Below are 72,089 nucleotides of genomic sequence, written 5' to 3'. Positions count from 1 at the left end.
CACAGTAACCAACAGACTCAGAAAACTGCCCCTCTTGTTGGGGTATACTGGAGCCCACTACCATAAGTTACGACATTAGAACTAAAGAAGATGCTCTTGTCACTCAGGATATTACAAGTGTCTTAGCCTCCCCAAGCCAAAGGTCAGAGTTCAAAACTTAATTACTAAAAGAGAAGCTATGCTTGATGAATATTTCTTATGGTTCTTAAGAATTTTATAGCAACAACTAGACTAAAAAGGTATATATTCTTTCCCCCCCCCCCGAGGCCTCTATAGAATAAATGGCCAATGCCTTGTTGAGATATATGGCTGAAGGCAGGATAAGAGTTGCCATTCTGTGCCTAGAATTAGTCACAGACAATCCTCCATCCAACATACATGAATCATTCTGACATACATGGTTTGGTCTGGGCCAAGACACATAACTCAGGACCATATTTAAAGGGTCCCTCATCCACTCCTCTTATGCCAATGGTCAACTTTTGATTTATGTTGATTAAATCTATTTCTGAAGCTTGGTAGGACTTGGCCAATGCATCACAAAATAGCACAGTGCAAAGCACACACTTGCCAGAGGGAAGAGAGCCAGTCAGCAAGCCAGAGCCAATGAAATGAGACCCCTTCAGTGGCAGTGACTGTTGCCTAAATATTCTGCTCACTATGCCAATTATTGTTGTCATTGTGTAGAAATGAGATTGTCCCATTTCAAATGCCAAGAATGGTGAGTAATACCCATGCATCAGTGGTGGGGATAAATGCTTCTTCTCTATCTAACATGGTCATGAATTATTTGTCTCAGGCCTTGATGACCTGTTTGGATCTCTATTAGGAAGCTGTGACATTTCATAGCAGGCTTAGAACTCTTTCCTTCCTCCCAACACTTGTGGGGATGAAAACGTTTATTAGCATGAAATCAGGCTTTCAGAGAAGTGCAAACAGGCTTTGAAAATGACAGGAGACAGGCTTGCCTATGTTGTGTGAAGGCTGAGGGTGGGTGAGTTCCTGAGCTGGGTCTTGTGTAGTTTCAACTCCTCTCTGGTGCTGAAGAAGTACCCTGGCTTTCAATGCCAACTTTCTCAGGGTATAGAGTACAAGGGAAAGAGAATTTGGGGCAACTGAATTCAGACTCTTTAAAAGCCCTTGCCAGACTAGCAACTCTTGGTAATAAAGTGTGGTGTCTGTCCCCAAGGGGTCTCCTTCCTTCTGACTCAGGTTCCCTAGTCTCTTACTTCCAGTTCTTGCTTGTAGATCGGTTAGTTATTCATTTTCTCCTTAGTTACTTACATTTAGAACTGGGAACTTCAAATAGACAAATTAGATTATTTAGAGGGAAAATGAACTATTTGGTTTGGAATTGGAATCTCAAGGTTAGCTAATTCCAAACGGAAGTCTTGAAATTCCATCTAAACCCATTTCTATCCTACTCTCCATTTCTGTAAACAGAGCTATCATCTACCCAAGCATTTGGCCTGGACTGTCAGCAAAATCTTGGTGTAAACTTCACTTCTTTTGTTCCTTTGAGTTTTTGTTTGTTTGGTTGGCTGGTTTTACTTTATCTAATAGTTAACCCTACATTTTTTTTTTGGCAAAATTTACTAATCTGACCCAATAAAATACTTATCTTCCATTACCCACTCTCGCATGAGCCTAGGCTCTTCCCTTACACGTCTCAGTGCCTCCCTTGCTTAGATCCGGGATTCTGCTTACTAGAGGCACTGTGGGCTTTCAGCTCTGAACTCTGCCATGGCAGACAAAGTCTGATGTGACTTAATTTCTACCTGCTTCTTTTTCCTCCTTTTCATCTTCTTTGTCTTCAACTTCCTCTCCTAGCAAGAGAAATATTTCTGTTTACGTAATTTAAAGCATACATTTTAAGAGAGACTAGTGGAATAGCTACTAAAATGAAAATGTGTATATGTGTCGGTATGTGCATGGGTCCACATGTGTTTGCTTGCATCTCTCTCTCTCTCTCTCTCTCTCTCTCTCTCTCTCTCTCTCTCTCTCTCTCTGTGTGTGTGTGTGTGTTGTGTGTGTGTGTGTGTGTGTGTGTGTTGTGTGTTTTTATACTATTAACTCGGAGATTTAATGGAATATTTTGCTTAGTGTTTCATTACCAGATATTTTCTACCCACATCCATGGATATTTTTCAAGTGAGTTTTACTGATCTGGAGGTATTTTTATATTTAATATAACAATTATTTCTATTAATTTTTAACCCATAGAATCTCTTGAAACTGGGACCTTAATTGAATTCCTCAAATTTTTGACTCAAGATTTGGCCTTTCAGTAAGAAGCCATGTTTTTTTTTTTTTAATTTATTATTTTTTTATGGCAGTAGAGAATTTCATTGGTTACAGGTGAATACACTGTAGCTTATCTGAGAGATAGTGGCAGATCTTTTCAAGTGAGAGGTGGGGCCCTTCCTCAGGGTGACCTTCATACCAAGCTTCTTCACTGGTTGCAACCAAACTTTCTTGATGCCGTACAGATTAACAGTCTTCCTAACTAATACCCATCCCCTTCACTTGTCTTTCCATAGATTTTTGTATTGCCACCCAAAGTTCCTCTCTCCCTTAAAGTCTTTTTCTCTCCTACAGGCTCTTGGACTGCCTAACTTCATTATAGCTTATATTTAATATATTCATATCAGGCAGTGTTCTATATGAAAGACCTACATTTTCATTTAAAAATACATGATTGAGGAACTTACCTTGAAAATACTAGGAGGCTTTTTGAGAAACTCTTTTTTACTTCTCAGCTAACTTCTGGGGTCCTGGCAAATTTTGGCATCATTTGTTTTGTGGAAATTTCAGCTTTAAATACAGTGTAAATGCAATTTCATTTGGGAGAACTAAAGGGTAGAAGTTCAACATGCAAATTTTGGGGAAACATAATTTAAGCCAGAAAAGGAGGAAAGGAAGACAGAGGAATGAAATGGCCAGCGTTGCATTTTGGTGAAATCAGAGCAGACTCTCCCTTGAAGAGCTATTTAAGGCACAACTCTCTAGCATTGCTGCTCACTAGACTTATTGGAGCAGCTTTCAAACTTTACCCATGCCTGGGCTATCCTTCCAGCTATTGCAACTCTATTTTTGTGGGCCAGAGAATCAGGCAGCCACATTTGGTAAAGGTGATTTCAGTGCGTAGGATTGATTTATAGCGGCACTAAAACTCGGTTGTGAAGAGATAATACTTGAAGGCCAATGTGGAGGCTTGTTTCAAATAGTCAAGGACTGAGAGAATAAGGCTGGGGTTGGAGAATAAGACTGTGCATTTATGAAAGGAAAAATGAGGACTAGAAGAAGGGGGAGTAAGAGGAGAAGGGGAGGAGAAGGGAGGAGGAAAAAAGAGAGGAGGAGGAAGGTAAGCAGAAGGAGAAAGGGGATTCTGCATTTAATGGTCAGACATAACTCTCAGCTATTGCTCCAGCAATTGTCTGCCTGCATCCTGCCATGTTTCCCATGTTTCCCACTATGATGGTCATGCACTCACTATAAGCAAGCCCCAATTAAAAACTTTCTTTTATAAGTCTTGATCAGGGTGTTTTTCCATAGCAATAGAACAGTAACTCTCTCTCTCTCTCTCCTCTCTCTCTCTCTCTCTCTCTCCCTCCCTCCCTCTCTCTCTCTCTCTCTCTCACACACACACACACACACTTAGCACGCATACTTAGCACACACCCACATATACTTACATACACATGTTGTGGAATATCATTTTAACAGTGCAAAGATGTGTTACGTTTATTTGTGCTCCAGAATTTTACTTTAATTGTGTAAAGGTGTGTTACTTTTTCTCATGCTGCATTTGTTTTAATGCTGAAAGGCTGTGTGTTTAATTATGAAAAGATGCGGTATGTAATTCACCTTGCCTGCCTAAGGCACCGGTTTCCTCTAATAAATAACTGAATGGTTAACAGATAGGCAGGGATGATAGGCAAAGAGAATGAACAGGAGAAATCTAGGCTCTATAGAGAAGAGAAGGGAAGAACAAGAGGCAGAAGACAGAGAGAGAATGAAGGACATGCCCAGGGCAAGAAGCCAGGCAAACAATGGCCAGCTGGACATAGAGAAGCAGTGAAAGCAAGATATACGGAAGAAAGAAAGGTAATAAGCCAAGAGGCAAAAGGTTGATAGAGAGAAACAGGTTAATTTAAATTAGAAGAGCTAGCCAGAATGAGCCTAAGCTAGACTGGGAATTCAAAACTAATAATGAGTCTCTGTGTCATGATTTGGCGGCTGGTTGGTGGCCCAAAAGACAAGGCCTGGTATGAACACACACAAAGACATATATACATTTACACATACATTCACACAACCAGAAGGTGTTCACCTGACTACACTACAAACATTTGCAGGTACAGATGAAACCTATATTAGAAGCAACAGAAGTTTGTGACTGGTCTTACTGTAAATCTCACATATTTGAAGCAAGTGATGATTTTGTCTTTTAAAGGGTGTGCTTTCATTTTCACTACAGCAAAAAATAAAAAAAAATAAATAAAAAGAGATTGAAAACAGCTGGAATGTGTGTCTATTTTCACCTCCTCCATCTGGAACTTTTGTTTTTGGATATCATAGACTTTTTCCAAACAAGCCTCAGCTGAACAAGATGATGAATGTGGGAAAGGCATGCATACATGTATGGTTTTCTGTTTATTTGAAGAAATTTATAGAACACAAAGCATTGTATGTTCTCAAATATAAAACCAAACATTTGAACAGCACAAATAAAGTTAGACTTTGAAGAGTGACCTGACATGTATTTTACATTTTAAATTGGACTGCCAACTCTTTAATCAGTTGGCATTTTTGTCTAGAAAGCGACAAAGAAAACTTTAAATTGTTAGAACACTTAGACAACAAAATTTTGTCGCATTATTTGAAGTTTCTCTCAGCACTTCAGGAACAGAGACCTCCTTCGCTTTACTTTTCCTGTCTGAACCTGCTATGGTGAGACACTCGGGTCAAAGTCCACTATTGATGGCACTCTCTCACTCTTCTGCTCTATCAAGACGCTCTTGTTTCAATGCATCCTAGGTAATGTTATGTGAAAAAAATTTTGATAACTTTACTTCTATCACATATCAAGTCCAAAATCCTTGATCCTCACAATACAGATCCCCCATCTCTCAGTGTTCTGGGGATTAAATCTAGGGTCTCAAACATGCTAAGCAAGTACGCTGCACCTGAACTATGTTCTTAGATCCTTACCTCACCTTTCAACATGGCACAAGAGTTACAAATCCCGTCTTTGGCCCAAACCCTAGTTTTCCTAAATGCGAGGGTAATTTAAATGGTTTTGCCATTCCAGCCTAATGATCGAGTTGGAAAGACTAAAAGTAGATAATGGCAAAGAACATTGATGAACAGTAGGAAGAAGCTAGTGGAAATTGTGGGAACAAAATGAATACACTATTTGACAAGTTGACTAGAAAAGAAAAAAATGCTAATAAGCATGCTAACTACCCTAAACTTTTGGGTGGATTAGGCAATGGAGAGTCAGGTCAAGGCTTGGAGAATGAGAAAGGATTTATTATTTAGAGTTTTGTGTGTGTCATTCTGGCACATATATTTATTCCATTGCAGCTGCAAACTACAGAAACAGAAGGATGGGAGAAATGAAAGCTCCAGAGGCAGCAAAGAGCTATGCTGGCTACATCTATCCAACATATGTTTGCTAAATATAAATTCATTCCATTGTAATGGACAAAGCCAGAGAGTATGGCACATTAAAAATCTTTAATTGTGCTAGATAACACAGCAATTAAATTAAAATGCATTCCATAAAAAACGACAGAAAAGGCATTGAGCAAAAGTTCAAATGAAAATCTTGGTATCATTTACCTTGAACTTTTGGCTCATTATGAGACAATTCAGAATTTACTGCCAACTTGATCTCAGCAGCTGTTTTCACAAAGACTAGAGATATAGATCTGGGACTCATGGGTAAGTGATATTTATTAGATGAGGAGGAGTGTGGGGGTGGGGAGAGGTCATGGCTACTCATGGCTACTCTAAGTTAAGAGAAAGTTTATATATTTTGTGAGCAAGTACATGTCTTTTGAGGAAGGATGGGTTCACCTGTTTAAGCAGCAAGATTACCCCAGAGTGGTTGAATAGGTGACAGACGGAGTCAGATTGTCCTCACATTCCTGTAAGTAAAACTATTTTTCACAGTTCTGGACCATATCCATTCAACAGAAAACAATCTGATAACAATTATGGCTTGCTAGTGCACAGTGAGAAGTCAAATACCAGAGCCAACTCTTGCCCCCAAGTCTTTCTTTGTGTTTTAACCACATAATCCATATTCTTCATTAGGCTATCCTTCATCTGTCTAAACAACTGCCTGTTGGCAGTTTGTAAAACTTAACTCTTCTTAGCCCAGGCAAGGTTATACATGCTCTGATCATCATATTAAAATGGAGACTTGTATATATTATTTTTAAAATGCTAATTAAACTAAGACGCAAAATCCATAACAAAATCTAAGACTGTTTGCAAGAATGGAACAGCCTTTAACTACTGCAATAGCAAAGGACACCAAGTCCCCATTTTTTTTCAGGGGACAATTTAGCTTTGACACTGGTTATGATGTGGGGGAATTGCAAGCATTCTCTCACACAAGCATTCAAATGTATGCCTGCCTGAGCTGAGATACTGCTTTACTGAAGAACACACCAGAAGTCGTTATTATATTGTAAACATGGTTTTTCACTTGTACTTACTTTACATTTTGTGATTCTGAAGGTAGCTTCATGCTGGTTGGCTAGCTGCTCACTTTTCTATCTTGTGACTTCTGCCTCTCCTTGCTCTTGTAGCAACAGGAACAGTTTACTTTCTCACAGGCTGAGAAGTCTTCTATGCATTAATGAAATTGATTATCTCTTTCCCGCTTACAGATAATATATGCCTATTTAAAACTCAAAGACGGTTAAAATGCTAGTGCTGCAACGAAATGTTTCTAAAATTAGGAAGAAGTAATTCCACATACTCGGAATTCTAAAATTGTATGTGTAGTGAGTTATTTGGCACGTGGGAAGGGGGAATACAGATTCTTCTGTTTATATAGCATAGAGTTTTCTGTTTTGTGTAGATATATTCTTTTCAAATTGCAGCAGTGGGCATCCTTGTTTGTAAACTCTATGGGAACTTTTCTGAAGTTTAAAAGAAGCCCCAACACATTCTTAAAATTCACATGTGTGTATCCCTAGTATATGAATGGACTTTGGGAGCCCATTCCATATAGAGGGATACTCTCTCAACCTAGACACATGGGGAGGGTCTAGGCCCTGCTCCAAATGATATGACAGACTCTGAAGATCCCCCATGGAAGGCCTCATCCACCCTGGGGAGCAGAAAGGGGTTGGGATGGGGGTCAGGGGACGTGGGGCTGAGGGGAGGGAGAGGGAACTGGGATTGACATGTAAAAGAAGCTTGTTTCCTAATTTAAAATTGGTCTAATTACAATCATAAAAATAAAAAAATCGTGTGTGTGTTTGTGTGTGTGTGTGTGTGTGTGTGTGTGTGTGTGTGTGTGTGTGTGTGTGTTGGGTATAAGTCCTAAAAAGTGCTATTGGGTTATTTATTATATTGTTAACAACAAATCTTGTGATTAGATAAACTAAGATGGTTATGATGTGACTAGATGAGATACACTTATGGGATCAACATTGTTTCTATAGGTCTGTTACTGACTGAAACAATGATATACACTACGTAGCTATATCTACATATTTATATAACATTACACATGTGAATATATATGTGCAGTGTGTTGTTTCATTTTCCTATTTTTAAATTTTCTTGGTACACATGTATTTTTCAATACATATTAGAAATGGCCCCAAACTGCATAAAGCATCTAAGATATTTTTCACTGGAGTTCTCTCCAAATTTTTGAAATTCTTTCTACACTCTAGTGATTCTTCACCCCAGACCTATGCCTTTTCCAAGCAATAGTTACAAACTTCACACTCCCAGTTTCCTTTGCAGCCACTGTAAACTTCTTACCTACACTCTAGCAGTATTTAGAAATGGGTGGGATAAGGAGGAGGTCCACAGGCAATCAATATCCTTATGAGCAAGACTGTAGATGCTCCAGTGTATTGGACAGCACACTAGCTAGTTTCATACCAACTTAATGTAAGCTAGAGTATCTGAGAAGAGGGAGCCTCCATTGAAAAAATGCCTCCATAACATCAGGCTGCAGGTAAGCCAATGGGCATTTTCCTAATTATTGGTTTATGGGGGTGCAGCCTAATGTGGTGGGGACATCCTTGGGCAGTTGCTATAAGAAAGTTGCTAAAGTTGCTATAAGCTGACCAAGCCATTGGGAGAAAGCCAGTAAAAAACAATGTTCCATGGCTACTGTATCAGTTCCTGCCTCTAGGTTCCTTCCTGCTCTGTTTGAGCTCCTGTCTTGATGGCCTATGTTGATGAACAGTGGAATGTCAGGATAAGGCAAAACCCCCCTTTCCTTCCAACTTACTTCTCGGTCATGGTGTTTCGTCGCAGCAATAGAAACCCTAACTAAGACAGAGTGCAGTGGTTGGTATATAGAACTGAGCATCTAGGTTCCGAGAGGAAAGCACTAGAAAAACCCTGGAGACATTACAGTTTGTGTGATTCCTAAGTGAAGATGTGGTATTGAAATTTTCTTCAATGTGATGGAGCAATATTATGTATTTTTAAAGAGGGACTACTCTTTGTTGATTGCAAGGAAAGATCACGAAGCTTCGCTATCATCTAAGCTAGAGGTAATGTCTTGAATTTCTTTGGTGATAGTGGTTAGAAAGTATGGAAATATGAGATACATTTTTAAAATTTGTCTGACAAAATTTATGTATACAAATATCTATGAACACAGGCACACACACACACATCCTATGAAATCTGAGAAAAAGTGACTTCACGGTGATAGATTTTATTCTACCAGCTTGAAAGAGAAGGTGGTAATAATATATGTTGTATACATATTATATATATGTATATATATCACATTTATCTATCTATATCTATCTGTCATATATATGTACATATGGAGAGAGGGTGGCAGAGAGAGATAGAGAGAGAGAGAGAGAGAGAGAGAGAGAGAGAGAGAGAGAGAGAGAGAACTGGGAAGGAAATCTAGACCTTGTTAAGTTGTTAAGTTCAGGGTATCTGTTGAATATAAGTGTGAAAATATAAAATCCACAGTTGCATATAAGTAGATGGAGTATTGAGAGCTGCTCTCAGCCATGAGTTTACCGATATGCAACTTTTAAGGCCTTAGAACTTGGTGAGTTCACCTGGAGAACACATGTAGAGAAAGCCCCAGTATTGGTCCCCTGGGCAATCTAAGTTGAGAATTAAAACAGAAGACATGATAAGCAAGTGTGTGGCATGTGTATTGAGTAAAGGTCTTGAATTCACTATGATTAGGATTGTCTCCTAGGTATATCAATTCAGCTATTCTGCTTTCTTTGTTTTCACCTACCAGGTCAAAACATTTTGTAATTCTATGGCATGATTTCATTCTTACAGTACATGAATCCCCTTGCCATTTTTCTTCAACGTTTTTTTCACTATGTTTTTATTTTTTTCAGTTTTGCTTCTAAACTTATCGATGTTTTGATGTCATTTATAACTTATCACATTTTTGTTTTGCATATTCCTTTCAATTCAGAGCCGGGGCATCTACATGGAATGATTTATTAGTGCCTGGGAGGTTGTGTTCATTATTGTTCAGTCACAATCATAAGCATTAAGGTCACCAAGAGAAACGTAACCTATGTTCTCTATCTCTCTTCTCCAAACAATGGCACATTTAGAAGCTTATGTTTTTTTCTTAGTAAAATCACAAGGATGTTCTTTTTGAAAGGAAGCAGTGTTGTGAAAGTCAGCTGACATTCCCCTGACAGCTCAGTTCCAACATTCATTTCATGGAAGTATATTAACAATCGTATAAACATCAATGACTATAGCATCTCTGTAGTATGGAAAAATTAGTTAAGCATATAGAAATAACAGCTTTCCATAGCTTTTCTGTTCAGAAGTCTGGATAGGAAGAAATTGCCCCAAATTCTCTATTCTTGTAATTTTGAATAGACTGATCATAAATGAGATGGCTATTAAATAAATGCTAAATGCTAAATTTATTTTTTATGCCAAAAGCTTGGAATATTTTTACAATCACTAAAGAAACACTTAAAAGAAAAATAATGAAAATGTATACATAGTGCCGGTTCAACAGCTTTGTTGTTGAGTTAAAGAAATCTGGGTCAGAGATACACTGGTAACCACTGGAGATACATATTTAAACATAAACACACCCTCAAATAAAGAGATTACTAATTGTGAAAATATGTATCATCAACACAGAGCCAAAATTTGCCTGTGTTTTATTGCATTGCAGTATCACAAAGAACTTCAAATAGAACAGCATAGTTGGTATTTTTTGTTTGTTTAGACTCACAAATGTCAAGTCAACTTAAAGAACACGCTTATAGTAAGTCTAGAAGGAAATCTATGATCACATTAGCAGATTGAAATCCTTATTTCTAAATATATCTAGAAATAAAAAAACAAAATAAAGACATGAGCCTTTCTTACATGCAATCTCTACATTCATGTATACTTTTATCTTCTGTAAATCGTATGGAAAGCTAAATAACACCCTAAATTAAATGTCCTTAAATATGTACAATTATGGTCTACTTTGGATTTCATGTCCAAAGTGAGATTACAGTGATAAAGGTGACAGAAAGCAAATACTAAGTAAATAAGTATCAATAGTATCTAATGTTCACGGACTTTTGGGTGGTTGTGTTGAGTCCAAAAGTAATTCTTTTGTATAAAAGAGAAAATGGAACCCCTTAAAAGTGTCCTCGTACTTCATTACAACTCTGTCTTCTTAAATTGCTAGCGAGCTGTGTAGGAAATAGTTGAGGAAAAGAAAGGGGACCATCCTTGGCTCAGCTCTTAAAAGGATTCTGCTTATGCCCACTAAACCTTGAGTGGCTTTTATTTCTGCCATAGGTGGTCTGTGCAAATGTCCCATGTCTGCTCACCCATTCTTTGTCAGAGTCCCAGGGACAATTGCAAAGGTAAATAACACTGTCAAGGTCAAGATGCCATTAGAAGATGGGCAGTTGAGGCTCTGGGGTTCTTGTGCCTGAATGGGAACATGGGAGTTTAAATAGGAGACAGAGAAAACAGGAGTGCTTGCTGGGTTTGATGTGAGAGTTTTCCTTATTAAATAAATTCCTTAAGCACCTTCAGGCTCCTACCAAAATGTCAGCATTCTGGAATTAAATACAATCACATATAATATCCACACAAATAATAGTTATGCTCAGAAATTGAAGCACAAGTGTTAAATGATCTTGGGGTTTGGGTCACAATATGTTTTCAGAACTGAGCTTACATGACTTGTGATGCAGACACACAGTTTTCTCTTTTTCCAAAGTTAAATTGTTTGAAAGAATGGAACTATTGTGTAATCTTGTAAAAGTTTTCTGTGAAGGACAAGGGAAATTTGGAGTGTGTACATATTTTAATATGTCCCTTTGGACTTCCACTGGATTTGTATTTATAGTTATAATACTTGTACTATTGAAAAGGAAAGTTCTCCTTTAATTTATTGCCACAAGTTTAATATTCTAATACAGATCACTGACATTTAGTTCAGAAAGAAAGCAAATGAAAGGTGGATATATTTGTAGCTCGTAGTTCAAGTTTTTGTTGAAGATGACATTCAACACTATTGGAAGCAGAGTGATATTACAAGAAAGTATCTTCAGAAAAAATATCCTGTTTAGTTCATCCTATTTATCATTCTGTAAACCATCCATTCTTTGTGTAGACTCCTGTTTTGGCTCTTCTAGTGAGTTACAACATGATGTGAAAAACATGTCTGAGTCACCACTGCATTTCTTGGGCTGTGTTTCCCAGTACAACTTCAACTTTTCATGCTTTGTGCTTTTAAATCATATTAAAATAAACATGTATTTATATATATATATATATATATATATATATATATATATATATATATGTGTGTGTGTGTGTGTGTGTGTGTGTGTGTGTGTGTGTGTAATATGTTGTATATAGCAGTATTTTACATTGTGACACGTGTATGCACACATGTATAAATAATGAACAATGAGTATTTTTGCAGAACTACACATTGTGCAAACAGGTAAAGTATTGACCAGGTAATAAAACAGGATAACATGATGGACAGAGTGTATACACATTGAAGGAAGATTTTTGGCTTTAATTTAATTCAAACTTAGCATCTTATTCTTCTGGTACCCACTTAAAATACAATTCCAAACTGCATGAGACTGAGAAAAAACTTGGAGACACATTCTGATCTAATTTTATTTTTAATTTTTGCATCATATATAAAATAAGAGATGCAGAAGACAGCTAAATTTGGTCACATTGATATGGAATGCAGACATGAAAGCATTATTAAGGAATAAATAATTTTACACAGAGAAAATAAAGTATTGAGAGTCTAATTGCCAATTTTATTCTGCTACTACTTCTCTCTCTTCTTCCTAAATAAATCCCCAGGGAATTTCTTATCCAGCAGAAATATTAATTTTTCAAGTATTTAAAAAACTATTAGTTCAGATTTGTGTGTTTAATTAGGATTATTAAAATGTGAACTTAAAGTAAGTCAAAATTATTTAGAGGTAAAAATGGGACCATATTTTCATCCCTCTCATTTCCATGGCTGTGGAAGAGAATGTGGAGGATGCTTTGCAAGTCAGAGCCTGTGTCCAGGGCAGCCTTGTGTGGAGGGGGCTAAGCTGAGGACACATCATCAACCCCACCCATCTCTGTAGGGACCACTTAGACCAGAGTTCAGGCTTTGGACAGTTACCCAAGCCAACAGATATTTCCTTTGAAGAGTTTCCTGGAAAAATAAGATTCAGGAGTGACTGATAAATGATTCTCAATGTCCCTATGGTGCAACCTATTAGTTTCATCATCTGTTATGTTTATGAACTCTGAAAACATGAAATTATAAGATCATTCCTTTTGCTTAGCTTCAAACTATAGATTGATCAACAAACATGTTTGCATATGTTATTTTCCCTAAAAAACTCATTATAAAACTTAGTAATATATTTGCTACTTTAAAACATTTGCTTGAATAACATTTGTTAATATGTTCTTTTTTCTTGAGAGCTTCACACATAAATTCTGCATCTACATACCATTGCTGCCTCTTGCTACTTTAACTCCTCCTTCCTTACAGATTCATGATTTATTTTTAAATTATTATGTATGTGTGTGTGTGTGTGTGTGTGTCCATATGTATATGCACATATGTATCTAAACATAAAGCCTGTTGAGTCTATTTAATTTTTCTTGTATTTATGTGTATCCAGATCTGACCATGTGGTATTGGAAAATCTTATGCTTTTAGAAGCCTCAAAACATGACACATGACACTAGATTTACTCCTTAATATGTATTGTCATATCAACTTCTCATCACTTTGATCAGCCAAATTTTTGAAAAACAGTAAATTTTTGTTCTCTTTTGGTCTTGGCTATATTATAATTTGAAAGCAATTCATAGTTTGAAAGAGAACTGTGAAATTTTGAATTAAATTAATGTAAAATATTCTATAGATATAATTATTGAGAAAAAACTACTTTTAATTGTTTCTATAACTGAATCTATTTGGGGAAAATGCTACTAAAATCTTCAGTTCATTACCAAAAAGTAAGGAATAAGTAGCTAAAGTACATTAACATAAGTAAAATCTGAAAATTCTGAATTAGAATTCTGAATAAGTAAACATCATTTTTTTAAAAAAGTTTGCTTCTATAGGAAGACAGACAATATAAATATACACTTGCCATGTGCCATTAAGATAAAAGAAACCAAAACATATATCAGAAACAGTAAGAAATATTCACAGTTGCAGGAAAGATAAAAATTGCACATATAATAATTATATCATAATTCTGTGCAATCAGAGAAAAAGAACACATTACAGAACTGTGATACAAGTTATTTGAACACAGGAAGAAAAACTGCTAAATCAGTGACTATGTGATGCAGTTGGCTAAGGATTTCTTTCTGCAATCACATGGTTCCCTCTCCACTTTTAATAGTGCTAGTCAAAATATCCCAAATGATGGAAATATTTCTCATTTCATTTGTAACTTCTTTTGTAAGTCTGATGAAGAATGTACAGCCAAAGAATGCACTAAGAATGCACAGGGTATTGGAATGAACTACCGAAGTTGTCAAAGTCATTCATCCAGATAACTATAAACCAGCTTTTAGAGACACCAACAAGGATTTAACACACACACACACACACACACACACACACACACACACACACACACACATTTATATATGTGTCATATACTGAACATTTATGCACTGAGAGATTTGCAATTGTAATGGTAACAAATCTATCAAATTTATATATAAATCTCATCCTAAGGGAAAAACATCTTCTCTTTCTGAAAAACTGACAAGCTGATTGCAAGAATAATGACTGAAGCACTTCTTTAGAAGAACATGTTATACAAGTCTTGCTAAAATAACTAAGTGCATAGTCACTGTGGGTGTGACCACACACTTGCGCAGCTACTATCAAAATCACTGTGGAGAGTTCTCAAAAAGCTAAAACTAAACCTATCATTCAACCCGGTTATACTACTTCTTGCCATATACCCAAAGGATCACCTTCCTACTCCACAGATACTTGCTCAGCCATGTTCCTTGGTGTTTTAGTCACAATAGCTAGGAAATGTTTTAGTCAACAGCCTAAAGGTCCTTCGACTGATTAATGAGCAATGGAAATGAAGTACAGATACACTATGGAATACTATTCCATGAAGAAAACCTGAATCATGAAATTTTCTGGTAAATGGTTGGAATAGAATATATTAAACTAAGTGAGGTAACCCACGAAAAGAGGACAGACATCAGAGTATTGGAACTGTTTGCATCTACCAGAAGGGAACCTTGGTCCCATACCAAACAAGAGAGAAAAAGAATCCTGCTACACCCACTGGAAGAAAGGATGGGAAGAAGACAATATAAAAGCACATTCAACAACAGAAAAACCAATATGATACCACCTGAGACTAGGGACCATACACCAGAAAGACCTGAACATCATAAGCAGATGAAGCAGAAGAGAATGACCTTAAAAACACCTTCATGAAAATGATAGAGGACTTTAAAGAGGACATGAGAAAATTCCTTAAAGAAATAGAAGAAAAAACAAACCAAAAATACATGATATCAACAAACCTCTCAAGGAAACAGTTCAAGACCTAAAAACTGAAATAGAGACAATAAAGAAAGCACAATCTGAGGGAATGCTATAAATAGAAAAGCTGGGTAAACGATCAGGAACTACAGATGCAAGAATAACCAATAGAATACAAGAGATGGAAGAGAGAATCTCAGGAGTTGAAGACACAATATCAGAAATAGAATCATCAAGTAAAGAAAATCTTAAGTCCAACAAATCCCTAACACAAAATATCCAGGAAATATGGGATATTGTGAAAAGACCAAACCTAAGAATAATAGGTATAGAAGAAGGTGAAGAAATCCAACTCAAAGGCACAGAAAACATATTCAACAAAATCATAGAAGAAAACATTCCCAACCTAAAGAAAGACATGCCAATGAATGTATAAGAAGCCTACAGAACACCAAATAGAGAACATCTGGCTTCTCCATGGAAACTCTGAAAGCCAGAAGGTCCTGGATAGATAGTCTACCTATACTAAGAGACCATGGATGCTAGCCCAGACTACTATACTCAAAAAGCTTTCAATCAATATAGATGGAGAAAACAAGATATTACATGACAAAAACCAGATTCAAACAATACATATCCACCAATCCAGCCCTAGAAAGTTCTGGAAGGAAAACTGCAACCCAAGGAACTTAACTACAACCAAAAAAATATAGGCCTTAGATAATCCCACTTTACTAATAGCCAAAAGAAAAAAGGGATGGAAACCCACACATAATTTCACCACCACCACCAAATCCAAAACAAATAAGAATGAACAATCAATGGCCATTAATGTCCCTCAATATTAATGGTCTTAACTTGCCTATAAAAAGACACAGGTTAGCAGAATGGATAAGAAGACAGAATCTGTCCTTCTGCTGCATACAAGAAACACACCTCAACTTCAAAGACAGATGGTACCTAATAATTAAAGGTTGGGAAAAGATTTTCCAATCAAATGGACCCAAGAAACAAGCAGGGGTAGCAATCCCAATATCCAAAAAAATGGAAGTTAAACTAAAATCAATCAAAATAGATGAAGGAAGTCACTTCCTACTCATCACAGAAGAAATCAATTTGGATGAAGTCTCAATTCTGAACATTTATGCCCCAAATAAAAAGTCATCCACGTTCGTAAAAGAAACATTACTAAAACTCAAATCACATATAAAACCATGCACACTTATAGTGGGAGACTTCAACACCCCACTCTCACCACTGGACAGGAACACCAGACAGAAACTTAACAAAGAAGCAAAGGAACTAATCGAAGTTATGGCCCAGTTGGATTTAACAGACATCTATAGGACATTCCATCCAAATACAAAACAATATACCTTCTTAGCCCCATATGAAACCATCTCTGAAATCGACCACATACTTGGCAACATAGCAAACCTCAACAGGTACAAAAAATTAAAAAAAAAAACCCTGTATCTTATCAGACCACCATGCTTTAAAGTTAGAATTCAACAACAACACAAATTGCAGAAAACCTACAAATTCATGGAAATTAAGTAACGCCCAATTGCACAATTCCTGGGTCAAGGAAGAAATAAAAAACAAATTAAAGATTTCCTAGAATTCAATGAGAATGCAGACACAACATACCCAAACTTATGGGATACTTTGAAAGCCCTGCTAAGAGGAGGGTTCATAGTGCTGAATGCCCACATAAAGAAATAGGAGAATAATCACACTAGAGAATTAACAACACAACTGAAAGGTCTAGAACACAAAGAAAACAATGCAACCCAGAGGAGCAGACCCCAGGAAATAATCAAATTGAGGGCTGAATCAATAAAGTGGAAACTAGGAGAACAATACAAAGAACAGTATAATGAGGAGTTGGTTCTTCGAGAAAACCAACAAGATAGAGGAACATTTATCCAAACTTACCAAATGGCAGAGAGTGTACATGCAAATTAATAAAATCAGGAATGAAAAGGGGGACATAACAACAGACACAGAGGAAATGCAGAGAATCACCATGTCACACTTCGAAAACCTGTATTCCTCAAAATTTGAAAATCAAAAGGAAATGGATATAGTTCACTTACCAAAATTAAATCAAGAACAGATAAGCAACTTAAACAGACCTGTAACCCCTAATGAAATAGAAGCAGTTATCAAAAGTCTCCCAAGCAAAAAAAAGCCCAGGGACAGATGGCTTCAGTGCAGAATTCTACCAGAAATTCTAGGAACAGCTAACACCAATTCTCCTCAAAGTATTCCACACAATAGAAGCAGAAGGGTCATTGCCAAACTCTTTTTATGAGGCTTCAATAACTTTGATACCCAAGCCACACAAAGACACAACTAAGAAAGATAACTATAGACCAATATCCCTCATGAACATTTATGCAAAATACTCAATAAAATACTGGCAAGTTGAATCCAAGAATACATAAGAGAAATCCTCCACCATGATCAAGTAGGCTTCATCCCAGGTATGCAAGGATGGTTTAACATATGAGAATCCATCAATGTAATCCACCATATAAACAGACTGAGAAAAAAAATCGACATGATCATCTCACTAGATGCCGAAAAAACCTTTGACAAAATCCAACACCCCTTCATGATAAATGTCTTGGAGAGATCAGGGATAAACAGGAACATACCTTAACATAATAAAAGCATTATACAGCAAGCCGACAACCAACATCAAACTAAATGGAGAGAAACTCAATGCAATTCCTCTAAAATCGGGAACAAGACAGGGCTGTCCACTCTCTCCATACCTCTATAATATTGTCGTTGAAGTTCTACCTAGAGCAATAAGACAACAAAAGGAGATCAAATCGGAAAGGAAGAAGTCAAACTTTCATTATTTGCAGATGATATGATAGTCTACATAAGTGACCCGAAAAACTCTACCAGGGAGCTCCTACAGCTGATAAACACCTTCAGCAAAGTGGCAGGATACAAGATTAACTCAAAAAATCTGTAGCCTTACTGTATACAGATGATACATTTGTGGAGAAAGAAATCAAAGAAACATCATCCTTTACAATTGCCAAAAACAACATAAATACCTCAGGGTAATGCTAACCAAAAAAGTGAAAGTCCTGTACTGTAGGAATTTTGAAACTTTAAAGAAAGAAACTAAATAAGATACTAGAAAATGAAAGATCTCCCATGTTCTTGGATAGGTAGGATCTACATAGTAAAAATGGCAATCTTGCCAAAAGCAATCTACAGATTCAATGCAATCCCCATCAAAATCCCAACACAATTCTTCACAGACCTTGAAAGAACAATTCTCAATTTTATATGAAAAAATAAAAGTCCCAGAATAGCCAAAACAACCCTGTAGAATAAAGGAACATATGGAGGCATCAACATCCCTGACTTCAACCTCTGTTACAGAGCTATAGTCCTGAAAACAGATTGGTATTGGCACAAAAATAGACAGGTAGACCAATGGAATAGAGTTGAAAACCCAGATATTAGCCCACACACCTAAGAACACCTGATTTTTGACAAAGAATCTAAATTTATACGATGGAATAAAGATAGCATCTTCATCGAATGATGGTGGCATAACTGGATGCTGGAATGCAGAAGACTTCAGATAGATCTATGTCTATCGCATGCACAAAACTTAAGTCTAAGTGGATCAAAGACCTCAACATAAACCCAGCCACACTGAACCTACTAGAAGACAAAGTGGGAAATACCCTTGAATGAATTGGTAGAGGAGACTGTTTCCTGAACATTACACTAGTAGCACAGACAATGAGATCAAAAATTGATAAATGGGACCTTCTGAAACTGAGAAGCTTCTGTAAGGCAAAGGACACAGTCAGTAAGACAAAATGGCAGCCCACAGACTGGGAAAAGATATTCACCACCTCCACATCTGACAGATGGCTGATCTCCAAAATAAACAAAGAACTCACAAAGCTAGTCTCCAAAACACCAAACAATCCAATTAAAAAGTGGGGTACAGAACTAAATAGATAATTCTAAATAGAGGAATCTAACATGGCTTAAAGACACATAAGAAAGTGTTCAACATCCTTAGCCATTAGGGAAATGCAAATCAAAACAACTCTGTGATACCATCTTACTCCTGTCAGAATGGCTAAAATCAAAAACACCAATGAAAATTTATGCTGGAGAGGATGTGGAGAAAGGGGAACACTCCTGCACTGCTGGTGGGAGTGCCAACTTGTACAGCCACTTGGAAATCAGTAAAATGGGAATCAGTCTACCACAAGATCCAGCAATTCCACTCCTGGGCATATATACCAAAGAAGCACATTCATACAACATCTGTTCAACAATGTTCATAGCAGCACTATTAGTAATAGCCAGAACCTGGTAGCAACCTAGGTGCCCCTCAACTGAAGAATGTGTTACATTTACACAATGAAGTACATCAGAAAAAATCAATGGAGTCTTGCAATTTGCAGGAAAATGGATGGAACTAGAAGAATCCATTCTGAGTGAGGTAACCCAATCACAAAAAGACAAACATGGTATGTACTCACTCATATGTGGATTTTAGACATAGAGTAAAGGGTTACCAGCCTACAATCCACACTGCCAGAGATGCTAGTAAACAAGGAGGACCCTAAGAGAGACATACAAGGTCCTCTGGAGAAGGGGAAAGGGACAAGATCTCCTGAACATATGGGAGCATGGGAGGCCATGGGAGGGAGCTAGGGGAATGAGAAGGGGAGAAGAGTAGGGGTAAGGAGGACATGAGGGAGCAGAAAGTTTGAGTCAGGGGGAGAATAGAAGAAAAGAAGAAAGGAGATACCATAATAGAGGGGGATATTTTAGGTTTACAGAGAAATCAAACACTAGGGAAATGTCTGGAGATCTACAAAGATGACGCCAGTTAACAGTCTAAGCAAAAGAGGAGAGGCTACCTTAAATGCCCTCCCCTGATAATGAGATTGATGACTGACTTATATGCCATCCTAGAGCCTTCATCCAGCAGCTGGTGGAAGTAGAAGCAGACATCCTCAGCTAATCACTGAACTGAATTGGAATCTAGTTGCAGAGAACAAGTGATGAGCAAAAGGGTCCAGACCAGGCTGGTGAAACCCACAGAAACAGGTGACCTCAACATTGGGGACCTCTTGCTCCCCAGACTGATATCGGGGATACTAGCATGGTACTGATCCAGACCCCATGAACATGAGTTTCAGTGAGGTGACCTCAGAAATCTATATGACCTCCTGTAGTAGTTCAGTATTTATCCCTAACATAGGTGTGGACTTTGGGAGCCCATTCCACATAGAGGGATACTCCCTGAGCCAAGACACACAGGGATGGGCCTAGGCTCTATCCCAAAGGATATGATAGACTCTGATGACCCGTACGGAAGGCCTCACCTTCTCACAGGAGCAGAAAGGGTATATGATTGATGGGGAATGTACTTCTGTGTATGTTTATCTTATTGATTGTTGAATAAAATACTGTTTGGCCAATGAAACAGCAAGTTAGACAGGACTAGGAGTCAAAGAGAATTCTTGGAAATGTAGTAGAGAAGTGGTGATCCAGGCCGGAAGTGACAATGCAAGGAGACTCATATTTGAGCGAAGAGAAACAATTAAGTGTCCTTTTTTCCCCTTTCCTCCTCCAGCTGCAAAATGTGGTCCACTGGCAAGGAGGGATGCCAATAAGGCGTCAGATAAGATAAGTCTTATAAAATATATAGATGTATGATAATTAAGACTGACCTAACAGATGGGAATCCTAGTCATTGGCCAAGCAGCATTGTACCTAATGTCTCTGTATTATTTTGTTCATCCACGTGGTGGGCAGAACTCTGGCGGCTGGCGGAGACCACCCACGTGGCGGTAGGGCTCAGGCGGCCTTTGGCGGAAAGTTTTATTGTAACATGTGATAGGCAGGGTTTTAGTTAAGGGGGCAGTGGTGGCGGGAGGAGGGGGGAGAGGGAACTGGGATTGACATGTAAAACAATCTTGTTTCTAATTCAAAGAAAAAAATCTGAAAAATATGTGGTACATTTACATATTGGAATGTTACACAGTTGTAAGAAACAATGGCATCATGAAATTTGCAGGCAAATGGGTGGAACTAGAAAAAGAAGCATCTTGAGTGAGGTAACCTAGACTCCGAAAGAAAAACATGGTTATGTACTCAATCATAAGTGGATATTAGATATAACACAAAGGATAACCAGACTATAATACCCAGCTCCAGAGAAGCTAAGTAACAAGGAGGACCATAAAAGGGACACCTGTGTCACCCTGGGAAGGGAAATTAGATGAGATCTCCTGGGTAAACTGGAAGTGAGGGGGCAGGAAAGGGGAGGAGAGGGGGGATGAGAACATGAGGGAACAGGATGGTCAGGCGGGGGGGGGGGTGTTGAGGGACAGAGTGGGAGAGCAATGAAAGAGATATCTTGATAGAGAGAGCCACTATGGGCCTAGGGAGAAACCTGGTGCTAGCCAAATTCCCAAGAATCCACAATGATGACCCCAGCTCTGACTGCTAGCAGTAGTGGAGAGGGTGCCTGAACTGGCCTCCCCTGTATTGGATTGGAGAATACTCCAATTTATCATAACCATACAGCCTTCATCTAGTAATTGATGGAACCAGAGGCAGAGATCCACACCCAAGCACTAGGCCGAATTCTGGGAATCCAGTCAAAGAAAGGGAGGAGAATCTGGGGAGAACTCTACAGAGACAGCTGAATCAAGCTCTTGGAAACTCATGAACTCTAGACAGACAGTGGTGGAGACTCCAGGGGACAGAACTAGGGCCTTCATATATGGGAGACAGTTGTGAAGCTGTCACTATCTGAGGGCCCCGGCAGTAGGACCAGGATCTATACCTGTTGCATGAGCTAGCTTTTCCCTGTGGTGGGATGCCATGCTCAGCCTTAAGGCAGAGGGGAGAGGCTTGGCCCTGCCTCAACTAATGTGCCAGACTTTGTTGACTCCTCATGGCAGCCCTTACCTGTTGGGAGGGCTGAATGGAGGATGGGGTTGGGGGTGAGGGGGAGCAAGAGGGAAAGGGAGGAGGCATGGGAAGAACTGTGGTTGGAATGTAAAATGAAATTAAAAAATAATATATATATATACAATATATATTCATATATATACATATATATATTATATATATATAATATATATATATATATATATGAATTTCAGGCGAAATATATTTCCAAGTCACCGAATGAAAATAAACTTTGGGGTTTTGTACCTTACAATTTTGTGAAAGTGTCAAAGAAAATATGTTAGTTAATTTTGTTTTTAAGGAAATTGGTTCAGAGAAAAACATCTGCTGATAATATTATTTTCAGTTTGTGACATCAGGTCGTCTCTCATAGGCAATTCAATTGCTTATAATGCTAGGTTAAATATATTTAATTAGAGCATACCAGAAAATAAGATTTCTTAAGATTTTTAAGGTACATTGAATAATACATTGGATAACACATCCTTTAATATATCAGAAAAGTGAATATTAATTTAGTTAAGGATAATAAATGTGTTAAATTGTTCACATGGTGTGTACTGTTATTGATAAAGTTCAAAAACATATTTTCTGACAAAATAAAAGACATGCTAAATAATATTTGTAGCTATGTATTTCCTTTGCCATTGGAAATACTGGCCTTGTTTTTCTCAGTAGGGAGTTAGGCTGAACTTCACTACCCCCATTTGTGTGGAAGCATTCATTCATTTAGTGATACCAGGCAATATTCATTCATTCAGTTGACAACACCAGGAAACAGCCATTTATTCACACAGTGATATCAGGCTACATTAATTCATTCATCCATTCATGTTAGGCACCAATAATTTGTACAGTAGTGATATTATATAAATATTGCTTATCATATGAACATCTTCATTCATTGCAAGCTTTGGAATATTAAAATAGTACTTCATATACACAATTTACTGATTTGGGTAGTTTGATTAGTGATTATCACTAACTTTGTGCTTTAATATTTTACTTAATATCTCCTATAGGCTATAGATATAGAAATGGAGAAAAAGTAATATTGCATGAAGATGCAATATTTTAATAATTAGGACATTTGGATTAACTTGTACTAATATTACAACTGTCTTGCACACAGATAGTTAGTGCCCTGATTAGTAAAACCCACTGTTCGTACTTTGTTTAGAATTTCCTAAAACATATGGAAACAGAGGGGAGGCAGATGAAGAGCAGAGATGGAGCACCATAAAGATTAACTTGCTGTAGCTTTGTCTTCCTTGCAAATTCTAATAGATAAGGTATTCACTATAAATAAAGGAAGACACAGAGCAAATTTTAATTAGTTATTCTGAAGGGGCCTTGTTCTCTTCAGCAAATTGACAATTTAAATCTCCCTAGTATAAATGTTCAGGACCTTTGCCCTGTTTGAGAACAGCTAACCAAGTAAATGCAAGTGATTTTAAATTGGTCTGTGCAATTACTTTAGGGAAGGAAAAATCAGCTTATCCATTAGTGTTATAGGCTGGTGTAAGGAAGAACATTTTTTCTGTTCATTCAATTAGCAAGCAGCCTCCATGACAACCAATCATTTCATTTGTATTCTTGATCAAGCAGTTTGGAGTCTTAAGAAAACTAACCTTGGTAAAATATTTCTCTGGAATTCTGTCATTCTACTTGGAGTACTCCTTAGTTGTCAAAGGAAGTAAACAATTAACTTAATAAGGATGAACAAATGCTATGAAAAAGCTTTGACAAGTAGAATAACATAAAATTGCTTTTCTAGATCCATGTAACTACAAGCTTATATAAAGTTTATTTCAAAATAAAATGAGTCTCACAATGTCCAGAGTCAAATTCTCCAAGAAAATAATGCCTATGGAATAAAAAAGCAAAAGGCAAAAATCTAAATGTCATCATCATTTAAACCAAATAAATATTTTCATGGTGAACTACATAGCAGACATCATCTTCTCAAACTATATATATGAAACAGTATCACGGCATGTTGATGGTTAAAATTTCCTTTTTCCACGTGAAAGCATTACACATTTTAGATACAGTTTTAGTCAGTTTCTGATATATATCAATTTTATATATGTGTTTGCATTTGTACATATGCATTTCCCTACCTGCAGAACTTATTTTCATGGATCAAATATTTTGGCTATAATTTCAGAAATATTTCAACACAGAAACCTCTCACCTGGCAATTTGCCTTGTTTGCTATTTAATTTAAAATAAGCAGAAGAAAAGATTTACCTGGTTGATCTTATGTGTTGGTCTGTAGCTGAATAGAGCAAGTGGACTCCCTGGCAATGCAAGGACAGTCATGAGTGAGCACGGGAGCCCTTTCAAAGGGTGGGGCTTGTGTCCAGTAATGAATTCCCGAGGGACTCTTTGCAATCAGAGAATGCTACTGCAGACAATGAGACCATTCTCCATTTGCAGCCCCTAGTTTTGTATTTACCATCAGCTGTGGGTGTATTCATGCATCAGTAAAACTTATAGTTCACTGAAGTTTGTGCTGTCAGGAAATTTTAAGGTATTTAGGGCTCAAATGTGTATTTTTATATACAGCACAAATAATTATCCATCCTCCAGGAATAGAATATGCTGAAATCAGTATTGCATGAAAATAAAATTAACCCTTTTTTAAGTTTTCTTATTATTTATTTCTTTACAGTACCCCCTTCCTCCATTCAGCTGAGTATCAGAAAAAGGGTCAATTATAAACAGTAGGGACACCATCTGATGGGTGTTTGTGGATGGGGACTTGCAGTTTTTGCATTGAAGTTTCTCATGGTAGGACTGACTATTGTTCGGTAGTTTTGGAGCCACCTTACCCAATTGGGAGCAGTATTATTTTATTAGTCCCTTCTATATATAATGGCTATATTTTGCATTGTATTTTCCTCAAAATTGTCCATAAACTCATTTTGCATTTCTGTATTCCAAATCATAAAATTTTACTTGAGTGCCTAACAGTGCTCATGTCTAACATCTGCACTGTTTCTTTTGGCTGCCGTCACAAATGAGACACTTGGGTGCCTTAGGAGTATAACTTTTATCTCCTCACCCTTCTCAGGGATTAAAACTTAGGGTCAGGGTACCAGTGCCATCTTTGTGAGTGCTGTGACCTGGAATCTTTTCCCAGCTCTTGGGTGTTTTTCTTACAATCTTGATAGTCTTTGGCTTGAAGTATGGCATTTGATTGCTCCCTTTATTTTTATGTGCCGCTCTCCTCTTATGGATACCTGGCTCTGAATTTTCACTTTCTGTAAGACACTGGACATTTAACCCTGCTTATTTTAACTTGGTGACGTCCACAGACTCTGCTTTTAAACAGGGGTACTTTTGCAGTATGAGAAATTAGAGGTTGAATCTGTTGGGGTCACTTGGGGGGGCACCGATCTCACAAATAATAGCATCATATTACACTTGCCTGGATATAAAATGTGTGCTGCGTATTGATGAGGATTCTGACATGCATATGGCTCTCTCCTGCCTTCATTGACTTTGTCCTTACTTTCCCAAAGCAGTCTGCTCCATTCAAATGAAGTATTCAGGGAATAAAGCTTCTAAAGTAATTTCAGTGGCATCACCCATAAAATAAAAAAGCAAACACTGGTACTCTCGGCTCGATTCCTTGGCCAACACTTACTTTAAGTCTTGGATGAAGAATCATTTTTTTTTTTTGTAAGCAGTTTGTAACTACCAGATTTAGTTAGATGATAACTGGGCATTTAAGCACTCTGCCTGTCTTTTTATTTTAAATCTTCTGCTAGGTCACTGTGAGTTCCATTAGAGCAAATGCTGTCATGTTTTGTTTCTATGGTTGCATGCCGATCTTGTCAGAGCATTTAATAGATGCACCTTCAGGAAGACAGGAGGAATAGATTTGGTTTAAGCAAGTGAAAAACGAGCATGTTAGTGCAGGCTACCAGGGTTACAGTCTGACAAAAATAGTAGCAATCAATTAGAAGACTGATGTTGAACTGCCCAAATGGGAAGGAAGTAAGGCAAAGCATCATTAAAGGTAAGTCATCATGTGACTGTTGGGCCACTGCCTACTGAGAGCATCACACTACAGAGTTTGCAGTAAGGCAAGAACACAGCTCAAAGCTGCATGCTGGAGCTACCTTCAGGTCTCTCATGTGTTGTTTAAATCCCCCCAAAATTAATGTATTATTATTGTTGTTGTTATTGTGTGTGTGTATGTGTGTGTGATCTGATATATATATATATATATATATATATATATATATATATATATATATATATATGAATGCATACATCACAGAGTGTATATGGGGATCAGAGAACAACTTTGTGGAATCCCTTCTTTCCGTCCACCTTTACATGGGTTCCAAAATTGAACTTGGATCCTTATACTTGGTGGGTAACCATTTTCCCCACTGAGCCATCTCACCAGCTCAGCTTGGAAATGTTTTTGCCTTACTCTGAAAAGGATAATATCACCTGTTTGTGAGACTTTAACAGACATGACTGTTTTTTTTTTAAATCAGTTTCAAAATATCCTCAACAGAACTTCAACCTGGAGTTTCATATCAATGTGTTGATGGAACTGTCCTGTCTGAATTTGGAAGGAAACAGTCCCTGTACAAGCAAAGGGATCACAGATCATATGTCTGACATGTGGTTTCATGTAGTTTTTACTGCTGGTGCTTGTCTGAATTTTATTTTACAACCTAAGTGTTAATATCATACAATTAAACTAAATTGTGGCTTTACAGTTGTAATATAAATTGTTTTTAAAAGATTATAGTAAGAGTCCATACTGACCCAAAACACTAATGTGCATACAAAAAAGTAATATTTTTGTTGTTGTTGTTTGAGACAGGGTTTCTCTGTGGCTTTGGAGGCTGTCCTGGAGCTAGAGCTAGCTCTTGTAGACCAGGCTGGTCTGGCTCTGCCTCCTGGCTCTGCCTCCTGAGTGCTGGGATTAAAGGCCGGCAGCAAAAAAAAAAAAAAAATCTTATCTCATGCTTTTGAGAAGTCATGAGAGGTAAACTGCAGAAAGCTGTGGAATGGTCCAGAAGGGTCATATTCCATTTATACATTTCTGTCTTACTGAAATCATGCATGACAGAGATGCATTAGTACGCATGCTGTGTATATCAGGGTACATCATATTATTTTCAAGAAAATAAAAAATATTAAGGTGGAAAAATATACAGCCTTAGTGACTTCCAAGCAAACACTTTTAAATATTTATATGTCCAAAGCTTGCTGTCATTGGAAATGGTGGCCCATGCCTGAATTCTCAACACCCAGGAGGTAGAGGCAGGAGCATCATGAGTCCAGTACTATCTTTGGCTACATAGTGAGTTTGAGGCTAGCCTGTGGTAAATGAGCCTTGGTCTCAAAAAAAAAAGATAGGAATCAAGCAAAGAAGGAAGGAAGAAAGAAAAAAGAAAGAAGGAAAGAAAGAAAGAGAAAGGAAGTAAGAAAGAAATAAGGAAGGAAGGAAAGAAAGAAAGAAAAAAAGAAAGGGAAAATTATACTTTAAAAATGAATAAAGCCCTTGTTACTGAAATCAATGAAAAGTTACTGCAGACATGCATGAACTAAATAAAATAAAATCATGCACCATCCCACCGGAATGTGAGAAGACTCTGGTGTTATTTGCACACGGACAAGGTCAAGTCCTCAACACAGATGGTCTAGACAAGGGGTGGGGGGAGCTTGGAGACCAGGTTTTGTTCTTTTACTTTGTTGTTGTTTGTTTGCTATGAATATAAGTTACCTGGAGGAACCTTTGTTGTCTAGATTTTAAGAAGGTGGATATCCAACCTTTCACTTTATTGATCTTTCCATTGCTGTGGCAGATATCTGAGATTATCAGCCCAGGGTTTTAGAGGTTTCAATCAATGATTTATCGGATCCCTTGGGCCCTTTGTGGAGCTGCCAAGGTGGAAGCACTGCTTCTTACGTCCAAGGAGAGGAAGAGAGTTAAAGACCAGGAACTCACAATCCCTTTAAGGACAATTGCCTAGGGACCCAAAGATTGTCTATTAGCCCCTCTAGGTCCCACCACATTTCTAGCAGCACACTTAAGACCACACTTCTAAAGTGGCAGCCTTTGGGAAACACTCAAGGCTCCAGCCGCAGCACACGCCTGACAGGTGCACTACAATTGAGAAGAGCAAAAACTCTCTGATAGTTTAAATTAGATACTAATTTTCTTCTTTCTTGTATGAGGTTGTTACGAAAATGCATATTAGAGTTATGTGTGACCTTCGGGTAGGAGCCGCCTGCACAAGCTTAGAAAAAGGTTAACTTGCCTCAAGAGAATAATTGGGGCACATGGGTCATTTTAAACACCTGCATGGTGGTCTTTGGGCCAGAGTTTGACCACATTCTTGTTCGCTTAACCCCAAGTCCTTGCTGCTCTTGCTGCTTCTGGGTCCTTCTACACTGAGCTGAAAATGGGGGGACTGGGCTGGGATTCAGGGAAGTGCCCCTTCAGACCAGAGCAGCTTCTGTGTGGACTGTAGAGCTACAGGAAAAGATTGGGAGGATCTCTAAAATTAACAGCATCAAAAGGAGACTCTGTAGGTTGGACAAAAAAGAGAATGCATGAAATTAGGGAGGCAATAGGGGTATTGGGAAGAGCGGAGAGTTAGAAGGGGAGAAAATGGTGGATGAAGTTGATTAAAACACATTCCATACATGTATGAAATCTTAATAAAAAAGATTTGAAAATGGATATGTGAAATTTTCTTTAAGTATCAAGTTTGTGAAGATAAAGCTTTTGATTTTAAGAAGAAAATGATAAATATAGATATGTAAAAACAGAAAAATTAAATATATAAAATGTCTACATGAAAATGTTCCATCCTGAAATTTAAAATGCTACTTATTATGCTGTATCCATGTGGGAGAAGTACATTTTTCTTAAATTTACATTGTCTTTTAGTTTTATAACATAATTATAGAACTGAAGATGAGGCTTTCTAAACACTTTTATAATTACTAAAGCACCATGTCTTTCATGTTTGGTTTGGAAAGCTCTTCTCAACAATCTGTGAAACACTGCTTATAAAATTACTATATTCTATGCCTTGGAAATCATTTCAAATACAAACTTAAGGTACCATTTAACTGCTCTTCACTATGGGAATAATTTTTTTCCATTTCTGAGTTCTGTGTTGCCATTATATTAGATTACTGTCTAACTGGTTTCCATCTACATTCAAGATTACCTTAATAGAAAATAACATTACTGCCCCGGGTCATTTTTTCCTCAGATAAGTGGATTAGATACATATATTTTCTTATTGCTCCTTTAGGGAGATTTAATCTGGCAGCAACATTTTTTGTGTTAAACACTGGTAAGAAGCCTTACATCCATTACCTTCAGTGGCCAAGGAATACTTAGATGTTAATGAAATTACTTTATTCCATTTTGTACATGGATTAAAATAATCCTGTTTACTGGAAAGTGGAAAACCTTTTTGCATGGTTACCAGCTGCCATTCTGGCTTGGGCTGCAACCTCCAGTGTGACAGAAGACACAGTGTTCCAGAAGAAATTGCAACTCTGTGTGTACCTGGAAGAAGTTCATTTTGTATTTGCAAATAAACATTTTGGAGGCCATTTGAAATCAAATGCCTTTCTTTGATCATTTAGGGAAGGAGAGCTGACTGTATCATACACTCTCCTTGTTTTGTGGGGCTTAAACTAAAATAAGCTTGTTATTGCACCACTAGAGCCCAGCATGGGGCTAGTAGAAGCCCTTGTGTGAAGGGGCTGGAGGAAATCTTGTTAATCCAATGACCCACTCTGTTCCTTCTGGACTAGTTTCAATATTACATGTTTTAGTTCTTTCTTCTTTATCCAGATTTTATTCACTGTTTCGTTAAAATAGTCCTTTCTTTTTTGCTGATTATGTGGATACCATCTCATCCTTAATGCTCCCTGGCCTCCCAGACAGAGGGTAGCAAGCTGAATGGAGAAATGAGTGTACAAATAATAAGTGCATTGGTGTGACTGTCACCCAGATGAATGCTACTTACTTGTGGAAATAGCCCCAAATCTGTTTATTTAACCCCCCCACACACACTGGGGACATACTTAGAGAACTCTAAACAATAAGAATGAATTCAAACTTCTGCATTTAATTATCATCTTCTAAAATAACCATAGGAAAAATCTTGATAGACTTTATAGAATACTTTTGCTTGAAATACTAAAAGAATAAAATTTTACATTATAAAATGTATGTGCATTATGCAATTTGCATTATTCAGATATGTTTATGCATGTCTAGATAGTCTATATCTTCAGAAGAGCTCTATGTATATACAGTGTCTACACATTTACGGTAATTTGATTTTAGCTAATTTTGTCTGATTTACAAGTGTCTTGAAGCTTAGAAAAGTTAAATTATTCTATCAGGCAACTTGTAAGTTCTTGTCTACATCTGTCCACTCATCCTGAGCATGCATCTGCCTCTTATTTTAACACTCAATGTTATGACTGCAGCATCTCAAATAGTCCCGTCTGCATTAGGAGAGCTAAAGAGTTTTCTAGAAGCCTCATCCGGCTTCCACAGTGGGAAAAGGCTACTAAAATTGTTTTACACCCCTCAGCCTCACCTGTTTGATGGTGAACAGGTGCATCTCTAAGCATCTCGGGTCCAGGTGGTATGAACAGGGAAGGGTGGCGAGTGTGGATGTTAGTAGCAGTCAGAGTCAGCATGCTCCACACCATAGATGACACATGTTGGGATTCATTAGGATGAGGAATGCTTACTGTTTGTTGCAGTAGCTTAATGATAATCTTTCCAGAAACATATGCAACACCCATCTCATGAAATAACTGTAATTATCAGGGTGTTTACTTTTTCTTTTGCTCAGAGATAGAATCAGCACATTAAAAATGACTACTTAAATTCTACATGAATAAATACCTTATGCATAGTTTATAATAAAATCATATCAAACACTGGGCAAAACAGTCAATGCATTTCTGTGAAAATATACTAGTTTGGAAAGCACTACAGAAACTTCAGTTCTGGGGCTAAGGATGTAGTTTTAGTTAGTGGAGTTCTTGACTAGCATACAGGAAAACACAAGTTCAACCCCAATACCACATAAAATTGGCATGGCGATGCCTTCCTATAATCACAGAACTCCGGATGTGAAGGCAGGAAGATCAGAGACTCAAGGTCTTCCTTTGCTACATAGTGTGTGTTTGGAGAGAGGCAAAGAGGGGCAACTAATGAATCAAAACAAGCAGACTTCAGCTTTGCGCTTTAACTAACCTTGGTAAATTAATATTTTTAAAGATCCTGTTTACTTGGGTAATGTAGGAATTCAACTGTGAGCATTAAAATTATTTGTAGAAAGCACCTATTATAATTCCTGGTACACACTAACAGCCTGGTAAATGGCAATAAATGTTGTCATATTTGTTTGGATATATCAGTTCTTACCATGATGCAAACTTATGTATTTACATGTTTTTAGTAATGAGCCTTTTCCATGTGGGAAATATATGAACTTCCATTTACATCTGCTATTAATTCAGACAAGTTGCCACTTCAAAATGGTTTATAATCTGGTACATTAGTAGGCTAAATGAAGTGTGTGCTTAACTATTCAAAACACCCTTTCTAAGCAACTGTCACTTGCTACATCATGGAATGTTTGCTTACAGGGGAGGGTTCATACAGTTGAATGCCATGGATATCTACTGTACGGTAGAGCATAGTCTGAGTGGGGAAGGAGAGTGTTCCTGGCCATATTTCTAGGAAGGAAAATGCCTTCATTTCAGTCCTCTGTGGAGTCAGCTGCAAGCTTACCTCATCTGGGAGTGCAGAAAAGCCCACTTCCTTCTCTTTGAAATATCAGGTGTCCCAAGAGAAAAGCAATCTATCAGTAGTATTCTGAATCTAATTATCATTTTTCAATGGTTTGTTTTTAAAAGCTGATAAAAGTATAATTATACATTACACTTTAGATAGCAGGGTGGATTCTGGTATGTTTATCTGGCGGTTAAATTAATGTTTACTTAGACACTGGGAAGTTCAGTTACAGCTCATGCACCATACATTTTAAGGCTGATCCCCAACCCCCACATCTTTGTAAACCTTCACGGAACAAAAGGATCAACATATGTTTCATCTATTGACTTAAGATAACAAATGATTGAAGACCTAAAAAATCATTTTAAGTACCACTTAAAATAATGAAATTGGCTCTATTCACCACCATGCCAAGCAATAATTTAATTCGCTCTATCGATGACTCTGAGGCAAAGCTAATGAAAATAACTACTTTGCTTTCCACAGTCACTACAAAAGACTTCTATCCCCAAACATAGTTTTCTTTGACAACTCATAGGCTGTGTGTAGCTTCAAGAGATCTCACTGGTAGAATAAAAGTTCAAAAGCTAAAATGATAGAAAATATTTAACTGAGAGGTTGTTTTCACTAAAATATTGTGTGGAGATATTGATGATGAAAGAAAGGCAAATGGCAATGCACTTGAAGTATTAGGTGCCTTGTGCATGTTGAAAGCGGATGTCACTGTATACAGCTATACAGCAGGCTAGCCAACTGCTGTTATAATACAAGCAACTCTTAAATTGCAGTTAAGTGGGTAAAGAAAATGTCTGTTTTACTTTGACTCAAGACTAAATTAGGTGCAGGTATGCCAAGGAATGACAAGAGTCCTAGGTAATTCCGTCGATGCTACCTGACAGATTCAAGATTATCCTGATACCATCTATTTCTAGAGGAGGACAGAAACTCATTACCTATCAATTAGCTAGCTCAATCCACCAAACTGCACTTTCTTTTCAATGATAAGACATGGGTAGAATATTTGACTTGCATGAAAAGCAGAGGAGGGTCTTGAAATGTATTCCCTAGTTCGCCACCAGCTTCTCTGAAATGATTATATATCATGGGGGGGGGACTTCAGACTTGATGGAGCAGCCTTGTCTGCTGGTGTAGTTGACCATGGTAGCCCAAGAATGAAGAAGGAAGGTCAGAGAAGGCAACACCTCAATTGTAGGGTCTTAGCCCATCCAAGAAAGGTTGAGCTGGGTCCGAGGAAGGGTAAGTGTGCTGCTGGACCGTGGAGAAGGAGGAGTAGAGCAAAACCTAAGCCAGAAGTAGTGACAGCAGAGATTAATCCAAAAGGTAACAACAATCTTTTTTTACAAATTTTTTTTATTAGTTCAAGTTAGGAAAAATCTTGCTTCACATGTCAATCCCTTCTCCCTCCCCCCCAATCCTTCACCAGCCCTCCATTCCCTACCCCTCCACTCCCCATGGAGGGTAGGGCCCTCCACTGGGGCTCCACAAAATCTACAACATCATCCTGGGCCTGGCCTAGCCTCCCCCCACCATGTGTTCAGGCCAAGAGAGCATCCATTCACGCGGGATGGGCTTTCAAAGTCCCTTCTTAAACCAGGGGAAAATACTGATCCACTACCAGGGGCCCCATAGAGAGCTGAGGCCTCCTCGTTGACATCCACTTTCAGGGGTCTAGATCATCCCTTGCTGGCCTCCCAGACAGCAGTCCGGGGTCCATGTTCAGGCCCCTCCCCATTGTTCAAGCCAGCTGTTTCTGTGGGATTCACCAGCCTGGTCCCGACCCCTTTGATCTTCATTTCTCCCTCTCTGCAACTGGGTTCCAGAGTTCAGTTCAGTGTTTATCTGTAGGTGTCTGCCTCTGCTTTCATCAGCCACTGGATGAGGGCTCTAGGATGGCATATAAAGTAGCCAACAGTTTCATTATAGGGAAAGGGCATTTAGGGTAGCCTCTCCACCATTGCCTAGATTGTCAGTTGGTGTCATCCCTGTAGATCTCTGGAAATCTCCCTAGAGCCAGATCTCTCCTCAGACCTATAATAGCTTCCTCTGTTATGGTATCTCTCATCCTGCTCTCTTCTATTCTCCCCCCAACTCAATCTTTCTGCTCCTCCATTTCCTCCTGTCCCATCCTTTTCTCTTCCTCTCATTCTGCCAGCTCCCTCTCCCCTACCCCATGCTCCCAAGAAACATTGAGTTGAATATTCTAATAAATATTATCATTATTCAATAGAGAATAAGGTTTTGTGTGCAAATTCTCCTTTGGTGAAGAGAATTGTAGGCTGGTAATCCTTTGCTCTATGTCTAAATTCATATATGAGTGAGTACATACCATGTTTGTCTTTTTGTGACTGGGTTACCTCACTCAGGATGGTTTCTTCTAGTTCCATCCATTTGCCTGTGAATTTCAAGATTCTATTGCTTTCTTCTGCTGAGTAGTACTATGAGTAGTACTACATTGTATAAATGTACCACATTTTCTCTATTCATTCTTCAGTTGAGGGGCATCTAGGTTGCTTCCAGGTTCTGGCTATTACAAACAATGCTGCATTGAACATGGTTGAACATATGTCCTTGTTGTATGAACGTGCATTTTTTGGGTATATGCCAAAGAGATGAATTGCTGGATCTTGAGGTAGACTGATTCCCATTTTCCTGAGCAACCACCATACTGATTTCCAAAGTGGACTTACAAGTTTGCACTCCCACGAGCAATAGAAGAGTGTTCCTTTTTCTCCACATCGTCTCCAGCATAGATTGTCATTGGTATTTTTGATTTTAGTCATTCTGGCCGGTGATAACAGAAATCTTCACCACAACAAATGAATCATGTTAATCTGTTATTAGGCCATATAGGGTGAATGTAAGAAGTCAATAAGTTCATGAACTTAAAACTCAAGAATTAAGTGTTAAGAGTGAAAGAGTGAGTATACCATGGGCAATCAGAAATGAGTACAAACTCCCATCATTGGATTCAACACATCTCAGTTCAAAAGTATCTTTAGAAAAAATGATGTTCTGTATTGAACATGTACAGACATTTCCCTTATCATTATTCCTTAAGCAATAATAAAGAATTGTAACACTTGTATTTCATGAAGAATTATAAATTACTTAGAGATGAAGTGCTCAGGAGATTGTATGTAAATTATAGTACTTGAAATTACTGTTATTTCTATATGAAACTTGAAAATATGTAGGCTTAGCTATAGTTAGGGAATTCCAGAGGTAATCCTTTACAGGTACTGAGGGACCCATATTAGTTGAAGAGATGGACTTGAAGGACTAAGGGAGGTGCCATTAAAATGATCCCCTCTGACACCATTGAGATGAAGGGAGAAGTGGGAAATTTGAAGGGGAAGTTATAGTTGAGGAAAAACAAAACTGAGGAAGATGAAGGAATAGGGATAAAGAACAATAAAGATGATTTAAAAAGCCACAGTAAAACATAATTTTATGCATCATTAAAGTACAGATAATACATGCATAAGCATATATGTAGACATTTATAAATATTTTAAATGAAGTTATGCCATTTGTGGTGATGATGTTCCCCCCAAGTTCATAAAGATTAAACAACAAAACCCTATTGTCTGGCACGCGAAACCTCTCCTGGAGTTGTTGGCCAGGAATCTAAGAGATAACCTAAAACAATATAGGCGAACATCATTGTTTTGGTTTTGCGCCCCCCCAAAGAACTTGAAGACAAATTCTATTGCTGAAGATACTGTACAACTCTAGATAAAGGATTTGGAGGGACAGAACTGAAACTTAATTGGAAGTTTCACTCCTGAGGATTCTCTCTCATAGCATGTGAAGGTGCTATACAAGCTACCAAGGGATAAAAATCAATTAAAATTTCTATCTGGTGGTAAAGCTTTCGAATCAGAAGGACCAATATGGCAATGTATACACAAGAATGCAATAGCGACACATGTGTCAGGGTAAACAACAACCACCTAGCTGGACTTAAAGGTTGCTCAATGGGAAGGAACAAATTTCTGGTGTTCTAAGCTCAGCCAACCTCCTTTGAAAGGAGAAGTCATGGGTCCTGGAGGAGAACCCACTCCTGGCATATTCTGAACCAGTTCCAACTACATACTAAAATATCTATAATCACAGGAAAGTGTAGCTCTCACCCTTCATCAAAGAAGTCTCTTTTGCAGCAGAGAGAGACCATTACAATAATCCATAACTTTTCAAAGTGCAAAGAACAGCTGTCTGTGAGGTGCCCATCCACAACTGACACATCCACAACACAGTCCCTAAGGCTCACAGAACATAGAAGAAGATCAGCACAACCACCAACTCCATTTGTTCTTATACCCACAGGTAATTGTAGCCCTCATCAAGAAAACTTCTCTTTGCAACAGATGGAGAGCATCACAGAAAACTGCAATCCATCAAAATGCAGATTTGTGGAGCCCAGTCCCGGTGAATACATCCACAGTACAACGCCTTCACAGAAGGTCAACAGAACAGCACACCAACAGGTTATTGTTCTCCATGGGAGGGGAGTGGGGGTATCTGGCCTCACTCTTCTAACTCACTTGATTCTTTTTCCTACTCACTGGAACTAAAGTAAGATTTAGAAGGAAACGATCCCTCCATGTAGTCCATACTCATCAGAAAAACACAGAATGGATCTCAGGAGCACAGTTAGCAGAGTGTCCAACCCAATGGAGATGCCAGATGGACTTACACTCTCTGACACACAGACAATTTCCTGTGTCTAAGAAGAACTGTCTAAGAGGGCTTCTCTGAAATGAAGAATTAGATCTGTGAAATGTCACAAGAAATTCCCATGACAATAAAAACATAATTGTGTAACTATAACTTGCAGTATTACACATAGGCAAATGCATCAAAGACCTTAGGGGGGCCGGTCACGTGTATTGAAATGATGCTAAAGAATGCTTTACAAAGAGCTTTAAACTTCACCCCTTCTTTATTTTTTTTTTTTGTCTGCAGAAATGGAAAGCAAGAAGGCTTGGAAATTTTCCAGGACTGAGTTCCTTCACAGTCAACAATTGGCTCTTAAACTTACAAACTATTTGGAGCATGTGTTTTTCTTTGCTTGTTAGTTTTCCCACACTACAGATTTTCTAGATTTTGCTAATCCAAAGGCCTGGCTCATTTCTCCCTCAGCATATTAGTGTATTTATTTCCTCCACAGATCAAATTCCCTGTCTAAATTAGTACACATTTTTTTCTTGAAGAAAAAGGCAAATACAAGAAAAGAAAGGATAAAAATGGGTCAACATTTCTTGGGCATGAAAACAGTTCCAATCTTTCTCCATTTAAAACAATGCCAGAGTTATGTAACAGATTCAATTTAAAAACTCACAATTAGTTTGGGGTTGACTTTTAAAATTATAATTAAACTGACATACTTGTTATTGTCTTGGTAACAGATGGATTCAGCTTGAACTATTTGTGGCAAATGGGGAATAGGGAAAGAAAAATCTTTTCAAATGAGTTTTTGTTTCTTCCTTCAGACTACATCTGTTGATACAGTCCCTCTTCTACCCCCTTCAAGTAAGTTTTTCCTTTCTAGTCTTGGTTTACTGTGAGAAGAGAAAGGGGATAGGAAAGCCGAGGCTGCATTAAATGAAGAAGATGGAAGTGGTGTGGGGAGCACCACAAAGATGGCTACCAAAGTTTTGGGGCTCATCCAAACCAGTCTTAACTCTGTGGAAAAGTAAAAGCTCTCAGGAGCAGGTGGAAAGAGGAGTAGGCTGATGAATATGAATAGACCACAGGGAATGCTCTTGGGCTTTTATTTTGAAGTGATCATTGAAGTTACTTCTTGAAGTGCCTACTTGCTCTCTGAGGTATCCTTTAGAAATACAAGGGGAACCTGGCCTTTAATCCCAGTACTTAGGAGGCAGAGGCAGGCAGATCTCTGTGAGTTTGAGACCAGCCTGGTTTACAAGAGCTAGTTCCAGAACAGCCTCTAATGCCACAGAGAAACCCTGTTTCGAAAAACAACAACAACAACAAAAACAAACAAACAAACAAACAAACAAAAAAAGAAATACAAGGGGATTTCTGAGGACATTAACTTCTGTCATGACCTCCTTCATTCTCATGTCTGGACAGCCTTAGACCCGGTTATATGTGTAGCATTTCTTAAAAGAAGTTTGAAGCGTGGAATATGTTTATACTTAACAAACTTGATGCTCACATGGGTTTGCAAGTGTAGACCTTAAAGACCTCCAGGAAGAATTGTAGTTAAATAGGTTAGATGGCTTTGATTTGTTTCCTAATTGTTAAATTATGCAATCATTCTAACTCTTCATTCCCAAATATTTGTTATGATTTTTCACAGGACAGGAGTGGATGAGTAATAACTGACTAGATTTATGCTAACTTGACTCAAGCTAGAGTTATCTGAAAGGATAGAACCTCAACTGAGAAAATGTCTCCATTAGATCCAGCTGTAGGACATTTTCTTAATTAGTGATTGATGGCAGAGAGCTCAACCCATGGTGGGTGGAGCCAGCACTGTCCAGGTGGTTCTGGTTTCTGTAAGAAAGCAGACTGTGCAAGACTGAGGAGCAAGCCAGTAAGCAGCACCTCTCCAAGTCCACTACATCAGCTCCTTCCTCCAGATTCCTGCCCTGACTGACTTTCTGTCCTAACTTCCTTCAGTGCTGAGCAGTGATATGGAAGCATAGGTCAAGCAAACTCTTTCCTCCTCAAGTTGCTTTGATTATAGTGCTTCATCATAGCAATAGTAACCCTAAAGAAGACAAAATATTTTCCAGTTGTCCTGATTAAGTTCAAGTCTAATTACTAAAAGACCCTACAGTGGAAGCTTAGGTTTAGATTTTGTTGCCACCCAATGATGACATAATCATAGCACATCTATGTGAGAGTGTTGCCTCTGTCATAGAACCAACCCTTTCATATGGAAATTTGAAAAATAATTAGCATGTAAAATTTCCACCTTCAGTTTTCTTACCACACACAAATGATATGCTAAGGAAGCCTGGGGATTTTGTTCTATGGAAGCAAACAAGAAAATTCCCAGTGTGTAAGGAATTTACTCTACACAGCTTAATACTACAAGTGTGGACACAAACACCCTCAACACCACCACCAGGTGTCAACCTTGATGGCTCATAATCTCTGTCCATTGCTGTGTGAGCAGTGAGAACAGTCTGCTGTATGCTTGACTGAAGGGAAAATTCACCTCTGAGGTTTTCATATCCCTGTGTTAATACTTGCATGTATAAAACTATCTGAGATCAATTGGCTTACAAAGTGCTGCCACCTTTGGAACTTCTAGTCTATGAACACCGACTTTGTGTCTGAGGTAGCCCCGTCAGTGTGTGGCATGTGGTGTAATGAAATTCTCCACTTTTTCACTGGGAAAGAGGAAAAAGAATGATCCATGCAACTCTGCTTCCCATCTCCCCTCCAAAGACACACCCACAATAATCAGAACAACTCCTACAAGTTCCTAGGTCTTGGAGTTTCTACCACCTAAAAGGAGTACCAGGCTGGGGTTTAAGCCTTTAATACATGGGCCTTTGGGGGACCCTGAACATACAAATACACCTCACCTGTTTGAAGGCTCCTTCTTCCAACCTGGAGCCTGTCCTGTACCATAGCATTATTATTATATAAATGATTCTAGGCACTTACTTCTGAATATGTAACATTAAAAAACCCTACAATTCCCACAGAAATGTTTAAACTTTTCAAAATGATAAGAAGTTAAACACAGTGATGATTTGACAGACAGTTTGTGATTGGCGTTTTTTAGATCAACTTCCTACTTTACTTATTTCCCCATTAGCTCCAAGAGAAGGCTTTCTCGTGTTGACCCTGTTCCAAAGGGACCGAGGACCAGGGTACAATTTAAAATTTTCATGGAATTCTGCTAGGTTTTCAGCATTTTAATTACAGATGAAACTCTGGCCAGTTTAAAGAAATCTTAGTCTTAGAATCATAAAACAACAGTGGGCTTGACATATTTTTGTCAGCAAAGAACATGTTAGTAACTCCAGTGTCTTTATCTCCAGTGCCCCAGACCCATTAGAACTCTCAAGTTCTTCCTCAAAAATACTGCTGAATTCTGGAATGTAATATTAGTGTTGGAGAAAGAAATCCCAAGCATGATGGCTGTGGCATTCCTGAGTCAAGAGTATTTATCAACAGTAATTTCTATTTTTATAAATGTCTGGGACCATGTGAGTTTCCAAGAGTTGTTTATTTATTACAGTGGGTCTTTCAATGTTCTGCCATGAAAGGTTGCACATAAGACTAATTGCTTATCTTTTCAGTCTTTATTTATATTGAGTACATCTAATTTACATAGATACCCCAAGTGGTTTTTTTTTTGTTGTTGTTGTTGTTGGTTTTTTTCATTGTTGTTAAATATCTGTGTGTTCTATGTAGAGATTCTTCTAATTTAAGGGTAATATATTGAAATAAGTGTATTTATTTTTATAATGTAAAGTGCCATTAATCAAAACAAAGCAAGTCTGAATGCAACAATTTCAAATATTTAAAGAAAGACAGTTTTATTATTTTGCCTGCAAAAGTAATACAATTGTTATGGAACAAACTCTTTACATAATGTGATTTAATGCAAAATGAAATAGCGTTACAAGCAATATGGAATGTGAAAATTATTCAAGGAAAAATTGAAAAATAATGTACTGTGAATATTTCAAACGTATCTTACTTGCAGAGATGTATTTCATTGTGGCTCTCATAGGTTCAAGATTAGAAACTTATTTCATAGTACTATGAGTTTTAAAATGTGTAATCTTTAAATTCCAAACATATGATGTTTTCAAGTTTCAGTTCAAGTACAGGAAATTGTAAAATATTAATCATTATTATTTGGGGTCCTGAGGATCACATAAATCTATATCTATCTATCTATCTATCTATCTATTATCTATCTATCTATCTATCTATCTATCTATCTATCTATCTATCTATCTGCTTTAATTTTATTAATTGGAATGTATCTCTTACATAGCACCACATAAATTAATACATCCCACTTGTGTCCATTCTCCAAGTCAGCTTCTACAGATATTTACCAATAACTCCTTGTGAGAGAGGAGCCCATATAGGCTTTTGGTAGGCGTCTAGATGAGCATCGACTATGCTACCACTGGATGTAGACAATAAGAAGTTCTTGGTTCAGCATGGTCACAAGCTTATGTTCTACAAATCAAATTCTTGACATACTTCTCTTTCTGTCCAGAGGGCTTGCCTTTTCAGTAGTTATGATGGGCTGATTATAACAGTGTTCTTAGTTATTAATCTCTAGCTATACTATTTAGTAAATTACTTTGTAGTCCTTCCCACTGAAGGGTCAGGAGATGTTTTTGGCTTTTAATTCTGTGTCCAGCTACACAGTTTTCTTTGTCCAAGGGGTTCGGTGGAATGTGCAACAGGGCTATTTTGAGCCTAGGCCTCTAGTGACTTTTGTGCTTTCATTGGGTTTCCTGCATCTCCACTGTCACCATGGTAACAGGTTTCTTGGAGGATGGGAACCACCACATTCGAACCACCACATGACTCAGGAGAAGATCAGCAAACATATTATATACATGAATGCTTAACAGATCCCTCATTCACTCTGTCACTTTTACAGGAGACTGAGATTTTGTGTTCTATTGCTACACAGAAAAACTAACAGATAAAACCAGAAAGGAAAACTGATTAGATTGAAAGTAGGAAAATCTATATGATTAGTTTTTCAACCCATAAGCCTTCCACTCCTTACATGCAAATCATTTTAGTGTATTTGCTAGAATGTAGATGTGTAAATCACACTCCAGACACAGTGAATGAATCAGAATTGTTAGGAAAAGGCATCTTAAAAATTATATACCTACTAAATATTTGATATCTGATTAGTTAGGGTGGGTAAATATTACAATTTAAAGTTGCATGGATTTCTCCTATAGGTGGAGGCAGCATCAAGCTTTCCAGGACACATATCTGTGGGTCACATTTGGGGAGAATCTCTTAAGTTATCCTTTGTATAGATTCCCAGAACAAAAAGGACTTAGGGGTCCTAGAGGATAACAGCTCAATGCAGACCCCCAGGGTCTATGCTTTATATTCTGCAGGTTAAGTTCTCAGGGTCTTGGTATGTTTTCTACTATAGACACATGGGATGGTGAAAGCACACATGCCAGAGAGATGAAGTCCTGGAGCAACTCCAGCGTTGTGTTTCAATCCTCTTACATTATATGAGGATTATTTTCAGTTCTTTGTCCCATCTGCAGGGGATATGGAAAAGACTATCTTTTGTACTCATAGATGTGATTTCAATATAGAGATAGACTTTGTTTATTTTTGCTTAGGCCTGGTTCATAAAACCCATTTGAAGTCACTATTTGTATGACAGATTTGAACACTATAAAAAAAACTCAGGCTATTTATTTACTTGGTTTTCAATGAATTAAACTGAATTATAATATTGCTCTTTCATGACTCAAAATATTAGCAGATGTTTGTTCTATTCTTTTATTTTTATGATTGCATATAATTGATCATTGTTTGAACTGTTGCTTTAGTCAGATTTATTCAGAGACCCATCAATGAGAGATTATAAAGAAATTTGCCTTCTATCTTTAGATTTATATCATATAATGAATGCATAAAGTATAGGGGTGTGTGTGTGTGTGTGTGTGTGTGTGTGTGTGTGTGTGTGTGACAGTGAGATGGAGTGCATGAGGGAGGCATGGCAAGTGGGAGATAGCTTATACAATTATTGAAGCTGCAAAGTTTCCACATCTGTAGTCACTATGCTGTAAACCCAGAAGATCCAATGGTATATAAACCTCCTTTACATAGTGTTTTCCCCAGTAAAGCTATAGTGTCGTGGAAAATATCCACAGGTTGGAGGCAATAATTGCTTTACTCAATAAACTAATATCATCCAGACATACCCTTATTGATACACTCAAAATATTTTAAACAAGTGGGTAGACACTTTATGGTCCAGTCAAACTGAAATCAAAGGAAAACCCCAGTGCCAGATGTCAGACACCTTTCTATGAGTTGTTCACATGGAAGGCCCCTAGGGACACAAGAACAGCACAGGCTGTTGCTACTGCTCTTGATTGCCTAATATAATTAGATGGTAAGCTCTTTTGTTGATGACAGCACATGACCTGGTTCAGAAATCAAGCTGTAACTTCCTCCTGTGCCAGAAGGTTCTGTGCAGGCTGCTGGAGGAGACTCGTCATCGACAGTCTTACCAAGTTGTAGATCTCGTATGCTATACATCCAACCTGCCATCCAGATGTGCCTACTGGGGCAATAGTGGCATGACTGTTATGGTGGTTAGCAAATGCTTTCTGATTTGATTTAAAGTCCACTCCACAAGAAGAAATTCACATCTGATACTGTAAATCAGGTCAATATCCATTGCTTTGGGAGGTCATAGTCCCTGCTGAGGAAAGATGTGCTGTGTTTTCTATCTTTTTAAAAATTTTTTTTATTAGTTCAAGTTGGGAACAAGCTTGTTTCACATGTAAATCCCTTCTCCCTCTCCCTCCCCTCACCCCCATCCGTCCTCCCCTACCCTCAACCTACCCCCCACTCCATCCACCCACCACTCCCCAGGCAGGGTAGGGCCCTCAACAGGGGCTCTGCAAAGTCCACCAAATCTTCCTGGGCTGGGCCTGGGCCCTTCCCCATGTGTCCAGGGCCAGAGTGTATCCCTTCACATGGGATGGGCTCTCAAAGTCCCTTCTTACGCCAGGGAAAAATACTAATCCACTAGGAGGGGTCCCCTGGAGTGCAGAGGCCTCCTTATTGGCATCCATGTTCAGGGGTCTGGATCAGTCCTGTACTGGCCTCCCAGACAACGTCTTCGGTCGATGTGATTCCCCCTTGTTTATTTGGGTTTCTCCAACCTGGTACAGACCCCTTGGATCTTCATTCCTCCCTCTCTGCAACTAAGTTCCAGATTTCAGCTCAGTGTATATCTGTGGATGTCTGTCTCTGCTTCCATCAGCCACTGGATGAGGGCTCTAGGATGGCATAAAGAGAAGATATCAATCTCACTTTAGGGGAAGGGCTTTTTGGTTATCCTCTCCAACATTGCCTGGATTGTCAGATCGTGTCATCCTTGTAGGTCTCTGGACATCTCCCTAGTGTCAGATCTCTCCTTGGACCTATAGTGGCTCCTCTGATATGGTATCTCTCATCCTGCTCTCTCTCCTCTATTCTTCTCCCAGCTCAATATTTCTGCTCCTCCATTTCCTCTCCTCCATGTGCTGTATTTTCTAAATGAACATGTTGTGCATATTGAATTGCCTCCAAAATGCTTATCTCTATGCTCATAGATTAGTGTTGATCTAAGTCTTGATCTGCAGAGTCTGTTTTTGCAGTGGATGACAGCAACTGTAGAAACTCATAATTGGTCAAAGTACTAACAGTAAGTGACTATTGTTAAATAGGTTATCTATGCTGTCTCCCTCTAAAACTGAGAGTATTACCTACGTGCATTTATATCACTCACACACACACACACACACACACACACACACACACACACACACATACACTCTCTCTCTCAACACTCACACACACTCACTCACATATGTATACACCCACTCACACACTTATACATACACTCACACACTTATACACTGACACACTTATACACACACACGTACACTCACACACAGACTCACTCTCTCACACACACATACTCATACACAGACTCATACTCTCACACACACAACACATACATTCACTCACACACATTCACTCTAACATACTCATTCTAACACACTCACACAATTCACACTCACTCACACACACAGTAACTCATACACACACACACACACATACACACACACTCACACACTCAACGGACTAGGAGAAAGGAATTTTGAAAGATGCTGAATATTTTCTTATTTTCTGTATTAGATACAATGCCACAGACCGGTAAAACATAAAAAAAACCCTGAAGACTAGTCCAAAGTCCAAAGACTTTGTTTATCTCATGCATACAAATTCCCAAACATGGCTTTTTATATGGACAATTCTCCAGCTGTCCCAGGGTCATGCCTCTCTCCCTTCTGGGTGTGCCTTTCTAAATGTGCTGCTTGCAAGTTCACTAGATTCATTTTAAAGAAAAATAATGGGAGGGACAAACTAAATTAGTGAAATATATAAGTGCATTTTAAAACAATCTATTTCTGGGAAATAGAAACAGACAAGAGTTACTTTGCTTCACCACCTGGCACTAAATTCTTTTAATAACAGGTGTGGATTCCATAAAAACACATATTCTCAATCCAATTTTGATTTCTAAAATATAGATATTAGAAAAATATTACTTGTGTGCTTAGAAATTTCTGTATTAGAATACTTTAAAATTATTCTTTAATAATTTCATATGTGTATTCCAAGTATTTATATCATAATCCCTCTTTGTTCCTTCCTGCAATGTTCTGGATTCTCCAATGTCCATCTCATATCCACATGGATATGGATATAGGTGTAACATAAATAATATAAACCCAGAGACAGATACTGGTGTTCAAGATGAAGATCAGAAGAACAAAGCAGCCAAGCCACCAGAGAGCTCTTATCTCTCTATCAAGTCTGGAGCAATTCTGTCCTCAATATGGCTGGAGACTAATTATCTAAGACTGAAATGATGTCTCTGAGACCTTGATCCTGTCTTATATAGCTGTTTAGTACTGGGATTAAAGGCGTGAGTTCTGTTTTTCTTTTAGACTGATTCTCTTGTAGCCCCGGGTGGCCTTGAACAGAGATCCACCTTCCTCTATATGCTGAATCCTGGGATTAAAGGTGTATGCCACCACTGCCTGACCACTATGGCTGTGGCTAGCTTTGCATTCTAATCTCCAGGCAAGCTTCATTAGATCATAAACAATATATCACCACATATAGGACCATCCAATGGAGTAGAGACAACCTACCATTAGCCACACTCCTGAAGAAAGTGGGCTTTCCTTCCATAGCCATCAGCTGCTAATAGATCCTCAGCTAGAGGTGAGGCTCCAAGAGACTCTCTCTCCTTTGCTAGAATACTGACTGGCCTGATATTGTGCAGGGCTTGTGTAGGTGGCCATAACTGCTGTGAGTTCAGGAGTGCAATTGCCCTGACATACTCAGAAGATACTGTTTTGTAGCAGACCTCTGCCTCTTCGATCATCCAATCATCTCATCCCTCTTTCTGGGATCTTCTCGAGGGGATCAGATACATTTCAGTTACTTATTCTCTGTACTTGACCAGGCATGAGTCTCTGTGTTAGCATCATATACTACAAAGTGAAGCTTCTTACTTGAATAATGCCAGCTACACTAGCCTATAGGTATAAAAATAGGTAGGTAGAAGGCAATTGGGTACTAAGACCATTTAGCAATACATATGAGCTCACCGACCAGAGGTTCTTGGCCAGGTTTACAGTACCAAACATGGGTACCCTCCTGCAAGGTGGACCTTAAATCCAATTAGAAAGCTGTTTTTTTCATGTGTTTTTTTTTGTTTTAGTTTATTACAATCTAGTTAGAAAGGTCTGCAAATGTTTTTTTTCTATTTTAAAGTAGCAAACAGTAAACAATGATGACTTGATGAATCATAAGGTCACACAGTCCCTTCTACTCAACCCCATAGTAGCACAAAGATAGATGATATGAATATTTGAAGTTGCTTCTCAAAAACAAAAGCAGAAAAAGAGTAAACAAAGGAACAAAACCCAGATATTTACAGGAATAGTTGGTAAACCGGAATTGATTCATGAGTCACATAGTTTGCTGACCAGAGCCCTAGTTGAAACATTCACTTATGGGATGCTTATCTTGTCTATTTCATTGAAGAACTAGAACTTTTTCTAATTTATGTGTGAATTGAATCTTCTCAAGTTTATCTTGATGACCCCTAACTGTTGTTATATTTTTAAAAGTGGCATGAGAAAAAGATACCATGTGACAGAGCTCACATGGAGGTTTTTTGTTTTTGTTTTTGTTTTTTTGTTTTTTTGGTTAGGGGAAAGGGAATGGGGAATAAGGAAAAGGGGAAGGGAGTTTTCTGGGGACAGGAGGAACAGAAGACAAAAGAGAGGTGGGGGAGTAGAGAGACAGTCAGAGAAGCAAAGAGAGAGAAAGAAAGGCACAGATAGAGACAGAGACAGAGAAGGAAGGGAGATGGTCGGGGCCCTTTTTAAAAGGGAATGTAGTGAATGTTCACAGGTGGTGCTCTTAGTGGCTGCGGCTGAGGGTGTATCCTGTTAGAATCCCAAGGGCAGGCCAGTAGAGATGCCTGAATGCTAACAACTGTATTTTTTAAGAAGGGTGGAAATTATATACATTTATTCTGGCAATCTAGTTGTATTGTTTTAAACAATTAGTTCAGGGCTTGGGAAGAAAATGTGAGGAGTGGTAAAGAAATGACATTGTATTTTTATCAGTATCATTCAATTGCAAATAGGCAGAATCCCAATTTTAAAAATATATAAATCAAAACTAAAAATAATATTCTTTTTCATATGAGTTATGAAACAAAAACTAGATAACCAAGCAGAACAAAGCAAATCAGTATTTCTAGAAATGTTTCCTTACTTTCAGGATTTTTTATTGCTTTTATTTTTAGTACTTTGTGAATTTTGCTCAAAATATTTTGATTGTATACACCCCCTCCCTACCTCCTCTCATAGCCACTTCTCCTTCCCTATATACACAACTTTGTGTCGTGTTTTGATTTTAACCCATTAACATCAATTTGTGTGGTATCTTGATTGAGGCTATCACAGAATGTCCTCCACTGAATGGCCTAGATAACAGAGGTTATTTGTTCTTTCCTAGTTCTGATATTAGGGCATCAGCATGACTGGGCTAAGTTGTGGGTCTTTCCTTGGTTCGGTAACAGCTGCCCACTTTCTGTGTCCTTCAGTGGCAGAAAGGAAGACAGAGAAGGAATGGTCTGAATCTTCTATGGAGTGTGCAATCACATCCCGAGTCTCACCCTCGAAACCTCATTCCTCATAAAAGGCGACAACTCCAAATACTGTTACTTCGAGTTCAGCATAAGAATAATAGGAAGACAAACACCCAGTTCAAAATACATAGTCTCTCACTTTTAGGTTAATCACTTTCAAGAGCTTTGAAAGTAGCCTTCAACAGCTCTGTGCTTATGTGTTACATGATTATCTCAGTCAACGCATAATATTTTAAAATCAATGTTTTCAGCAAAAGTGGTAATGAAATCACTTGTTCTAGCCGAAATCAAATGCCATTTTTTTCTACAAAATTGTTAAAAGGGTGGCACAGTGCCCTGATATACTTCACAGGCATAAAATAATTTTAGCCCTAGCTCAAGCATATGGAATAGGAGTATGGTGGGAGAGGGTAAGCAGAGAAAAATCAGTTGTCATGCAGTAAACGGAGGGAATGGATAATGGGTGGATGGAAACAGCCAGTGTCTTACATGCACTGTAAGTCAGTGAATTCATTTTGCACAGACTTCCAGACAAATTTTGGATTAAGTACATTTTAAAAGACTTGTAGTTGAATTATGCAGCAGGGTGATACAGGAAATCACAAAAAACATTACAAAGATGGGTTCTGTTTTCTTCTCTGGTGGGCAGCAAGAACTTGGGAGAGCATGACCTAAAAATGAGGTGTACTAAAGTCTCATGGGATAGCCAACTTTATTTAAAGCATCAGGCAATTTGTACTGTGACAATTAAGAAGAGTCACCTGAGTAAAGTGTACAATCCACAAGGACAAGCTACATGTGACAAAAATGTGTTTTTCCATAGCGGCAAATGAGTAACAACATCTGAAATAAACTCACTCCTATCTGCTATACCTGTAAGGAATAGGAAAACACATTCCAAGACCAATTCCACATTTCTGAAGAAACTGAGGTCACAGGACTCTTATCTTGTTTACTTGGAGTTTTCTCACAAGTTTTCAGAAATTTCAGCTTCATTTATGGACCATGTTCTGACAGGTTCAATACTCAAGGATGCTAATTATTCATAACATATTAATTTAGTTAACAATGGGACAATGACATAAGTGCCCCTCAGCTCACATGATGCTTATTAAACACCTTGGGGGAAGAAAAACTGTTCTGTAAGGTGTCAGATGAAAATCCTCTAGTGGCAAGCAAATTCCTTCTGAAATACAACTACTCTGAATTTACAAAATGGGCAAGATATATGAGCTATGCTGACAAAAATATCAATTTTAATAAAAGTGAAACAAAGATGTATTTAGAGTTTGGTTTGAACTTGTTCCAGTGGTTACATAGTCCAGATGTTTACATTTATTCCCTGCTTGTTAATAAATATAGATTTGCAATTAGCTGAGCAATTTGTTCCTTTCATTCTGTTCTGTGCTTGTGGCTATATGAGCCAAGCTTGCCTTCTTAGAATACTATGTCATTCTCTTATCCTGCACAAGAATAACACCCACCAGATGGTGCGAGTACACAAGCATGAAGCCCAGATGCCAATATTTTCAAAACTTCATTTCTAGTGAGTGAATATGAATGCAAGCATGTGTCACGATGGTTAGCACTGAACAATATTTGAATTTAAGTTGGAGGGGCAGTTGAAGATGCTCTCTAGTCCTCAAATTGTTGCCCATGTAAAATCATGGACAAGTAGACAGGGAGGATGTCAGTCAAATATATTTGCCTAACATGTATTTAGAACCATAAAACTCTTGAATTGGGGTTAATCAGTCATCAAAAAAGCTGTATTTGTAAGCTGACGTCATTTCACAAAAACACATGTGGTGAGATTGGAAAGCCTCAACATGTCTTCGTGTGATGGCACTTGAAACAGTAAGTTAGTGACATGATGAGTGAAATAAATTCAAGAGATGACAGCCTTATTCCACTAAGCCCTGGTGTGAAAATACTGCAGGAATACCGTGAAATTCTATGCAATAACTACAACATGGAAAAATGACAAAAAAGAATTCACCAAGAAAATAGCAGCTATGGCATACAGGGAGTGCTCGATACAAAGGGAGGCCATGAAACTAGAGCAGAGACTTAGAAAGCACAAGGCATTGCCACAAGCTTGCCATGAGGATGACTCTGTGAAGACAATAGGGAAAGATGTCCTATTAACATAGACTAAAAACATCCTAATATTCATGTTGATTCACAATAGGATGGAGTTTCTGGGAAACCTGCCAGCTTCCTGTGCTAGACATGCAGGGAGAATAGGACTAGTTAGGAATATGGCAGATAGCACAGTATGCACTTTTATAGTGACCAAATAGGAATGTACCAGAACCTACTATTTTTATACTTTAGGGAAACAGTCATTTGGCAGTCATTATTACAATCTTCACTTCATTAAAGGCTAATTTGCCTATGATCATAAATGACAACTGGAATCCCTACAAGAATCATCAAATTCAAAACTATGCATACTCAGTTTAAGTACTTTTTTTTAAAGAAAATGACGATAGTTCTGAAATGGAAGTTGATAAAGTGTAAATACATGAACATGTTATATATGTGTTGTTAAAGACAACCTTGTTGATCACAAAGCTTTCTTCTGCTCTGGAGAGCTGGAAAACAAATGAGATTATTTTGGATGCTTCATGATCTATAAGGAAAACATAAGAATTAATTTTTTTATACAGAATGCTTAGGTAAGGACTCCTGGGCGAGGTGGGATAAGATGACATTCCAGTGATGAGAAGGAACTAGTTGTACAGTAATCAGAGGAAAGATTTCCAAGGTTCAGAAGTGATGGGGGATGTTCTTCTGTATATCTGTTCCTCTTATTGGTTGATGAATAAAACACTGATTGGCCAGTAGCCAGGCAGAAAGTATAGGAAGAGCTACCAGACAAGGAGAATTCTTGGGAGAGGACATGGAGAATGAGCAGCCAGGGAGACACCATGTAGCTCCTGAAAGAGTAACATGCTGGAGCATTCTCCAGTAAGCTAAAACCACACGGAGATATACAGATTAATAGAAATGGGTTAACCATTAAGAGAGAGCTAGCATAAGAAGCCTGAGCCATTGGTCAAACAGTCAATACTTAATATAAGCCTCTGTGTATTTATTTGGGACTAAAGGGCTATGGAACCTAGTGTGGCAGAAACCCAATCTACACAGAAGATGTAGTAAAATGCCTCTGAGAGCAAAGGGAGAAAAGCAGAAGTCAGAGAACTGTTTTCATTCTGAAGAATTTATCCTAAATTTATCCTAAATTTAGGATAAATTCTTCAGGAATATTTAATTGTTAGAAATCTCATATATATGCTTTAAATATTTTTGGACAAGCATATTTATTTCAAAATAGTTACTTTAATGCAAAGTATATTAGAAGTATATTTTCTTAACTATTAGCTTTTAGAAATCATTTCTGATGAGTTGCCTTTTGCAATATATTTTTAAAGTACATAAACTCAATGATATATCATAACATTCGAAAAATAGAGACACGTAACAAGGACACCATTGGAAAATGTATGGAAAAGGTGATGTTACCTTTGATGAACCCAAACCCACAGGTTTATAAGTGATTAAAAAAAACATTGTGCTATATATGTGCTTCGGATGATATTTATCTTATTTGTGTGTTGTTTTTTATTGCTAGGCAATAGAGATATTTATTCAATTACATCACTGATTTTATTATTATGTTCTGGAAACTTTGATAATAAAAAGAGAACTCATTTTGTTCAGTAAGTTCAATTCAGAACAATTTCAGTTAAAAAAATTGGAAGAATCACAGGGAAGCAACCAGCCAAGGACTAATAAATATCACATGGACAATAAATTGCACAAGATTTGAATACAATCCATTCTTAGTTAGCATCAAATAATTATTCAGTGGTTTGGGATTTCCATTGACCATACACTAAGGATATTTATGATAAATCTCATAAATATAAAGTAAGTTTACATAATACCTCTGAATAGTTGTTAGTTGGAGTAGTTTGTATAAAAGCTAAAAGGATATGATACTTATTGTTTAAGATTCTTTCTAATATTTGTACCAAAGTGGTTAATGTTATTGGCATACTTTATATTCTAGAGCACTGATATTGCACAAGTTGGACTGGCACATTCTTGTGTCTTGGCTAATAATAACACTCATGGCTTGTGACTGTGGAAACATGGACTTGACAGAAACCCAAGAACTTCTGCCTCTCTGAGGGACCAAGTGAAGGAACATACAGATTCTGAGTAGGATATTTACTTTTTAATAAAACTACATTGTTATGAATTCTGGACTTCAATCAAGTTTCTAAGCATATAACACATGCCCTTGCATCAAGATGTGCTGTTTGAAGTCCATTTTGATTTGTTTGCCTTGGGAAGCCATTGTAGCATCCTCAATCCCCAGATCAATTTCATACATTTTGCCTTCTTTCTACTTATCTTGAACTGTCAGTTTCTATTTTTGATCCTTCTGCAAAAAATTTATTGGCAGACTTCAAATAACTTTCTTAATGGATGACCAGATGGAAACCATCCAATATTTGTTCAAGGATTTTTTCTGGTTGAATTATGCTTTAGAATATTTGATATAACTAATTTCTTACAAGAAGATAATTGTATACGAGCTTAAAATGTTCAAGAGTCACGTGAACACCGGATAGTTGTGTAATGGGAAAACAGAAGATTTGCTTTAGGATGCAAATAAGTACTGTCATTAATTGCAGTCTTTGGTCTCTTTCTGTTATATAATATCAAAATTTCAAGTTGTGTGTATTTTGGAGAAATGTAATTTGGAATGATATCAATTATAATCAATATGTTACCATTTCTATATATTTAAATGATTAATCTGAAATCATGAGATACATAAATGAAGGAAATATTGAGAATTTGACAAAAAGAGACAGCAAACAGTTTCGTAATACGGAAACATCACCAGAGAAGGAATCTAAGAGCATATTTAGTTTCTGCAAACCTATAATATGACTAAACTCTCTCCTTTCCTAGGAGAGCTAACACCTAATGCATTCTCCATGCACAACACATACGGTTGCACTTTGGCATGTGGAATGTACTGAATGGATGCAAATTTATAGTGAGATAGTCTCAAATACACTTAAACTCACAATTACTATTATTCTTTTCCAGTTTATATACAAATCTGTATACAAATCTTTAAGCTATTGTTCAATGTACAATATCTATTTGCCACTACAGTAGGAGGTTACTTACGGACTTGTAGCTCTTTCTAGAAGGAACTACCTCTAGACTTTTGGCTCGGCTGTGGTGGTCTACATCAGTTATCCCTGTCCACAGAAATGAAGAGAGTCAAGACTGCCTGTCTGCAATGAATAATTTTATGTACCGAGTGTGTGATTTTCTGTCTTATTCTGCTCTTAAAATCTGTTTTCTACTTAATAATTAATACCAGTGTAAAGAATTTCCTTGATTAAATTATTTTTAAATAATAAAAAACAGTTTAGATAAATGAGATCATTAGAAGACATGTCCAAGATTTCCACATCAGTACTGAATTTCAGACAAGCTGTACCACGGTGAGGCCCATTCCACTAGGAAAATAATGAATTCAGATTGCTTTAACTTTAGGCATTAAATATAAGAGACAGAATCTATGTCAGTCTTAAGATGGTTGACTAAGGGAAGCATAGAATGTGTTTTTTCATTTAGCTAAATGACTGAATTTACAAAGAAGAGTCACAATAAAAAGCAAGAGTGAGACAGATGAGCCATGTGTCCTGTCCTCAAACTGCTGTGGACCTTTTAATGTCTTTTATTACTTTCCCTAAAAGTTTCTAAAGCACTGGTCAGATTATTTTTGGTAAAGGAGAGAAGTAAATTTTAATAGACCAGTGGGACATTTCATCAACAGGCAAATCTTTTCTCTTCTTTAATTGGAAAACTCAAGTAACACAATAAAAAGTTGAATCACACGAAACAGCAAAGTTCTTTCCAACTTTGTGTCTCCCCCATTTTTATCTTCATCAAAAGCATTTGGTGGACACAGGAACACAGCCTTAGTCCTTGTCAGAACGATAGGACAAAGGGATATTGAAAGAGGAAATAAAGAAAACAAACACAGTGAAAGCTTTTCTATGTGCGGCAGAGCAATCTTGCTAATAGTAATTCTGCCTGGCTCTCAATCAAAGGAACTAGATAAGCAGTCCCTCCCACCACCCTGGGAAAACACAGACTGGATTGATTTTGCAATCTTCTCAGAAACTACTGTGGGAATTGTACAAATGTGGTAAAGTTTAGGTCAGTCACGGGTCATCCACTCATTTGCACAAACCTTTGTAAAGAACCTACTATGTGCCCAGCCTTGGACTATGAACAGGAAAGGCAGCTTCTGAACATATGAGGTTCAGAGTCCATATGGAGCTCAGCAACAGTGCTACTTTTTAAGCTAGCAACAGGAATATCAGTAGAGCTTGGAAGGGGTTAGGAATGAACAACTCAGTCAGCTGGTGGGAGTTGGGATGCTCTTTAGCAGCAAAACTGTGGGTGGTCCCTGAAGAGTAAAAAGAGAGAGCAGGGATGGTGATGTAATAGGGAATCAGGGAAGCTGATGTGGGGTGGGAAGGAATAGGCATTGGCTATATAGGCATGATTGGGCTTGGGGCAGGCTCTTCACAGAAAAACAGCAAAATGGCTGCCAAAAAGCTCAACTATATTAAACACACAATGGCTTCATATGCGTCATTTTATTGATGCTCACCATACCATTTGACGGTTTGATATTACCCACATATCAAGTAACAAGGAGACCAAACTCAGAGAGTGAAGGAACTCTGACCAATTAAACCATATTTGTCTGGGATCCTGTGATTAGTGTGGCTATTCAATACAGTGGTGAATTTTTATACTCCCCCAAATCCTAGAACCTATCTTGGGTAGTCAGTGAGAATGCATACACATGTGTCTTTGTTGGGACAAGGTTGAACCACATAGCCCAGAAGGGGCACCGAAGTGAGATCCCTCTGCTTCTCTGAGTGCTCAGTTTTACAGCTATTTGCTATCACACCTGTCTGCATACATAGTTTTAATGCAAAGAAAAGAACAAAAAAGTAAATTGAGCTCTGAGTTAGGTGAACCTGAAGAAATTTCTGAACTATGCAATGTGGATTGAAGCAAAGAACATTTCATACTGACATTATTTGGCTAGGTAGATTTGTTTTCTCTTAGTATGCTTAGAGACCTTAAATGGACAGAGGCAACATAATCTTATACTGTCAATCAAACAACTCTCTGGACAGAGTCCATGAAAAACATAAACAGAATATGTCTTCAGCTACAGTGTTGTTGGTTGTGTGGATCTAATAATGCCATAGCAACATCTGGATTCAGAGAAAACTCTTAACTCACTTGTTAGATTAAAGTACATTAAATAAATACATCATAATGACACAGTTGAATTTGACATGCATCTCAACTGCCTGTCAGTTTTGCCAATAACCCTGCAGGTTCAATATTACCCCAAAAGAAATACCTTTAAACTATTCTGATCACATACACACTCAATTTTCAAGTTGTCTTCTTTTCTTTTTAAGATTCACTAAGACCGATGTGCCACACTGTTAACTAACCAGTTTTGAGTTTTGAAATCCATGACAGTTGTTTAAAGACCATTTTCTGTAGGAGAGTCTATAGGGCATTTTATTGACTAGTGACAGTGCCACCCCAGGGTAGGTGGTCCTAGAGGTATAAGACAGGTAGCACAATGTGAGCCCAGGAAACAAGCCAACAAGCAGCATTTCTTTATGGTCTCCTGCCTCCAGGTTCCAGTTCTTTCTCCATCTTCCTTCAGTGATGGAGAGTGATCTGAGAGAAGCACATAAAAATAAAACCTTTTCTCCCAAAGTTGGTTTTGATCAGTGTTTTATTACTCCAATAGATAGCAAATTAATACAGCAATCTATTGGGGTTTTTTTCTGTTTTCTCAAAAAATTTGCCCCCCTCCCCCAGGGCCATCATTTTAAAGACATTAGATTTCTTTCCTTGTTTCCTGGTTTAGTTCTCAGGTGTTTAGATCCCTGCTTGTTCCATCTTCCTTCTTCCTTATCAGTGCTCAGCTCTGATTCCCTTACATAGCAAAGGAATTCTTGAAGACTCATTGTTAAGAGGAGTAGAATACTGGGGTGGGCATGTGTGTGCTTCTAAGCCTTTACACAAAGATAATCAGCTGAGTTGGAATATTTTAGCTCCATCTCCCTGCCAAGTTTCACAAACAGAGAGATAAAGTTCTAACTTGGATTTATTAATTCTTTCAGTTAACATGCATCCTTCCATCCATCCATCCATTCATGCATCTGGTACCCATGTATCCATCTCTTATGACATACCAGACACATTCCATGTAGTAATAATGGAGTCTTTGACAGCAGAGAGTCCTCTCATATCTCTTATCATCTTGTTACTAATATGAATTGAATATTTCCCTATCTAAATGACTCTCTCATGTCTTCCTTAATTATTCTCTCTCCAGCTAATCTTTTTGAGCATTGTAGGCCAACAGTGGGAGATGCTGCTCTGTTAAGTAGGACCAAGCTTTTTGAAACCAAGAAGGGCATCTTTCAGCGGGGAGTGGTTACCTAGCACAGCCTTTAAAAAGAAATAGCAGTGCTAGCCTAGTCTTCACTGTAAGCATCTTTGCCAGATCCAGACAACTTCACTTCAGCAACTCAGTGTGTTGTCAAATGCTTGTGATGTGTGGAACCTCACATCTCAGCAGCTTTCCTCATTCCTTATAAATACCAAACATGGCCCTGGCTTTCTTGATCGGAACAGTTCTTTTGACAAGTAAGAGAATGCCCTTCTCAAATATCAACAACTACAGGTCCTACTGGTTGAACTCCCTCCTTGGCATAAATGAGACTTCCATTCATCCCCATTGTCAGTCCATCAGCCAGATTTGCAGCTTGCTCTACAGCGAGGATAAGTAGAGTCCTGTTGTTAACAGGAAGAAGACCTCTGGATCAAGGACGTCTGGTCTCTGTTCCTCATGAAAGCCACTTAATGTGAAGGAATACTGAGTGGGAAAAGATACACACATAGGGGAAACTATCACTAAAATCGAAGCTCTCTTTCATCTCTATCTTTCTTCCTTCAACTCTGTAAGTAGGACAGTATGTAAGGTACTCTGGGATGAACACAGGACACGGGTAGGAAACTCTGAAGCAATGCCTCATTGAAGGAGCCCAGTACCTGGCAGGGAGAGGAGAGAACTGTGTGGGGAAGCAGAGAGCATGTGGGAACAGCTCTCCTAGGTGTTTTAGATGGGTGGGCATGTCCTTTCACCCATCACATTTCCAGGCTTTCCCATCAGGGGGGACTAGTAAGTAGTTCTTTGGTTTTCAGTGGAGGAAGGGAAAACTAGAAGAAAGCTCACCGGCCTTCTTAGAATCATAGCTCACAAGAGAAAGATGTTTCTCCTACACACTATTGGTGGCTGCCATATGACTTTGTCCTCATTCAATATGGCTGGCCAAAAGCTCAGAACAACAGCTCCACTTTCTGGAAGGCAATGCATGTGCTTAGAGATGTTAATATCTTTGTGACAGAAGAAAATGTGCACTATGACCTGGATCTTAATGCCATTGGGAAGTAATTTCAGTGTTTTCATTGTGGTTTGCAGATTATTCCCTTATAAGCAACTCCAAAATTTTGTTGAAACCGCAGCATTGAATGTTTATTCTTAAATGTTCAGAAAGTATATTGGCCTTGGCCATAAACATGCTCTAGTTTGGGAATTATTAAGCAATATAACTGAGCAATCCAACCCATCATTTATTGTTTATATCATGTTTATGTATCCGAAACACACACAAAACAATACAATGAAGTCATCCTTCAGCTTAAAACTAAAGAGACTTATCATAGGACAATTCTGAGCTGCTTTCACAGAGGGGCACAATGCCCTACATGGTTCTGTCATATGCTTATCCCCCACCCCTTCTGCCCCATTCTTTCAGCAATTCACATTTACACTGTGAGGACCTTAGCTATTTTATTTTCCCAGATTAGAAAAAGTTCATCTTTCTCCTAATTCATATTTAACATAACCATTCCTTGGTAAGACACTCTATTTATTTATCTATTTGGTTTCGGTTGTTTGAGAGTGACACTGACACCAGGGGCATGGTGGACTAATGGTCTACCAGCACACCACATCCTCAGTATAAGAGGCTTTGTTCACCATCATTTCTTAGGCACTTAGAATGTGACAGGTACTTAGAAAATGTTTAAATATAATACAGATTTTTTTGTAATACCCTAAATATGATATAAAATTTTCGTAATTTGGTGGTCTGAAGAAAAGGCTTTGGTTTAAAAGTTTTTACATAAATTGTTATGCAAACACATTTTAAGAGAATAAACACAAGTCATTGTGAAGTTGAGATGAATCCCCCCCCATGTTAGTATATAAGAGTGTTTACTTATGAGAAGACATAACTGTTTAAATGCCTTTTCAGGTCAGTGTTTATCATACGTCAGTCACACAATTTCATAATCACAGCAAACACATGCAGAATATCCAACAATCATTTTCTAGATAAGGATGCAGTGACAAGTTATTTAATTTTTAAATTTATTTTTATTTAAATTAGAAATAAGCCTGCTTCACATGTCAATCCCAGATCCCTCTCCTTCCCCTCCTTCCCCTCCCCCCGCCCCCAACAGCCCCCTACTGTATTCCCCCTCTGCTCCTCAGGGAGGGTGAGGCCCTCCATGGGGGATCCCCACAGTCTGTTATATCATCTGGGACAGCGCCTAGGCCCTCCCCCATGTGTCCAGGCTGAGAGAGCATCCCTCCACATGGAATGTGCTTCCAAAGTCCACTTGTACGCCAGGGATAAACTACCAGGGGCCCCATAGATTGTCAAGGCCTCCTCACTGACAGCCGGGTTCTGGATGTCTGGATCAGTCCCAGGCTGGCCTCCCAGCCATCAGTCTGGGGTCCTTGAGCTCCCTCTTACTCAGGTCAGCTGTTTCTATGGGTTTCACCAGCCTGGTCTTGACCCTTTTTGCTCTCCACTCCTCCCTCTTTGCAACTGGGTTCCAGGAGTTCAGTTCAGTGTTTAGCTGTGGGCGTCTGAGGTAGCCTCAAGTTATTTAATTTTAAATTGGATTCCAGCACTGCCTCTACTAAAGTTCTTCCTCATTGAGTGTAGCTTCGTATGCTGAGGTTCTCAGAAATGACTCTAGGGGTGATTGCACGGGAAGCACTCATTAAAACTCATGTGAAAATGAACAAATAACCTATCAGCACACCTACTAATCAGTAACTGTTGACATGGAATAAACTTTGAATAGCCAGCCTGGCCGCCCAACTCTGGGATTTCAGAAGCTACAGTGCTCTTAGAAGTTTGGCTTGTGAAACACCGCCATCTCGTGGTCAATTTTATACCACCTGGTTATGATGTAAATGCTTGCCAATGTGAATATTATAGAAATATAAAACACAGTAACATCATGGTAAATAAAAGGTCAGCCACAAGCTGGTTTTAACGATGTCCTGGTCAAGAGAATTATGCCGTCCTGTATCAGTATTTATTAATTATTTAGTGGGGTAGAGGGGTGTTGTTCAGCCAGGTTGCATTTAGCGTGGTGCTATTAGGTGAAAGTGTTGGGATTCAAGTTGTATCACTGCGAAGAAGTTGAGTGAGAAAGACAATGTCAGTTGAGATATCGGATTATCGTTCCCTTCGCACAGGGAATGGGGGCATGACCTTTGTATTGAACAGAACTGAGACCCTAATGACAAAGTGACTTTCTCGTTTACTAGAGTGGCTTAGAGTTGTTCTAATTAGGGGAATTAGCTGTTCTAATTAAAGGAATTAATGACAAGTGGTTCCCACGCTCTAACAGAAATACCCTCTGGCATTCACCCAGAGTGCTTTGCCCCTTCTTATGGCTATGATTAATTATGATTAACTTTGTAACAATTAATTATGATTCTTGTCTAGTAGTCTTGATTTTAAACTTCTCTGAAGTTTATCTTGGTTTGTTTTGTGGGATAATCTTGCCTCTTTGGTGTCTCATGTTACTGTGCTGTTAGATGCCACCATGTAACACATTATCCTTGATTTTTGTTCTAAGGGATGAGAAAACATTTCGACTTTGGAGCAGTTAGTTACTTAACTTCCTGTACGAAACTCAGATCTTTGTTGCTGCCAACCACATAGGTAGCTACAGAAGCCTGAGCTCTTTGGTGGGGAAGCCATCAGTCAAGGCTAGCAGAACTGTCAATACTAGTACAACTTCGGCTTCATACTGTCAGATGTGGATGAATCACTTGCATTGTACCTTGGAGTTTCCAGTCGTGATGAAAACTACGTAAACAAGACCCTGTTCGCTCAGGTGTGGTATTTAGCTTTGGTTTCATCTGGTCCTAGGTTGAAGTAAAATCTTATTTCTTTATTGGCAGTTAAAGACTATGTTCTGCAAATTTCTCCAAATGGTCATGACCCATTAGAGAGATGTTTTCCAGTTCAAAAACTGGCACGAAGGCCTGTTTATTTTTCTCTTGTCTCCTCCATAGTAAAGAGAACATTTTGCTAACAACAACCCTGCACTCCATTCTCTACTCCCTATGTCCTGGCATGCTGCTGTTGTGCCACCTGCTGGAACTGACAGAGGTTGTCAAGAGAGACAAGGGCATCAGAGCTGAATTAAAATACAAAACAACGAACAACAGACTGAAATGTTGTCAGCTACAACTTACTGAAAACTGTTTAAAACAGTTACTTTCTTCCTTAGAATATTCAGGTAAATTCATGCCACAAAAACATTCATGTGGCTCTGAGCTAAAAGCTATTGCAGCATGTATTAGAATATTTAAGAATTATGGAGAGTGTGTATTAGTATATTATTACTTAATGAAAGCATGAACCAAGTGCATTATTTACTTGCATATGATAAATAGACTACAATTTCATCAGCTAGAGTTTGATATATTTGCATGTGTCAAATAGATGGCAATTTTGTCAGTTACAGTTTTGAATGTGGTGTCCTTCAAAAAACTGTCATGCATTCAAGCCTTGATATTGAGTGTCTGTGTGATTATTTTGGAGGGATACTGAAAAGATTAGGAAGTTAGACCCAATAAGGGATGCATCTTTGAGGATGCCTGGTCCTTGGCCCCTTCCTGTCTTTCTCAGCTTCAGAGCTGTCAAATGAGGAAGGCTATTCTCTGTCCTATGTTCCTGTCAACATGATGTTCTGCTCATGTGTGGGGGACCAAGGAAATGTGTACTGAAGCCATGAGCCAAAGAAACCTTTCTTCTTATAAATTGTCAGATATTTTGTAGTGATGAAAAGTCAACACGTTCATGGTGACATCTTAACTCTTCACAGTGATAAGCTTGGGACAAAAGATTTGGTGAAGTTAAGGGTTTAATGTCTCTTAAATTATCCCCCACCTATATTGTGTGAAGTCATAACCTTGATCATATATTAATTTCATCATTTTATTTAACTTTTAAATGCCAAATCAGAGTGCCTGGATAGTGATAATTTGGAACCCCGTGATTTACTTATACTATTTGCTTATACTTAAAAGTGGGAATTATGTTAATATGCTTTAAAATTATTATTACCATCATTCTTTTTATGACTTTTGTCTATACTTGTGGGAGAGATGGGAGAGAGAGATGGGAAGAAGGAGGAGAAGGAGAAATCTGTTTTTCCCACTAGTATGAGAACTTGAAGACTGGGGATTATTTTATTCATTCTCAACCCCCAAAACTAATAGGATGACATGATCCATATGTACAGGGTTTTTTGTTTGTTTTGTTTTGTTTTTTTGTTTTTGTTTTTCAAGACAGGGTTTCTCTGTGTGGCTTTGGAGCCTATCCTGGCACTCACTCTGTAGACCAGGCTGGCCTCGAACTCACAGAGATCTGCCTGCCTCTGCCTCCCGAGTGCTGGGATTAAAGGCATATGCCACCAATGCCCGGCCATATGTGCAGATATAATATATATATATATATATATATATATATATATATATATATGTATATAATTTCCTAGCCACTTGAGGGAGCTATAAGGAAAAACAATGTCTAAGTACTAAGAAAGATATGGCTATGAAAGTATTTTCAAATTTTGAATTTGGGATCCCAGTTAAATTTTCACCTAAGAATTATTTTGGTTGAAAGTTTCTCTTTTGTTTTCCTAAATAATTGATTTAATCTTCCAACAGTTTATTAAACAAGGAAGTGTGTTAAAATGTTTACAAAGGTGAACACTGGTTCATGAAAACATTCTAACCAAATAGATTATCTAGGGTAGGGGTGGATTATTGGACCATTCCGCAGCGATCAGAACCGGGCACTCTGTTTAGGCTTAATTGCTAACCACAATGGCTTGTATTTCAGAAAGTTGTATAGAATTTCCCTTTTCCTTTTTGCTGAGACTTTCAGAAATCAAATTAACTTGGAATGAAGGGGGCATAAAAGAGGTCATGAGAAAAGAAAGCAGGAGCTGGGTCCATGCTAATCTATGCATCAAGGAGCAGAATCCAAAAGGAAGGAAAATCTTCACTTGAAAAACTCACATGAAGTGATTAGGTAGGCTCTTACCAGAAATTCAGTAAGCAGTTAGGAAACACAGTGAATTTCTGAAATAATGTACAAGCCACTATAAGAAACATGCCTTTAGAAGAGATTGTAATGCAGTAGTTGACATACAATATGTTGCACATTTTGGAGCTATGTTTTATCTATTTTGATAAAAATATTTGCTCAAAAATTATAGTTATGATAAAGGTGGTGAGCATATCCATTGCTATTCAAAGTTTCCAATGGCATCATTGCAATCTTCTTCTTTCTCACTCCTTCTCATTGCTTCATGCACCAACTTACAAACTTTGTGTCTGCATAGGACTCAGCTTGCATTTTGTTGAATGTTGTATACGCATTTAAATGTGTATATACTTGTATATATATCACAATATGCACATTTTTGTCTTTTGTTTTATTTAAAATATTTCTATAGTAGTGTATATACCAAAGTTTTATTGCTTATTGTTGTTGAGAATCAATCAGAAAGTTGAGGATATATATCTAATTTTTCTTGCATATTCACTTATATGTGATCTTGAGTAATTTCTACGTTTTATTATGGCGGATTAGATCACTCATCTATGACATTACTTGATATTCTTTTCCATGTAATCGCCAATTTTCTATGTCTGCAACAGAAACAGTCACAAAAATTTCAGCTACTCACTTACTCAAGCTATTTATTTTATACAATAAATGGCCTTGACCTGGACCTGCAGATTTTTGTTCAGGTACAGGGTCCTATGAAGAAAGGAACAGGGATCAGAAGATAAAGAAGATAGAGAGGTTGGGGACAGGAAATATTGCACCAGCTATATCTTATGTCAAGCAGGCTTGTTAAGGAGTACCATATCATTTACCGTTTTCAGGGGGGGGGGAATGGGACAGAGTCAGCAGAAAGCTGTCACACAATGGGACAAAGTCAGCAGAAAGCTATGCAAGCAATGTTAGCTCAATGCAAGCATAAAGGGAACATCGGATGAGTTCTCAATGACATGACTGAAAGCAGGCCAAGCTTGTACCTGCGGTTAGAGGAGGAACTAAGTTCCTTCCACATACAACAGGGCCTCAGGGAAAGTTCTAGACCTGCCTGACCCTGAACAATAAACAACAGTCAGCTTCCTGTATCATGCCATTGGTATGGCCAGATTAACCAGCCTCACAATGCTATTGGTTTGTTTACTTTGTTTCATTTTTTCTAACCACCTGATGATATTTGGCTGTTTTATAAATTAACAAGGTATGCTTTCTTTGCTCTGTGACATTTTCATCCCTATCACACACATTCACTCATTTTGAAAAAGTAACGAGAGATTCCTTTGCCTCTAAAGATTTTATATTAGAGAGTCAATAAAAGAAGTTCAAGACAATTTAAATGTTAATGATATCCAAAATTTGAAGACTTTACACATGTTGAGAAGACTTCAAGGAGAATTAGTGCAGACAGGGAGGACAGGAGGCAGTGTTGTGAAGTAGCTGAACAGAGAGGATCTGAAATAGCTGAACCTAGAAATATGCAGACCTCATTCATATTTCCTACACTTGGAATCTCAAACATCTCTCAGAGTTCATTTTAAAGACTTGGTCCTTAGCTTGTTGCTATTGGGAGATGCTAAGACTTAGCACGGCATTGTAAGACATTGGGGATTTGCCCATGAAGGGGACTGTAGGACTCTGATGCCCTCCCATGTCTGGGTTTCCAGTCCCAGCAATGGGAATAGTTGGCACTTCTGCATGTGCCCCTCCAGGAGGTGAGACCTTCTCACAGAACCAAAAGAACAAGGTCAACCAAACATGGACCCAAACCCTCAAAATCGTGAGCCTGGGAAACCTTTCTTATTTGTACTTAATTATTTTAGTCCTTTCTTACAGTGACATGAGGCTAACAAGTACAGATTTTTATAAGCATTCTGTCCCAGTTATATAATCTCATGCACAGCCAGGCATGACTACACCACTGATAGGCTTTGGGTGGGTACCAGTGATTGTGCCCCTTCATCCTCTTTGATGTCTGCAACTACTTGCAACACCAGGGTTTTTCATTGTTCCAAATGTACAAATGGGCATCCTTGAAATGCAACTGAAATAGAGTTTGTTCCACCTACATGCGTGACAAATGAAGCAGGCAATGCTCCTGTGACAGTTAATCGTAACAGTCAACTCAACAGGAGTGAGAACCTCTGTAGTGATAAGTCTCTGGGCTGGTCTGTGAGAGATTATGTAGGTCAGACTAGTGGAGGTGGGAAGTCTCACCTCGTGGGTGGTACCATTCCATGGGCTTGGGGCCCAGATTGAGAAAGAAACCTGAGTGAAAGCCTTCACCCCTCTCTGTTTCTTGACGGTTGACGCAATGTGCCCAGAGACCCCCTGCTCTTGTTGTCTACCTTACTTGCCAGGAAGGGTTATATCTCATGGAATCAGAAGCCAAAATAAATACTTCTTTCAGAAGTTGCATTTATCAGCTATTTTGTCACAGCAATGAATTAACTAGTATAACTCCACATGATAGAATAAGATCGACATGATATTGCTCTGTCCTTAATGTGGAAACCAGAAGCAAATAATTTTGTAAAGAAAAGACAAAAGGGATGTTTCCTTCACAGTTTTCATGCACATGGAACCGCTATCAGCTGGATTCTGACAAAGGCCTGCCCAGGTGCAGTAGTACTGTGGCGGAGACATGAATGTCATGTCTTGAGTTGGAGTTGCATGATCCATTTGGAAGCCATACCTCCAATGACCTAAAATCTTCCCTCAATGGTGTACCTCCAAAATGACTAATCATCATGTCTTAGTAGTGCTAAGCTTTGTAACAAATGATACTTGGGGAAGATTCAGATTCAAAAGTGAAGTGATATTATACAGTAACAAAATTAATCTATAGTATCTAGTCTGTACTGATGAAAAAATTACAAAGGGCCTTGGATTTCCCTTATGTGAAGAAGCTGTGGTTCCCTCATATTACCCACATGCCTGTGTGTGTGGCTTTTCTGATAGTTTCACTGTCTGCTAATTCTCCAAGTCAACTCTGGTGACTGTACTGGCTATTTTGATGTCACCTTGACACAAACTACAGTAATCAGAGAGGAGGGAGCCTCCATTGAGAAAACACTTTCATAAGATCTGGCCCACTCTCAATGGATATAAGACCCAGGGATAGAAATACCACATATACATGAATATAGATTCAATCTTTATATAATAGTCACTGCAGAAAAGAGTCAAAGAAAAACTAAAGGATTGTAAAACTGCCAGAGTGAAAAATGGGTTACAACTAAAGAAATAGCAGTTAGATTGATGCTTTTCTTTTTAATAGCAACAGAAGAAGCAGGATGCTATAAAATAATAGATTTTAAAGAGATAGAGAGAGAGAGAGAGAGAGAGAGAGAGAGAGAGAGAGAGAGAGAGAGAGAGAGAGATTAAACTATCAGTAGAGGAAAAATGTTTCAAGGATGAAGGTGAAATCAAGACCATTTCAGACAAATAAAAGCAAGGGGAGAATGTTTACCACAACAATATACCTGAGGAACTTTAAATGGGTGTGGTTCAGGAGAAGAAAAATGCTGCACAAGAGAGGAAAGGCAAGCATAGTCAGCTGAGAGGTGGTACAAGTGTAAGGCAAGCCTAAGTAAACATTAACTATGTAACTTGATAATGCTGTCTAATTTCTGGAATTAAAAGAGGAGACTTAAAATCTTGGGAACTGTGTATTGAGGTACATTGAATACAATGCCATTTACTGTGCAAAGTGCCACAGCTGTTGGAAGGTTTTAAACACTACTGGCCTGGTTTGCTTTCCCACAGTGAGATTTGGGGCAAACATGGAGGGTGGGGCAACTCCCTCCTCAGCATGAGCTGGGATGTCGAAGACAGTGCTCTGTTTCCTTACAAGTGCTTGACATTTTGAGGAGTTCCAGCACTGTGTGGCAAAGTGAAGCCTTACCCAGGCTACAAGGCAGAAGCATCCTGAGGCACTGAGACCTGGGAGTGGCTTTTTCCTGACTCAGGGTGTGTGTGTCGGTGGGTGGTGTTTTGTCTGGTTGCAAGATCTGCAGAGGAGCACTGGCCCTTAGTTAAGGAACTTCCCAATGGAGAAGTGACTCTTGCTGGACAATGTGGGAAAAATAAGAAAAGACTGACACACAGCAAAGGTTCTTTGCTCCATTTCAGAAATTAAAATAGACTGCAGCTGTGATTGGAGCAATTCTGAACCAGAGAACATTGCATTTTAGGGGAAAACAGAAAAATAAGGGAAGGACAGGAGGGAGGGAGGGAGAAAAGAAGGAAGAAAGGAAGGAAGAATAGAGAGGGGGTTCATGGGATTATTCTTAGATCTACCTCTGTAGTTGCAGCCTGCACCGGAAAGCACAATTTGTATTTCCTTGCAGAGTCTGACCATTCCAGGTGGTCAGTTTGGTTTCATTTGGGTTGAATGCCTCCCATGGACAGGAGCTTTATTCTAATTGCTGCCTTAGTGCATGCTTGTGGCCTGTCAGGCTCTTCATTCACTGTGTTGTTTCTTAAAGCTCTACAAAACCCCAGTTCAAAGCCCAGACTTTTACTTCCTGTTGTATAGAAACAAGTAACTTTGGATCCCATGCTTCAAGGTAAGATAAGCTCTTTAATAACCTAGAAAGGGTTTCATTTCCCCCTGTTCTACATTTCATCATTACCCACGGGATACACAAAAGAAATGGGATGCTTTGCACATTGATTTTCTTTGCTCAGAGCAGAATTCAGTCTTTGGTCTTACTTCAGAGACAAGAGCAGGTTCCCCTCACACCCAACCATCTCCCTGGAAGCTTAAAAGCCCTCAGTTCACTTTCCAAGCAGCATCGGAGGAGTGTGACCTCAGAGACTCATGTTGTTAAGTACAAATGTTCAGCTGCCTATATGTTGCTTATCAGCACACGTTCTGACAGCAATAGAATTTGCTTTCTATAAATATTCACCTGTAGCTCCCAAGGGAACTTTCTGCCACAAATATCCTTGGTTCCCTTAGAGGAGAACATTCATCATACGATGCAAGGAGAAAATAATAATTTCAAGGTAAAAATTTCCAAATCAATGCAATGTTGATGCAAGTTAGCATTTTCTTTCCTTTTTCTCCCTTCCTTTCCTTCCCCCTCTCTTTCTCCTTCTCCTCCTTCTATCCCTTCTTCTCTCCTCCCTTGCATCTATCCCTTCCTTCTTTCTACTCCATCCCTCCTCCTCTTCCTTCTCTTTCTTCTTATTCTTTCTCCTCCTTCCCCCATCTCCTCTTTAGGATTTTATTCTGACTCATCAGGTTCCCTAATAGGTTACATCACAAACTTCAGTTTTCTTTCTCCAATCACAAGATTCCTGGAATTAAATACATTTCTATGAAGAATGTGTCGTCTGAATAAAAGCACAGATGACATCCATACAGAATGTTGAGGGGTTTTTTTTTTGTAACTAATACCCTTGTTTTTAATCAATAAAATACAGTTGCTAGGGCTCTATTGTGTGAATGGTGTGGACTTGTGTGTTTCACATAATCACTGACAGTATTATGTCTTCATCAACTTGAAATATCTGTGTACTTGGGTAACATGATCTTTGTATAGGAATATTAGAAATCTGTTAATTAAAAAGTCAGTCATCAAAAATCAATGAAAAAATTAATTTGGCAACACTTTTCTCCCAGGATGTTCTTTTCATTCTGAAAGGTAGCAAGGTATTATATATATATATATATATATATATATATATATATATCATATATATTCATATATATGCAGCACAGTAAATTGCACATGTCCAAGTAATTAATGTCTAAGTTTAAACACAGAAGTTTGACAGCACAGATGTCTGTCATGACATCTTAAAACTGCAACAAAGTTGGGAATTTTTAAAAGTGTTATTTGATGTTCACTTTCATCTTTTTCTGTACTCATACACAGTTTACAATGAATGAAATCATTTCATTTATGATGTCACTAAAATATGAGTCTTGTTTGGTGCCATCTTGACTAATAACACAAGAGTTTTTCTTGTCTAGTGAATATACTCAATCAGAGCCATTACACGCTCAAGAGTGGGGATGGTCGTGAAGCTGTATGTATGTGTATGTTGACAATATACCTAAGAGCAGACTTATGCAATTCTGTGCATATGTGTTTTCAAATGAGTAATTAATCAAGTGCTTTTTATGGTGAAGTGCACCCACTTGTTGCCCTAGAACAGTAGAAGTTCCTGTTGCTCTGTTTCCTTGGCATGTTTGTGTGACATATTGCTGACGTGCTTGGGTGCCATATTGTCCTTGGCATGCTTGGTGTGGATACTGTATTTTCCTTTTGAGCTATGCTGATATATGATATGTGATATGTCATTAAATATTTAGTTTGTATTTTTCTGGTAACAAATGAAATTTGAGTGCACATTCAATTAATAATCTCTTTGTAACTCTTTCTGACTAAGCTATTGCCTATGAACTTTCTTAATGATACATATATTTTCAGGTATTCCAGCTCCGAGGATTTTCTTGGCTAAATGCTTTGTATTGTGACTTTTATGTAGCATATTTTTATGCAGAATTTTAAATTTTATGTATCCTATATGCCATTGATATTTTACTTTAAGGATAACAATTTTCCTATCTTGTTTAAAAAATATTTTCTTATATCAAGATTGGACAATGAAGAGAATTTCTACATTATCTTCTGGGGGTTGTAGGGTTTGGATTTTCTTAAAACTGCAACAAAGTTGGGAATTTTTAAAAGTGCTATTGATGTTCACTTTCATCTTTTTCTGTACTCATACACAGATTACAAAAAGTCCTGTGGTCCCCTTATTACATGACTGGGCAGACTTCAAAAAACGTTTTGTTTTTCAAAAATGACAGAGATGGAAAAGAGGGCTGAGAAGCAGTGAGAATTCCTTCTGGATGGAACTTACTTCAGACAACCACATATATGAACTTGGATTAGCAGCATTAATACCAGTTAAAATCATATCAGCTCTGCTGAATTATACTTATTACTGAATTTAGATTGATGTTCAGTTTCTTTTCAAGTTTTCTGATACATCACTGTACCGGCTCCTTTTGTGTCAACTTGACACAAGCTAGAGTCATCAGAGGAAGGAGCCTCAGTTGAGGAAATGCCTCCATGGGATCCAGCTGTCAGGCACTTTCTGAATTAGTGATCAATGGGGGAGGTCCCAGCCCATGGTTGGTGGTGCCATCCCTGGGTGCTATAAGAAAGAAGGCTGAGCAAGCCAAAGGAAGCAAACCAATAAGTAGCACTCCTTCATGGCTCTTGCCTCCAAGTTCCACCCCTGCTTGCATTCCTGACCTCATGTCCTCCAATGAAGTACTATCATCTGGAAGTGTAAGCTCAATAAACCCTTTCTTCCCCAACTTGCTTTCTGGTAATGGCGTTTCATCATGGCAATAGAAACCTAATTAAGACAATCACTTTTTCATTACTGAATTATATTTTACTATAATTAAGAGCAAACTGATGTGCTAAGCAAATTATTAAAATTACCATATTATTAATTAGAATAACTTTGTTATGATGATTAAAATCTCTTACAAAGAGAAATCCCTTTTTAAACAGTAATATAGTTCTTAAAAAATCAAAGCTATTTATTTTATGAGAACAATATAGAGTGTGAATTCTAATTAGTAACTCTATACATTATTTCTAAATCAAAGTAATTAAAACAACCAAGTTCATTGCTTTTTATCTTGGTAAAAATCATGAAGAATTTACAGAAAAAAATTTAGTTGAAATAATATTAAATTACTTAATTATTTGGTAAAGCTCACATCTTATATCCCCATTTTGTAATGAAGCTACATTTACAAATGAATAATTATGTTGTACATGTATTCTGATTTTCTGAGAATATAATTACAGCAAAATATAGCTAATATGATGATTAAATCATCATAGGTAATTAGAATAAAGATAGTGGGAATTTAAAGATTGGAAGATTAAGAATAAAATTAGCTTAGATATAGAATTTAATAAAAGTTTTATCCCATAATAGCATCTCAACAGTTTTTTTCCTTATTAAAAATGAATTGGAAAAATCAAATATTTTGAAACATTTATTTAAAAGCATACTGCATTTTTCCAGAATTAAAATATTCAGATCTTTCCCCAGTGCTGTCCTCTTCTAAGCCCTGTCCCATATCTACTTAACCTCAGAAGGTGTTATTCCACTCAAATAGTAATATGTCTCAAAATAGGCTTGAAACGCTTCCTTCAAAGTGGGTCTTTTCTCCATCTTTATGCTTAGTTTGAAATTTTAGATCTCTGACTTCTCAGCCCCTTTTTTCATCCATTCATCTTCTAAAGGTTAGTGTGACTTATTGATTATCTCACAGCATCTCATTTGTCTTCATTGTCCTTCAAGAACCTTTCCACATGCAGCATTAATGGCACAGTAGTTTCTGTGCCTTCCTCCACTCCTTTTCAATCCATTCTTTAAGGCCGCTGAAGGGGTTTGTTTTTAAGATAGCATTTGCATAAGGTTGTGTTAAGAATAAATTTCTTAAACAGCTACTTACTGAACATGAGTTGTGGGGTTTGAAAATTTACCCATGCTCTTAGTAAGATGAGATAAAGATATCTTTTTCCTCAGTGTTGACATTAGAATCTTTGCTGGCTCAGTTGTCTCAAGGAAATCTTTGGTTAGACTTTTGAAATTCTGTATAGTATTCTTCAATTCTAGCTGTTATACAACAATGAGGACAAATTTCTGGTGGTTGGAATGGAGCAGGTGAGGAAAGAGAGAGACAGGCAGACACACACACACACACACACACACACACACACACACACACACACAGAGAGAGAGAGAGAGAGAGAGAGAGAGAGAGAGAGAGAGAGAGAGAGAGAGAGAGAGAGAGAAACTGCTTTTATTCCACATTTAATGTTACCATTCTTCAAACCCAGGAAGTCAATTTCATACTTAGATAAAATGCCAACTGTGATTTGAAAAGTTGAGATGTGTGTGGCTATAAAACCTATAATACAGGGTGCTGGAGAGATTGTTCAGTGGTTAAGAGCACTGGCTGCTCTTGTAGAGGATCCAGGCTCAGTTCCCAGCACCCACATGGCAGCTCACAACTGTCTCTAACTCTAGTTCCAGGGGATCTGATCTCCTCACACAGACACATGTGCAGGCAAAATACCAATGCATGTGAAATAAAAATCATTAAAAGACCTATAATATGCATATCCTTATAGGGATGTTTTTAAAGATAGGGTTTGACTATCTAGCCCAGTTGGTCTTAAACTTGCCATCACCCTGTTTCAACTTTATAGGTGCTGTGATTACAGTGTGCATCACCATTCCCAGCTTCCAAATGCTTTCTAAGGAATTCTCAGTATAGAATTACAGACTAGGCAATGTGCCATCAAAATGTGATTTTGGATGAGTGCTTTATTTTGAAGTAATTTTCATTTTTCTTCTTTCCCATCTCCAGATTGATTTTGGATCCACCAGACT

Source organism: Cricetulus griseus, assembly GCF_003668045.3.
Source record: "Cricetulus griseus strain 17A/GY chromosome 1 unlocalized genomic scaffold, alternate assembly CriGri-PICRH-1.0 chr1_1, whole genome shotgun sequence".
NCBI classification, from domain to species: Eukaryota; Metazoa; Chordata; class Mammalia; order Rodentia; family Cricetidae; genus Cricetulus; species Cricetulus griseus.
The sequence above is the reverse complement of the archived record's forward strand: the minus strand, read 5'-3'. Positions refer to the sequence as shown.